At 34.6% G+C, this 72,089-nt stretch overlaps 2 protein-coding genes and 1 non-coding gene across 7 annotated transcripts; 2 read left to right on the top strand and 1 right to left on the bottom strand.

Annotated features, from left to right (window-relative positions):
• Positions 1-34,140: 34,140 nt before the first annotated feature.
• LOC129887555 (uncharacterized) lies at positions 34,141-41,759 on the top strand. Of its 5 annotated transcripts, none has more exons than XM_055962695.1 (9): positions 34,141-34,454; positions 37,499-37,619; positions 38,040-38,201; positions 38,321-38,426; positions 38,605-38,787; positions 39,411-39,570; positions 40,235-40,551; positions 40,857-40,946; positions 41,409-41,759. In XM_055962695.1, exons 2-9 carry the CDS (start codon positions 37,584-37,586, stop codon positions 41,483-41,485), a joined length of 1,131 nt encoding a protein of 376 aa, XP_055818670.1. In that variant the 5' UTR covers positions 34,141-34,454; positions 37,499-37,583; the 3' UTR covers positions 41,486-41,759. The 5 variants fall into 5 exon arrangements, with proteins under 5 accessions (XP_055818670.1, XP_055818674.1, XP_055818672.1 ...); XM_055962699.1 differs by having other exon boundaries at positions 38,079-38,201; XM_055962697.1 differs by lacking the exon at positions 34,141-34,454 and adding an exon at positions 34,581-34,761.
• A 542-nt stretch (positions 41,760-42,301) lies between these two features.
• Positions 42,302-44,158, bottom strand: LOC129885068 (uncharacterized). Its single transcript, XM_055959286.1, has 2 exons — positions 43,042-44,158; positions 42,302-42,945 (listed from the first exon to the last, which is right to left on the bottom strand). The coding sequence occupies exons 1-2, from the start codon at positions 43,204-43,206 to the stop codon at positions 42,667-42,669; spliced, it is 444 nt and encodes a 147-aa protein (XP_055815261.1). The 5' UTR covers positions 43,207-44,158; the 3' UTR covers positions 42,302-42,666.
• Positions 44,159-52,942: 8,784 nt separating this feature from the next.
• On the top strand, positions 52,943-53,046 carry LOC129888124 (U6 spliceosomal RNA). The gene has a single exon (XR_008766552.1). It is a non-coding gene; the product is annotated as a U6 spliceosomal RNA (small nuclear RNA).
• The last annotated feature ends 19,043 nt before the right edge of the window (positions 53,047-72,089 follow it).

Below are 72,089 nucleotides of genomic sequence, written 5' to 3' on the forward strand. Positions count from 1 at the left end.
GATGGTGATAAGGGATTGGGGGAGTAGTGGAGATGCGAATAACATGTGAGAAAGGACAAATGATTCCATTAGAGAAGTAGCAAAAGAGATATTAGAGGTTTTAAGTAGTAACTTTGGTGGTCATCGAGGGATTAGTGGTGGAATAGAGTATTTCAAGGCAAGGTAAAATAAAAGAAGAAGAGTTATGCAAAGTTAGTGGAAAGAAAGATGAGCAGGATAAGTAAATGAATAAAGGAAAGGTATAAGGCAACAAAGAAGGAGGCTAAATTAGCGGTTACAACGATAAAAATGATAGCTTTCGAACACTTGTATGTCGAGCTAAGGAACAAAGACTAAGATAAGAAGTTGTACAGATTTTTCAAGACAAGAGAGTGGAAGGATCGAGACCTCGATCAAGTGAAGTGTATCAAGGACGAGGAAGGTAGAGTACTAGTGGAAGAGGCACTCATTAGACAATGATGGTAAGCATACTTCCATAAACTCTTAAACTAATAATAAAAAAGACACATTGTGTGATTTGGATCACTCAGAGAAGCGTCGGAACCTTGGGTACTATAGGTATATTAAGGTTGATGAGGTTAAGGGTGATATTCATAGGATGATTAGGAAAAGAGAAACCAAATCAGATAAGATTCTGGTTAAGTTTTGTAAGAGCATAAGTGGGGCAGGTGTGAAGTGGCTGACTGGGTTGTAAAATGCTCGAAGAATGGAGATGGAGTATAATGATTTTGTTGTTCAAGAATAAGGTTGACATCTAAAACTACAACAACAGGGGTTTCAAGCTGCTAAGCAACACTGTAAGAGTTTGGGAAAGGATGATGGAGATTTTCTTTTATGCATTAATTTAGACACTCAAACTATAATATGTTCCAATTGAACATCAAAACATATGACAAAATATTTCTATTACATATTTTTGGCTCAAATTTTGAAAAGTTTCAGCACTTATTCTCAAATTACTAGATAGTTTAACCACTTAATATATATATATATATATATATATATATATATATTCAATAAATTGTAACATGTTCCAATTGCAATTAATGTGTGAAATTAAAAAAGATAATATATTTTAAATGAATAAATTATCATGTAGTGAATACTTGATAACGTGCATTGAAACTTTTTTTAAAATTTGAGCCAGTAGTGTTCGAATAGAAACAGTTTTTCGTATGTTAAAGTGTTCAATTTGAACGGACCGTAGTTCGAACAAATGATAATATTTTCAATAAAGAATGGATGGTCGAAATGAGTGCCACGATCTACCATCGCTAATCATATATATTTTGGCTAAGGGTTAAATAGTATATATGACTTGATTCTCTTTTTATATAATTCATGAAGTGGTTGCTCTGTACTCTGCATAACCAAACAAACTTATCACTAGTGTCACCTAGTCACCCATTACTTGTTTTCACAAAAGTCCAACAAACTAAATAGCAATTTTAATTTATTTTTAAAAAAATCTCATGCACGTTGCCAATCAATTAGGCATAAGTTTGTGTCACCTAGTCACCCATGACTTGTTTTCACAAAATTCCAACAAACTAAATAGCAATTTTAATTTATTTTAAAAAAATCACATGAGGCATGAACCTTATACATTAATGAACAACATGAAAACCCCACGGTGCCAATCAATTAGGCATAAGTTTGGGTTTAAGAAAAAGGATATTAACACTTTTAATCCCTCAAACATCAATAAAAAAAAGTAGTCTACGAAGCATCCATGTTTACGTAGGATTTAGGAAAGACACACACTTCAAGAAGTATGATAGTTAATTTTGTAATTTGTATTCATGCTCTATAAATTACATGTAGATAAATTTATCATTGATCCAACGTTTTTCTTTTTTCTCAAAAATCAATAGATTTTAATTTGAAAAAACTAAGCTCATGTCACACAAAAGAAATAATTACAAACAAAAATAACTTTTTATAATTCATACCTAAGACATGAGATTCGCGAGTAAAATGTCGTCGCAGTATCAATATAATAACATGATATCATTGAGGCTGCTTCACTCCTTAATGATACCACCACAGTATATCTATATACTGTCATGGTATCATTAATGTCTAGTTCAATTATTCAGCTATATCTTCATGGAAACCATCATATACCGGCATGGTATCATTAAAGATCGTTTCATATAATCATTAATGATCGTTTCATACAAGTGTTGAATGATACCATCGTAGTATATATATACTGTGATGGTATCATAAAGATTTTCCTAAGTCATTCGATATTACATGAATAATACTACCACGGTATATTCATATATTATAATGATATTGGAAATCCTTAATAAGACACTTTTAAAATTCGCAATGATACCATAACAATATATTGATACTTTATCGGTATCATATAAGATTGAACTCTTTTTTTAAGAAATAAAAATAAAACAATTAAGAGAAAATTATTAAAATCACAATCTCATTTATTAAACTAATTAGTAAATATATTCTTTGTGATACTCCGTCGATATGTTGATACCATATCGGTATCATATAGAATTGAGCTTAATCATCTGTGATACTCCATCGATATATGATACCCTATCAGTATCATATAGGGTGGATGCTGACGTCAGCATGACGTCAGCGTGCGGATTTAAAAATAATAAAAGGGGTACAGAGGTAATTAGTTTGACCAAAAGGGTATATAAAAGAATTATTTAGGAAAGGGGTATAAGTGGTAAATAGTTTGTTTAAAGGGTCATTTTGTGTAGTTTTCCCTTTTAATTTTGACCTTGTGATTTTTTGGCTAAGCACTTTTAACATTCTTTTTTGGTTTCCCACCTGGTGTTCGGAGCCCGTGGAGCCCCGACTAAAGTCGAATCTCACGCTACAAGGCCCATTCGGGGGTGGCGCTCCCAACAGAATTTTTTTCATTCCAAGGCTTGAATCCCAAACCTATGATTAAAGGTGAACCAGTCCCACCACTGCACCACATCCCATGTTGATACTTTTAACATTCAAATAATTGATATGTTCACTTATAATCCCTCAACTGTGAATCTTCTTAAATATAACAAATTATCAAATGTTAAATAGTTTAACTATGAATGACTATTTACAAAATAAATAAATAAAAAAAACTTATAAGGTGCCTACCAAATAAACACTCAATGCCAAGTTGAAAGATTTAAGGGATCCCTTGGGATGATAGTTTTGAAATAAAATGTAAGATCATTTTATTTTGTATTTGATTAGGGGTATTAATTAGTTACGAAATTATTTATTCTATTATTTATCCTATAATGATAGGATAACTTATATCACATATATAAATGGAATAATTAATTTCATGAAATATTTCAATCCATAAATAACTTTATCTATCCATTCCTCAGACCAAACAATCCCTAACAATTATTATCTATTCTATTTTTAAAAGAGTTAAGTATCAAAAATACACCTGAATGATCTTTTTTTAAAAAAATTTCACACCTAAATTATTGGGAGTTTGAAAAACACACATAAACTATCACTCATTAGTTTAATAAACACATCTAAAATATCTTTTTTTTAGTTCGTATCTAAATTATTGGGAGTGTGAGAAATGCTCCTAGGTATGAAACTAAAAAAAAATTACATATATTTTTGATACTTTAAACTGATGAGGCATGACTAAAAATTTAGAGTGAGATGATATGCTATGGAATTTACATTAAATCCTAGATTGTTATGAAATAAACAAAAATTAACAAGGGAAAAAAGAACATAGAAAGAGAAAGAGATAATTGAGAGAAATGTCTGTGCACTTAATTGCACAAAATAGATGGCTATTTATACCCAATGTTAAAGGGAAAAAGTGAGAAATTGGGTAGGGGAAAAGTTAGTCGATTGGGTAGGGGAAAAGTTAGTGGAAATATAGTGGACATCCACATTATTTTACAACACTCCATGTTGGATGTCCATGTAAAAGAAAAACATTCTAGTGAAAGAACAAATATATATAGTCATTCTTCATAGCATTGATTTCTGCCTCATTAAAAATCTTGCTAGGAAAATCCAGTGGGACAAAACTTAGTCTAAAAAAAAGACTGCAGCCTGTATTCTACTCCCCCTGATGAAGACCGCGATTCAGATGGTTAATTTTTTGCATTCCAATCTTGTGTATCATATTTTCAAGAGTTGAGGCTGGTAAAGATTTGGTGAATAAATTTACTGAATAATCACTTGAACGGATTTATTGCACATCAATATCACTATTCTTCAGAAGATCATGTGTGAAGAATAATTTTGGAGAAATGTGTTTCATTCTATCTCCTATTATGAAGGCTCCTTTTAATTGAGTTATGCACGCAACATTATCTTCAAACATGACCATGGGTACTTTGACATCATACTTTAGGCCGCATATTTCTTTGATGAATTGTGTCATTGATTTGAACCACACACAATCTCTACTTGCTTCATAAATCACTATTATATTAGCATGACTTGAAGAAGTAGCAACAATGGACTGCTTTGTAGATCATCATGATATAGCAGTTCCTCCGTATGTGAACAGATAGCATGTTTGAAATCGAGCCTTATATGGGTCCGATAAATAACCTGCATCTACATAACTAACAAGGTCTATAAAACCTTTGTTAGTTAAAACAAACCCATATCAACTCTCCCCTTTAGGTATCGCAGAATATGTTTGACACCTTTCAATCGTCTTCGCATCGGGGAAGAACTATACCTTGCTAGCAAATTAACAGAATATGATATATCAGGTATGGTTGTATTAACAAGATACATAAGTGCACCAATTAAACTGAGATATGGTACTTCAAGACCAAAAAGTTCTTCATTTTCTTCTAAAGGTCGGAACGGATCTTTATTCACTTCAAGTGATCGAACAATCATTGGAGTACTTAAGGGATGTGCTTTGTCCATGTAAAATTGCTTTAAAATTTTCTCAAAGTAGGCAGATTGGTGGATAAAGACTCCGTCAGCTAAATATTCAATTTGCAGACCGAGATAAAATTTTGTCTTTCCAAGATCTTTCATCTCAAATTCTTTCTTTAGATATTCAATTGTCTTTTGGACCTTTTCAGGGTTCCAATAAGATTTATCTCATCAACATAAATAGTGAGTATAACAAACTTTGATTCTGTTTTGTTAATAAAAATACAAGGATAAATAACATCATTTATACAACCTTCATTTATCAAGTACTCTCTAAAGTGACTATACCACATACACCCTGATTGTTTTAGACCATATAATGATTTTTATAATCTGATTGAGAGCATCTTTTGAGACTTAGAATTACATGCTTCGGATAATTTAATCCCTCTGGGATTTTCATATAAATTTCACTATCAAGTGAACCATAAAGATAAGTTGTAACCACATCCATTAGATGCATTTCAAGATTTTCATGTACAGCTAAACTGATGAGATATCAAAAAGTTATTGCATTTATAATAGGTGAATATATTTCTTCATAGTCAACATCGGGTATTTAAGAGAATCCTTGTGTAACAAGGTGTGCCTTGTATCTTATAATTTTATTTCTCTCATTTCGTTTTCGAACAAAAGTCCATTTATAACTAATTGGTTTTATATCATCAGGAGTTTGGACTACAGGTCCAAAAACCTCATATTTAGCAAGTGAGTCTAATTTCGATTGAATTGTCTATTGATATTTTGGTCAATCACTTCATCGTCGACATTCTTCAATAGATTTAGGCTCAAGCTCCTCATTATCTTGCATAAGATTAATTGCACTATTATATGCAAAAACATTATACACAATAATTTTTAATCGATCTAAATCTATCCCATCACCATTAGAACTCATTAAAAGTTCTTCATTCACTTGAGTCTCGGATTCAGTGATTTCATCAGGAATATCAGGATTAATCAGCTCTTGAACTTCTTCATGAACTTTTTTTATAGTGTAATCTTTATCATTTCTCTCGCTTCTTTTTCTAGGATTTCTGTTCTTTGAACCCAATGGTCTACCACGCTTCAAATGTGTTTGGGATTCAGAAGCTATGACACTAGTAGATGGTCTTGTTGGGACATCAATCTGGATAGGCATATTCATTGTAGGGACATGTGACGTAGTTATTCATTTCAAATTAGTAAATGCATTTGGCATTTGATTTGTTATTTTTTGTAAGTGAGTGATCTTCTCTACCTCCTGCTCATATATAGGGGCACGTGAATTAAAATGAGATAGTGATAAAATATTTCAGTCAATTTTCCTTTTGAATTCCTTTTTCTCTCCCCCTAATTGTGGAAAATTTATTTCATCAAATCGATAATCTGTAAATCGAGCAGTGAATAAATCTCCGGTCAATGATTCAAGATAGTGAATTATGAAAGGTGAGTCAAACTCAACATATATACCTAACCTTTGTTGAGGGGCCATCTTAATGCATTGTGGTGGTGCTACAGACACATAAACCACACAATCAAAAATTTCTAGATGAGCTATATTTGGCGCATGACCAAATACTAATTGTAACAGAGAGTATTTATTATAATTAGTCGATTTGAGATGAACGGGTGTTGTTGTATGTAACATACCATCACCCCAAACAGTAGTGGGAAATTTCATTTTCATAAGTAATGGTCTTGCTATCAATTGTAGGCGCTTAATAAATGAATCTGCGAGGCCATTTTGAGTATGAACATGAGTAACAGGATGTTCAATTCTTATCACAATTGATAAGCAATAATCATCAAAAGCTTGAAATGTAAATTCTCCAGCATTATCGAGGATAATAGCTTTAATAGGATAATCTGGAAATTGTGCCCTTAATCTTTTCATTTGTGTCAATAACTTCGCAAATGATAGGTTGCGAGATAACAAGAGACACACATGAGACCATCTTGAAGATGCATGTATTAGGACTATAAGATATCTAAACAACCCACTAGGTTTATGAATAGATCCACATATATCTTTCTGTATATATTCTAAAAAACCAGGAAATTTTATTTCAACCTTTAGTGATGATGGTCTGGCAATTAATTTATCTTGATAACAAGCAGCACATAAAAATTCATTATCTATAAAAATCTTCAGGTTCTTTAATAGATGTCCAGTTGAATTTTTAAGAATTCGTATCATCATTATTGATCCAGGATGACCTATTCATTTATGCCATAGCACAAAGGCATTTAAATTAGTAAACTTCTGGTTTACGATCGAATGTATTTCAATTGTACTAATTTCTGCATAACATAGGCCAAACGACAAGGTAGGTAATTTCTCCAAAATATATTTCTGGCATGAGACACTCTTGGTTATACCAAGGTACTTAATATTCATTTCATTTAGTGTCTCAACATGATATCTATTTTGGCAGATCTCTTTGAAACTTAACATTTTCTTGTGGATTTAGAAGAGAACAACGCATCTTCTATAACAAATTTTATCCGCTTAGACAAAAATATAGTAGCTCTTCCAAAATCTTCAATCAATTTCGAATTACCAGAGACTGTTTTAACATTTGTTTTCCTTTTAAGCAAGTAAGAAAAGTATTTCTTATCTTTGAATATGGCATGTGTTGTTCCATTATCAATCAAACAAATATCTTCATGATTGATTATTGATCCAAATAAAATTTGAAGCATATCGATATTTGTTTTTTAAAAAGACATAAACAAAGTAAATATTACTATTAAACAAGGCTATTATACAAACTTTATTTATTTACAGGGATTAGAAAAACATAAAAATACCAACTAGCAAACATAAAAATATCAACTAGCATAAATAAACGCAAAATAAAATTGTCTAGATTATAGCGGACTCATCGGCAATTATTTTTCCTTTAGGAATTTCATAAAAATCAGTTACATCTAGATGCATCGGCTCAATATTATCTTCAGAGATAAAATTTATTTCTGAATTATTATCACCCTTTTTCAAGGATGTCTGCTAGAGCCGAACCAGACACTTTGAGGATCGACATGTACGTGATCAGTGCCCCATTCCTCCACATCTATGACATACACATTCTGAATTTTTGTTTTTGTACAGCTTCATAATTTTCACCCTTCCTTTTATATTTTTGGTCATTCTTTGGTGCAAGATAACTATCATCATTATAATTTCTTTTACGACCACGATTACGACTGAGGCCATAACCTCTTTCTCCTTGGTGATAATTTATGTGATTCACTTTAGAGAATGACATAGAACCAATGGGTCAACTTTCATGATTTTTTATTAGCAAGTCGTTATATTATTTAGCAATAAGAATGTGTGAAAGTAATTCAGAATTTTTTTAAAACCCATTTCGCAATATTACTGTTGTAGGAGCATATTCGCGGGAGAAAATGCGGAGTATGATTTTTTGAGTTTGTCATGTTCAGTGACCTTTTCTCCGCATAAATTTAACTGTGATATAATTCTATACTTGGAAGAATTATATCCAGTTATACTTTTAAAATCTACTAACCTCAAATTAAACCAATTATGACGTGTCTGTGGAAGAATGACCAACTTCAGGAGGTCATATCTTTCTTTTAAATTTATTCACAGTTTAAGGGGATCTTTAATTGTGTGGTATTGCATTTTTAAACCCTCGTCAAGATGGTGACGGAGAAATATCATAGCCTTGGCACATTTTTGGCTAGATGCCTCATTATTATCTTTGATGATGTCTATTAGACCCATCGAAACCAGGTGGATTTCAGCATCTAGAGCCCATGAAGAGTAGTCTTTGCCCGATATATCCAAGACAATAAATTCAAGTTTAAAAATATTAGACATTTTACAAAAATAAAATTCTTACTCTCTTTACCTGTTTAAAATAGCTCAAGATAATGGAATCTTGTGCTGATAATGTGTTATGAAATAAACTAAATTAGCAATAAAAAAGAACATAGAAAGAGAAAGAGCGTCATTTGTATGTATCAGAAATCTAGAAAAAAAGGGAATTTGAGTAATTACTAAAAAAATCGGGATAAATTATAATTTAAGTATGGGATTTAAGTAAAATACCCTAAAATAAATGATTTCACGTATTTGAGAAGATTTAAGGTTTATGTACATTACATTGTCAGGGGTGTGCATTTGATTTTTCAGTTCGGTTTTGTGTTATTCGATTTTAGTTTTTTGGTTTTCTGTTTTAAAAAGTGTAAATCAATTTAAATAAAAAACAATTGGTCTGGTTCAATTTTTCTCTTTTCAGTTTGGTTTTTTCGGTTCGGCTATTCGGTTATGTCAATAATTAATAGCTTAATCAAAATTATATTTGCATGCTAAAAAAATTAAAATTACATACAAGGAGAAGTAATAATATTAAGTCTCTTAAATATACTTTCTAATATAAGTCACGAGTAAAAAACTTTAAAACACAATAACTTAAATTATACCAATAGATGTCCAAACATAAAATCTAAACTAAATCATAATTAAACTTTAAATGAAACTAACACTAGTTTAAAAATATTATAACCTAATACCTATAATTTAGAGAAATAAAAATGGTCAGAGAATTGGGCTTAGTCCTAGTACGGTAAATTACTAAACCTAATAAAAATCATCTTACTAAAAAAAGGGGATGAAAGTGGTTAATTATAACTTTAATTCTTAACCAAAATGTTATATATGTAATTAGTAATATATATATTCGATTTTACAAATTTTATTTTTCTAAATTCGAAATCAAACCAAAAATAATAAATTTTTAATTCAAAAACAAACCAAAATACCAATCCAAATTGAAATTTGGTTTAATTTTTTGATTTAATCCAAATAATGCACACCCCTAATTGTCAGTGTAATTATGAAATTTTATTCCATGTCATTTTTATTTGTTATAACATGCAATTATCTTGTTTTTTATATTGTGTAATTATGAAATTTTATTCCATGTCATTTTTATTTGTTATAACATGCAATTATCTTGTTTTTTATATTATAATAAATTCCACATTTTAATTATGAGGCTATATATGTAAATATGATCATTTGAATAACTTGATAGGGTAATATATATATATATATATATATATATACTGTAAGGCCCCGAAAGTTGGTAAGTTAAACAAAAGAGAATGTAGGAAAATATTGACTCTCCTTAACGCTACGAGTGGGTCTATGACTCGTAAGGAACCTTACGAGTCATAGAAGTGAGTCATGGAAGGGAGTGAGAGGCTGAGAAATTTAGAAAGTGTGGTGTGTGAGTCTACGATCCGTTTGTCGACTCGTGAATGAGTCTACGACTCATAGAATGGAGTCGTAGTGCAGGCATGATACCCTACACTATTCAACTCTCAGAACCTTACTCTCAAGACCTCTCCTACTACTCTACAGGACGAGTCATAGAGATGACTATGACTCATAAAGGTGAGTCGTATGCAATTCAGAGACTAGTATTTTACAAGTTTTCATACCCTACAGGACGAGTCGAACTGATGACTCGTAAACATGATGACATCGTAGAAATGACTCATAGATGCAACTTGAGAGACCCCAACTCTCAGGTCTTTTGCAGGTCCTATAGGACGAGTCATTCCTATGACTCGTCACTGCCTCTATGATTCATAGAGTGCCCTCGCCGGGTTGTCCGTCCAGGTTTAATGAAGGGTATTCATGTATTTTTCTAAGTTCAGTTCACTTAACCTAGATGCTTTTATGGCCAAGCTCAAAGTCTATATATACCATATTCTTCAAATTCCCCTCCTATTCAATTCACTCTTCAAATTTTCCCTATTGCAAGACTAAGAGATCCTCTCAAAGCTTCTTCTCCAAACTTCAAGCTAGGGTTTCAAGTACATCAAGGTTCCTCTTCAATTCTAGGTCAATTTTACCAAAGTATGCGGGAATTGATCCAAGGATTCCTTTCACCCATGGAGTCCCACGGTTTTCCTTAAAAATCTCATGAAATTTCATTATCTTTAAACTCTAATTTTGATGAATTGTGTTGGATTGTTTCAATTACGTTTTTAATTGTTATTGATGTTCATTACGAGTTTCTACGTAAATAGCATGATTTTAAGTTGAATTATGAATGTCCATTCATGAAGCTATTTTCAATGATGATATTATGAAGTACGATTATAAAGTTCAAAGATTTCAAGTATTCTCATGGTTTTTATCCAAATTGACTATGTATATGAGTTTTACTCTAAATTCATGTATGAATTATGATCATGAATTACAATTATGTTCAAGATATGAATTACATGCAAGTTATGAAAAAAGTGACTTAGGGCCTTATGTGGTGACTTAGGAACCTAATGACATAAATTATGCAAATATGATATTGTAATGTTGAAAGGCTTATACTCACATTGCAAGTATGACATCAAAATGAGCTATTCTATGAATTATGAAGTTTATGAACAAGTTTATAATATATGCTAAGTATGATTACTATGTTATGTATTCGTAGGATTTGACCTAGCACCAAATAATGACTTGAGGTGGGGGCTCGACCTACGGGGTTTTTATATAAAGTTTCTTATCTCATAACTATGTGCCACCATAGGATTGCATTCATAGTTTCGCTAATGGATCCATATATAGTGTATGTACATGACCCGTCTAGCGCGGTAGAGTCTACCTTGGTAAGTCGATTTTCCTTTTCCTTCCTTATATAGGAAGACAATGGGATTCCATGTTATAACTCACATGATCTTATTGTCTGTTATGGTTTCTATCCCACATATGTATACTATCTTTATGTTCTCTTGTGATTTCAACTATGTCCTTTAAAATGCTTTGATCATTATAATTTTCTCATGACTCTACTTACCTTTTTACCATGAACGTTATTTGATCATTGCATCCTACGATTTATATTGCATGTCATGCCCTCATACTTAGTATATTAAAATGTACTAACACATATTTGTTGCCTATACTATCTCATAATGTAGGGGTTAAGGACCATATTCATATATGTGGCTAGTTGAGTTCCATTCGGCGAAGTGTTGGTGAGTCCTTATTTTATCGAAGGAGAGTTATGACATGTTTTTATCCTAAAGACTTTTTACTTCATTCATGTTTGAGGGTGAGCTAGGGACATGTCTTATCCCCCACCCTTCTTGTTTAGTAGAGGCATTTGTTGGACGAAATATGCAAAGTCTATGTAGTAAACTTTACGATCTCTTTATGATTCATGTTTAAACTCTTTCTTATGCTATATTCTACATTTAATTTACCTTATGTATGCTTAATGATATGTCAAAAGGCTTGGTTGAATCCCTTTAGGGTTTCAATCATGATGTTACGACTAGGCCCTAGGTCGGGTCATGACAAACTTGGTATTAGAGTGTAAGGTTTAAGATGTCCTAAGGTGTCCAACATGCAGCATCAAGTAGAGTCTTATTCATGGGTGTGAAGCATTCCACGTCTACGAATAAGAGGCTATAAGTCATTTTAAGAAATTCTCATTTCTTTCATGATCTATGTCGTACTATAGAGTACACTTTAAGACTTTCTTTCCCTAATAGTATCTATGCAAAGAGGGATCAATGCTAATGAAGACCAAGCTCCTCTGGTCCCTCAAGACAATAGTCCCCTACCAGACCAAGTGACTTATGTGGAGTTTCGAACTATTATCACTATGCTAGTCCAAGTAGTGGCCAACCAAGGGATTGCGACTCCTCCTAATGCTCCTACTCCATCCTCTAGATAAGAGACTTTGCAAGAATGAATCCTCCCGAATTACATGGTTCAAAAGTGGGTGAGGACCCCTAAGAATTCATTGATGAGGTTTACAAGATAGTGAGTATTATAGGGGTGACTTCGGAAGGGAAAGAGGAGTTGGCGGCTAACCAACTCAAGAGTGTGGCCCAAGTTTGGTATACACAATGGAAGTTCGAAAGAGTAGATGAAGTCTTATTGAATGGAAAACCTTCAAACTTGTTTTCCTTGATCAGTTTTTCCTCTTCAGCTAAGGGAAGCCAAAGTGTTGGAGTTTATCAACCTTCGACAAGGCAACATAGGTATAAGGGACTATGGCCTCAAGTTGTGCCCGAATATGTCAATTCATATTGGGGGTATCCGACTTGGTTGCTAAAAATGCCATACCACCATTCTTGTTAGAGAAATGGACATATTTCGGCTCAAGATTTTTGCCAAAAAAATTGAGGGAGAGAAACTCAAAGAGATGAAAATGAGGGATTCTAAGAAGGCCCGGTATGAAGGTGGGTTCTCTAATGCTAGGACCGATGGTGGTGGTAGTGGCCATTCTCAATAAGGCCAAGGTTAGGGAAAGAATTTTATTAAGGATAGGGTGTCATACACTAAAGTTCAAGGAGGAGGAGGTGTGAATGCCATCAGTCCTTCATTTCCTAAGTGTGCAATAGATGGAAATAATCATGGAGGGAAATGCTTGATGGGAATGGGTGCTTATTATGGATGTGAAACTCTGGGTCATAAGCAATTTGAATACCTTCATGTTTCCAACAAAGGTGGAGAAGGTCATCCTCAAGGACTCCAAGTACAAAAAGGTACCCAAGCTCAATCTAAGGGTGGCCAACGCAACAATTGATTCTATGCCCTTCATGCTAGGAAATATGTGGAAGAGACTCCCGATGTAGTCACGAGTATGTTATGGGACTTTAACTTTGATGTCTATGCATTGCTTGATTCGGGTATCAACTTATTCTTTGGTATTCCTTACCTTACTATGAGATTTGATGTGTGTCCCAAAATGTTGTTAGAACCTTTCGCGATTTATACTCTCGTTGGTGATTCGGTGTTAGCCAAGAGAGTTTATAAAAATTATACCGTGTCAATCTTGCATAAGGTTGTTCCTTGTGATTTTCTTGAATTAGACATGACCAATTTTGACATTATTCTTGGTATGGATTTACATTGATTGTAGAATCCATATGATCAACTTTCAATTTCCTAATGATCCTACTCTTGAATGGAAGGGTAATGATTCAGTGGTTAAGGGTCGATTAGTTTCATGTATTAAGGCCCAGAAAATGATTTCCAAAGGGTGCATCTATCATATAATGTGAGTTAGGAATGTTGATTCTGAAACTCTTACTTTTGAGTCAGTCCTTATAGTTAATGAGTTTTCTGATGTGTTTCCCAATGACTTGCCTGGTGTTTCTCCTGAAAGGAAAATTGACTTTGGCATAGATCTTCTTCCTAATACTCAACCTACTTCTATTACTCCTTACCATATGGCTTCAGCGGAACTTAAGAAGTTGAAATAGCAATTGAAGAATTTGTTGGATAAGGGCTTTATAAGGCCAAGTATTTCACCATGGGATACTCCTGTATTGTTTGTTAGGAAGAAAGATGTATCGCTCCGAATGTGTATAGCTTACTGACAATTGAACAAGGTCACCATAAAGAACAAGTATCCAATTCCAAGGATAGATGATTTGTTTAACCAATTACAAGGGGCAAGTTACTTCTCAAAGACTGATCTCCATTCCAATTATCACCAATTAAGGGTGAGAGAGTGTAATATTCCTAAGACGAAATTTTAGACAAAGTATGGTCATTTTGAATTTGTAGTCATGTCATTTGGGTTGACTAATGCTCCCGCTATTTTCATAGATTTGATGAATCATATCTTCAAGACATACTTGGACATGTTTGTGGTGGTTTTTATTGATGACACTTTAATTTACTCTCAGAATAAGGAGGATCATATGGGTCACTTGAGAATTGTGTAGCAAACATTGAGAGATAACAAACTATTTTCCAAGTTTAGTAAGTGCGAATTTTGGCTAAGGAAAGTTGTATTTCTTGGTCATGTGGTGTCCGGTGATGGGATTAGGGTTGATCTAAAGAAAATGGTGGCGGTAAAAAATTGGCCTAGATCATTGTCTCTTTTAGTTATTAGAAGCTTTTTGGGCTTGGCCGGATACTATAGAAGGTTTGTTGAAGGGTTCTTCTCTATTGCCTCACCTTTGACTATTTGATCCAAAAGAAGGTGAAGTTCCAATGGTCAGATGAAAAGTTCCTAATATTGAAGGATTGTCTTACGTCGGCTCCTATTTTGACATTGCCCAAAGGTGTGGATAGGTTTGTTGTTTATTATGATGCCTCACATGTTGGTTTGGGATGTGTTTTGATACAACATGGTAAGGTCATAGCCTATGTTTCTAGGCAACTTAAAGGGAATGAAAGGAATTATCCAACCTATGATCTTGAACATGTGGCGGTTGTATTTGTTGTGAAAATTTGGCATCATAATCCTTATGGGGTACATGTAGAGGTGTTTACCGACCACAAAAGCTTGCAATATGTGTTTAGCCATAGAGACTTGAACTTTAGGCAAAAGAGGTGGCTTGAACTCTTAAAAGACTATGATATGAGTGTGTTGTACCATCTTGGTAAGGCAAATGTTGTAGTCGATGCTCTTTGTCGGTTGTCCATGGATAGTGTTAAACATGTTGAGGAAGATAAGAAGGAGTTGGTTAAAATCTTCACAGATTGTCACATTTAGGTGTGAGTTTGGTTGACTCAAATGATGAAGGTGTTCTTGTACATAATGGCTCAAAATCGTCTTTTATCGCAGATTTTAAGTCCAAAAAAACCATTATCCAATTTTGGTTGAATTAAAGAAGTCGGTTGCTGAAAAAGCCATAGAGGCCTTCTTCCAAGGGGGAGATGGAGTACTTTATTACCAAGGTCGTTTGTGTGTTCCTAATATGAATGGACTAAGGGAATTGATTTAGAATGGGGCTTATAGTAATCGGTATTCAATTAATCCAGGATCCACCAAGATGTATCGAGATTTGAGGAAAGTGTATTGGTGGAATGGCATGAAGAAGGGCATAACGGATGTTGTGTTTAAGTGTCCTAATTGTTAACAAGTGAAAATTGAGCATCAAAAACCATGAGGTTTACCTCAAGACATTAAAATTCCTTCTTAGAAGTGGGAAGATATGAATATGGACTTTGTAATGGGTTTGCCTCATTCTAGAAGGTAATATGATTTTATTTAGGTTTGGGTAGACCGAATGACTAAGTCGGCACACTTTCTACTGGTTAAGACTTCAGTGCGAAAGACTATGCTAAGTTGTATAATCAGGAATTGGTAAAGCTTCATGGTGTCCCCATGTCTATTATATCAGATAGAGGTACTCAATTCACTTTATATTTTTGGAAGTTATTTCCAAAAGGTCTTAGTACTAAAGTCAAGCTAAGTACCGTTTTTTACTCTCAAACTGATGGACAAGCCAAAATAACGATCCAAAATTTGGAGGATATGTTAAAGGTGTGTGTTATTGCCTACAATAATAGTTAATAGTTGTCACTCTAGAATCCAAATGACTCCTTTTGAAGCCTTATATGGAAGAAGATGTAGATCCCCGGTGGGATGGTTTAAAGTGGGTGAGATGGCATTGATTGATCCCAATTTGGTAGTAGATGCAATGGAAAAGGTAAGGCTCATAAGATAAAGATTGAATACGACTCAAAAGTCGCCAAAAGTCCTATTCGAACATTAGAACAAGAGAGCTTGAATTTGATGTGAATGATTGGGTGTATTTGAAGGTCTCACCTATGAAATATGTAGTGCATTTTGGTAAGAAAAGTAAGTAGAGTCCTAGATATGTAGGACCTTATAGATTATTAAAGCATATCGGCAAGGTGGCATATGAGTTAGATTTTCCATTTGAGCTGGCTATGTTTCATCTGGTATTTTATATATTGATATTGAGAAAATTTGTGGGTGATCCAAACTCTATTATGCCATTGGAAAGTGTAAACATTGAAAAGAATTTGACTTATGAGGAGGTTCCGATGGAAATCTTAGACCTGCAAGTGAATAGGTTAAGGAATAAAGATGTTGTGTCCGTCAAGGTGTTGTGGAAAATTAATAAGTAGAGAGTGCTACATGGAAAACGAAAGCGGACATGATAAAGCGTTATCCATATCTATTTCCTTCCACTCAAGCCTAAGGTACTAAATTGCTCATGATTAAGTTGATTAAACTCCTACGTTTCAGTTTTGTGTGTCTTTCATGATTAAGTATTATCCATATCATATGCATGCATGTTCATGAAGTGGTTTTAAGGTCATGATTTAAGATAAGTTTGAAAATCTCATGGTTTATGCTCTTCTATGTGTCATCATATTCATGTTGGATTTCTAGTCCTCATTCCATGTCCTTTCTATACTAGTTAATCCTATTTGAGGACAAATATTCTCAAGAGGGAGATATTGTAAGGCCCCAAAAGTTGGTAAGTCAAACGAAAGAAAATGTAAGAAAATATTGATACTTTCCCTAACACTATAAGTGGGTCTATGAATAGTATGGAACCTTACGAGTCATAGAAGTGAGTTGTCGAAGGGAGTGAGAGGCTGAGAAATTTAGAAAGTGTGGTGTGTGAGTCTACGATTCATTTGAGGACTCGTGAAAGAGTCTACGACTCGTAGAATGGAGGCCTACACTATTCAACTCTCACAACCTCTCATATGACTCGACAGGACAAGTCGTAGAGAGGACTACGACTTGTAAAGGTGAATCATATGCAAATTTCAAAGGTTAATATTTTTCAAGTTTTTGTACCCCGCAGGATGAGTCGAATTGATGACTCATAAACATGATGATGAGTCGTAGATATGACTCGTAGATGCAATTTTAGAGACCTCAACTTTCAGGTCTTTTGCAGGGCCTACAGAACAATTCATTCCTATGACTCATCACTGCCTCTACGATTCTAGAGTGCCCTCGTAAAGTTGTCCGGCCAGGTTTAATGAAGGGTATTCATGTCTTTTCCCATATTCGGTTCACTAAACCAAGACACTTTTATGGTCAAGTTCAAATTCTATATATACCTAGTTCTTCAAATTCCCCTCCCATTCAATGCACTCTTCAAATTTTCCCTAAGGCAAGACTAAGAGTTCCTCTCAAGCTTCTTATCCAAACTTCAAGCTAGAGTTTTAAATTCATCAAGGTTCCTCTTCAATTCTAGGTAAATTTTACCAAGGTATGTGGAAATTGATCCATGGATTCCTTTCATCCATGGAGTCCCAAGGTTTTCCTCAAAAATATCATGAAATTTCATTATCTTTAAACTCTAATTTTGATGAATTGTCTTGGGTTATTTCAATTACATTATTAATTGTTATTGATAATCATTACGAGTATGTTTTTACGTAAATTGCATAATTTTAAGTTGAATTATGAATTCTCATGCATGATGCTATTTTGAATAATGATATTATGAAGTATGACTATGAATATCAATGATTTCAAGTATTCTCATGACCCGCCTAGTGGGTTAGAGTCTACCTTGGCAAGTAGATTCTTCTTTTCCTTCGTTGTATGGGGAGACAACGGGACTCTATGTTATAGCTCGCATAGTCTTATTGTCGTGTATGGTTCCTATCCCACATATGTATACTATCTTTATGTTCTCTTATGATTTCAAATATGCCCTTTAAAACTCTTTGATCACTATGATTTTCTCATGACTCTACTTACCTTTTTACCATGAACGTTATTTTATCATTGTATCCTATGACTTACATTGCATGTCATGCCCACATACTTAGTACATTCAAATGTACTAACGCATATGTGTTGCCTACATTGTCTCATAATATAGCGGTTGAGGACCATATTCATACACGTGGCTAGTTGAATTCCATTTGGTGAAGTGTTGGTGAGTCCTCATCACATCAAGGGTGAGTTATGACTTGTTTCTATCCTAAAGACTTTTTACTTCATTCATGTTTGAGGTTGAGCTAGGGACATGTCTTAGCGCCCTCCCTTCTTGTTTAGTACAGGTATTCGTTGGATGAAATATGTAGAGTCCATGTAGTAAACTTTATGATCTCTTTATGATTCATGTATAGACTCTTTCTTATGTTGTATTTCGCATTTACTTTACCTTATGTATGCTTAATGATATGTCAAGAGGCTTGGTTGGAGAGCAAGAATGATAATAGTACAAGGAATTCAAAATAAAACTTTTTTGTCTTAGAGTCACGTTAATACGTTTCTGTAAGATAGTTAGAGTCTCTCCCATGAGCAACCGGAAGAATAAATGACAGCTCTATCTTCGGATTCAACTAAGACACAAAACAAGTAGCATTCAAGAATATTGCTCTTCTATTCTTGAATCGGTGATTTCACCTTTTGATTAATGTCTCTCAAATATTTTTCAAGGGAAAGTAGTTTTTTTAAGTGATTTCTTTTCAAAGAAAAACAACACTATCTATAGAATAAAAGTTCTTGAACGTAAAAATATTTTCATTAAAAATAGGTTATTAATAGGTTCATGAATATTACAAAAGAACCTGAATCTTTAAGAACCTAAAACGTAAAACTAAATAAATAATAAATTTTCAATAAACGTTTATTTCTTTTGAACATCAAGAAACTTTTACCGAAAGAACTGTTTCAAAATAAATTGAAACATTAATCCTAACATATATATATATATATATATATATATCAAAGAAATTTCTCCATGCAAATCAATGTAATTCCATCTCTGTCAATCGTAAACTAAATTTAGTATTCCCATTTCTTGTATTATTTTTATTTTTTTTCAATTTAAAACAATGGTCTATGTGAGGCTACCATGAGTTTCGGTCTAAGTTGATCAATAGATATATATCATAGGATAGACATGTATCACGATTATTTGAAATTGCATTTGTATCTATTGTATCCTGTAGCTGTCTATGATTGAGCTTACTCGTGTGTGTTGATTATGGTGATGAGAACATATATTTATATACTCTCTATTTTTGGACTGTCTGATATTTCTGAGATAATTATTGTATAAACTGTATAGACTGAGTTGTCTTAGTGCAGATGTGTAGTTCTAGAGATATCTGGTTGGGATGTTAGGAGTACCTGTGTTCCGCATTGCTTTTCTTAGGATTTAGTTTTTATTTTGCTGAGTACCGTGATGTTGGTGCTCACCCCTTATTTCTACACATGTGTAGGATCTGAGCTCGGTACCTCCTACTCTTAGTATTTCTGTGGATTGGACCGAGCCTTCAGACGTGTGAGAGGTAGCAACTTGTCTTCTTCGACAGACTCTCGCCGCCCATTTATTTTATATTTAGTTTTATTTGGGAATTGAGACATTTGGACTTGTACTTTCTTATTTATGTCAAAAACTAGTGGCTTGTACATGTGACACCAAGTCTTGGTGGCTTAGAATCTATTTTCCTCTTATCCTTATCTATATCATATTAGACTTTACATTTCTGGTTTTATTTTTATTTATTTTGAATTGTTCAGAATCTTAGGCTGACTCATCTTGGTAGGTTAGGTGAGTGCCATCACACCGATTCTGGGTCGTGACAAATTGGTATCAGATCCTCAGATTCATAGGTCTCATATATGTATAAGCCAGTCTAATAGTGCCTTGAGGATAGGTGCAGAAAAGTTCGTTACTTATCTTTGAGGGGCTGTGAAGATTGTTAGAAAATCCTCTTTTTACTTCTTTCTATTCTGCCGTATATGGGTTCTTATATAAGTGTTGAGTTATCACGTATTCTTTTGGTAGATGGCTAGGAATCGAGCATCAGCTTCTACAAGATGAGGGGAGCCAGCCTCCAAGATTGCTACTGAGACCCTAGCTCGGGTAGAGGTAGAGGTAGAGCCATAGGCTAAGGTAGGGGCCGAGGCCAAGGAGCGGCACCAGCTAGAGATCATGAGAGGGGTATTTCCCCTGAGATGGCGAAGGCCAGAAGAGAGCAGGTTCCTCTTGAGTATGCACCAGCATCATTATTATAGGATACTCTATTGAGGGTTTTGGGTGTGCTCAAGACTATGGTACAAACTGGAAGCCCAATGGGCACACCAAGTATATCACAGACTCGAGTGAGGGTCCAGGTCCAAGGCCAGCAGTAGGCTCTTGAGGCTCAGAGTCAGGCGGGACGGTCGCTGATAGTTTCTATAGTCGAGATTCCTCTAGCACCAGCAGTCGAGGGTTAGGATGCACTAGTATCTGCATTGATTAAGGATAAGCAGCACCAATATGAGAAGTTTAAGAAGATGGACCCACCTCAGTTTTAGGGTGGGAAGATCGAGGATGCATATAAGTTCTTGACCAATTGCAGGGAGTTTCTTGAGATAGTTGGGTTGACTGAGTCTCATGGTGTTCGATATATTACTCTTTAGCTTTGTAGACCATCTAGAGAGTGGTGGAGGACATATTCTGAATCTCTAGCAGTTGGGTCTCCTCCAGTGACTTGTGAGACATTCACCCATGTCTTTTATGATTGTTTCATCTTTTAGAGTGTGAGGAAAGAGAGTCACATTAGGTTTGAGAGCCTAAAGCAGGATGGGATGTCCATTTCTAAGTATGAGGTTTGCTTCTGTTTGTTAGCTAGACATGCCACCGCTATCATCCCCAATGAGATCGAGAGGGTTTGCCGTTTTATGAGAGGTTTGACTTATTCTATCAGGTAGTCTGTACTTTAGGTATCTAGAGATGGAGCCTCATTTTAGTCTATGGTTAGTGTCGCTAAGGACGCGGAGTTGATAGAGAGGTAAGAGCTTGCGGACCCTAAGGGGGCCCGTGCTTCTAGTCAATTTTCGAGTGCTTCATCTGGAGGTAGGGGTGTTGCACATGGTAGTGGTTTCTTCCAGCGCCGTGGAGTTCATGCATCCTTACCAGGCATTTGAGGGAGGACAGGGTCACCTTGGTTCATACAATTTGGGTCAGAGTTCATCCAGTTCACAGCATAGGCCAGTAGATTGGGGTGGTTATAGTATCTCTCTTATTATTTTATAGTAGTCGTTTATTTTAAGATCGTGTTTTGGGTGTGGGTACCTAGAGTATATGGTTCGACAGTGCCCCATGCAGACTTATTCTGTTCTATATAGTTCTTACATAGTAGCACTAGATAAGGGTTCGATACCACAAGCCAAAGGTTCAGCCTCACAGACCCGGGGTCATAGGAGGGGTCAATTCGATAGAGGTAGTCATACCAGACGTAGGGGGAGCGAGTGATACCCTAGAACAATAGGTGGTAGAGGATTTTCCCATATAAGTGGTAGACGGGGAGCTTATTGTTATGCCTTTCCGGGTAGACCCGAGGCTGGTGCCTCCGATACAGTAATTACAGGTATTGTTCTAGTTTGCCATCGCGCTGCATCTGTGTTATTTTATCCTGACTCCACTTATTCATATGTGTCTACATATTTCTCTTTCGGATTTGACTTCCTATGTGATTATATGTCTATACCAGTGTATGTTTCTACCTCGGTATAAGAGCCCTTAATAGTGGATCGGGTGTACCGATCCTGTCTTATGTCTTTGGCGGGTTATGAGACATGGGTGGATATGATTATCCTTGATATGGTAGACTTTGATGTTATTTTGGGTATAGATTAGTTATCTCCGTATTGGGCTATTCTTGATTGTTATTACAAGACTGTGACCTTAGATATGCCCAATAGGCTGCGAATAAAGTGGAAGGGTTCGAGTGGTTCTTATCATAGTAAGGTTATTTCTTGTATTCGAGCCCAGTGATTAATTGATAGGGGTTGTTTGGCGTATTTGGTATTTATTCGTGATACTATTATTGAGCCACTTTCTACAAAGTCTATTCCTATGGTTTGAGAGTTTATTGATGTATTTCCTACCAATCTTCTAAAGGTTCCACCTTATAGGGATATTGACTTTGCTATTGACCTTGAGCCGAGCACCAAGTCTATTTCTATTTCTCCTAACCGCATGGCTCCAGCTGAGTTGAAGGAGCTAAAGGAGTAGCTTCAGGATCTATTAAGTAAGAGGTTTATTTTCCCTAGTGTATCCCTAGGATGCCCCGGTCTTATTTGTGAAAAAGAATAGGTCTATAAGGATGTGTATCGACTATAGACAGTTGAACAAGGTGACTATCAAGAATAAGTACCCTCTTCTCTATATCGATGATTTGTTTGATCATCTCTAAGGAGCGGCCTTATTCTCTAAGATCAACGTGAGATTTGGGTATCATTAGTTGAGGATTCGGCCTTCAGATATTCCTAAGACAGCCTTTCGGACCAGATATGGCCACAATGAGTTCCTTGTTATGTTTTTTAGACTGACTAATGCCCCAATAATATTTATAAAGTTGATGAATAGGGTGTTTTGTCCATATCTGGATTTATTTGTGATTGTCTTTATTGATGATATCTTAGTTTACTCCAAGACTGAGGTAGATCATATGCAACACTTGAGGATTGTGCTCTAGAGGCTTAGGGAGAAGAAGCTTTATGCCAAGTTCTCCAAGTGTGAGCTTTGGTTAAGTTCGGTGGTATTATTGACTACTGCGCCTGTGTTGACCTTACCTGAGGAGGGTGTTGACTTCACCGTGTATTGTGATGCATTGAGAGTAAGTTTAGGTGGAGTGTTGATGCAAAAGGGAAGGTGATTGTCTATGCATCGAGGTAATTGAAGACTCATGAAAAGAAATATCTCACCCATGATTTAGAGTTAGCAGCAGTTATCTTTGTTTTAATGTTATGGAGACATTATTTGTATGGGGCCCATTATGAGATATTCACTGATCACCAGAGTTTACAATATATCTTTAGCCAGTAGGACTTGAATTTGAGGCAAAAGAGGTGGGTTGAGCTCTAATGGACTATGACTTAACTATTTTATATCACCCCAGGAAGGCCAATGTGGTGGCTGATGCATTGAGTAGGAAGACTTCTAGTATGGGAAGTCTTGCAGCTATTTGAGCTAAGAAGCGACCCTTAGCTAAAGATGTTCAGAGATTGGCCAATGGGTTGGTGAGATTGCAGCTTTCTAATGAGGGCTAGGTACTTACTTTCATAGAGGCCTGCTCTTCTTTGGTGGATCATATCCATAACAGGTAGATCAAGGATGAGAAGTTGTGCCTTATTCGAGACAAGGTGAAGAGAGGTGAAGTTAAGAAAACAGTGCTTGATTCTGAGGGTATTCTAAGGATTGGGAGTCGTATTTGTGTGCCCAAGATGGATGATTTGGTCAGATTGATACTGAGGAAGCTTATTGCACTTGATATTCTATTCATACGGGGATAGCAAAGCTATACCACGACTTGAGTCAACACTATTAGTGGTGTGGTATGAAGAAGGACATTTTCGAGTTTGTGTCTAAGTATTTGACATGCTAGTTGGTTAAGTGTGAGCACCAGAGGCTTGGGGGTGAGTTTCAGAGGATTCTCATTCCTACTTGGAAATAGGAGAGGATAACTATGGATTTTGTGGTAGGTTTTCCCACTACCATAAGAGGATATGATTCTATTTAGGTTGTGGTCAACCAATTGACCAAGGCTGCTCATTTCATTCCGGTTAAGGGTAATTTCACGGCGGAGAGGTTAACTCATCTCTATATTAGTCAACTTGTTAGACTTTATGGAGTTCCTATTTCCATCATATCAGACGGGGCTCATTGTTCACATCATACTTCTAAATGTCCCTGCAGCATGGGTTGGGTCTCGGATTGGATCTAAATACCGTATTTCACCCTCAGACTTACGAACAGTCTAAGAGGACTATTCAAGTGCTTAAGGATATACTACGGGCATGTATGATTGATTTTGGTGATCGGTGGGATCAGTACATTCCCTTGGTGGAGTTTACTTATAATAATAATTACCATTCTAGCATCCAGATGGCTCCTTTTGAGGCCTTATATGGCCAGAGATGTAGATCACCTATTGGATGGTTTGATTCTGTGGCAGTGGATATCTTAGAAATTGATCTGCTCAGAGATGCCATGGAGCGGGTTAGGTTGATTCAGGGTAGGTTATTGACATCTTAGAGTCACCAGAAGAGTTATGCCAACAGGTGATTTGACCTTTGGTGTTCCTGATCGATAACTAGGTATGGTTGAGGTTTTCACCCTTGAAAGGTGTCATAAGGTTCGGGACGAAGAGCAAGCTCAGCCCTAGGTTTATTGGTCCTTTTGAGATCTTAGATCGAGTGGGAGAGGTGGCCTACAGACTTGCCTTGCCACCTAGTCTATCCTTTGTGCATCCAATATTTCATGTCTCGATGCTACGGTGTTACATTCAGATGAGTCTCACGCAATTTCCCTTGATTCGATTGAGTTGAACCCAGATTTGACCTATGAGGAGGATCCAGTGGCTATTCTGGATGGACAGGTTAAGAAGTTGAGGACTAAGGAGATAGCTTCGGTGAAAGTTCAATGAAGGCATTGGCCCGTGGGAGAAGCTACTTGGGAGTTAGAGTCAGACATGCGGGCTCGTTACCCCTATCTTTTTGACACTCCAGTTATGTCCCTTGCTTTTATGTTCGAGGAAGAATATGGTTTTTAGTAGTGGATGAGGTAATGACCTTAAAGGTCATTTTTGACAAAATTACCAATTTACCCCTTTCATTAGTTTCCCCGAGTCACTTTTGGTTGGGTCTGAAAGCAGATTTTTGAAAATCTTGTGAAAAGTTGAGGTTTTTCCAAAGAAATGAGTTTTAAAGGCTTAAGTGTCAAATTTTGAGTTTCAAAGTCATTTAGAGTTTCTAATCTTGAAATAGAATTCCATCGATTCCATCAATTCTGAAATGGGGAAATTGGTCTAGGAGAGCTGTCGGAATCAGATTTGGAGTTGAAACGTGGATTTTAGGTCTGGAGTTGGAAATTTAATTAGAGTTTGATCTAAGTTTGACTTTGGACAACATTTGGGGTTCGGGTGCTCGGATTATATTTCTAATGGTTTCAATGGTTTTGGGAGATGATTCTAACGTTAGAAATGGTTTCGTTGAAATTTTTAGAGGTTTCGAGAGCATTTTGGGTATTTCAAGTGTCGAAACTAGTTTAGTTGCAACTTATTGGGTTTTGAATCAAGGAGACCTCAAATTTGAATTCTAATATTTCCATTAAGTTTGGAATATTGAATTTAGTAGCATTGCATATATGGTTTGTATATATGGGGTTCCGAACAAATCTCAAGGGTCCAATCAGAGGCTTGAGTTGTGACTTAATTCGTTTTTGCTGATGCTGATGCAGGGTCCACTTAAGCGGACAAGGTTCACTAAAGAGAACCTTCCCTTAAGAGAGACCCATCGCCTAAGCGAAAGGGATCACTTAGGCGGGGTTAGCAAAAGCGAACAAGATTCGCAAATGCGAAGGCTGAGTCGATTAAGTGACATCTGAGAAGGTTTAGACGAGGTTTTAGGTATTTTTCACCATTTTTTACTATGTGAGTGAATTAGAGTGTATTGGGTTATTGGATTGAGTTGAATTATAAGATTTAAAGTCTGATAATGGAATTCGGATATAGGTAATTGTCTAAATATTGTGAATTATGAGATTTTGACTTATTGTGATTGTGGACTATATGACATCATATATGAATATTTATCCTGTCTCACTCATTACTTTGTGCATATACTTATCTCTGATGGTTGAGAAATAATATGAGTGAGAAAATGGATATTGGGACCAAGGTTTCTACCGATCGAGGTGATTTTTTATGTTTCTTCCAGTATTCGAGGTCTTTTCCAGCGGATATTATGGCTAAGATCTCTTCTGACAGATATTGGTCGATGTCTCTTCTGGTAATGATGATTGATGCATGGTCTATGTGAGGCCCTTATAGGTTTCAGTCTGAGGTGATCGGCGAATATGTATCATATGACAGACATGCAGCACGATTATTTGACATTGCTTTTGCATCTATTTTATCCTGTGACGTATATGATTGAGCTTACCGGTGTGTGTTGAGTATGATGATGAGAACATATATTTATATACTCTTTATTTGTGGACTATCTGATATTTCTAAGATAATTATTGTATAAACTATATATACTGGATTGTCAGTCTGAGTGCGGGTGTGTAGCTGTGGAGGTATGTGGTTAGAATGTCGGGAGTACCTGTGTTCCGCATTGCTTTTTTTAGGATTTAGTTTCTATTTTGTTAAGTACCATTTATTGGTGCTCACCCCTTTCTTCTACACCTGTGTAGGATCTGAGCCCTGTACCTCCTGCTCTTAGCATTTTTGTGGATTGGACCGAGCCTTCGAACGTGTGAGAGGTAGCAGCTTGTCTTCTCCGACAGACTCTCGTTGCCCATTTATTTGATGTTTAGTTACATTTGAGAACTGAGACATTTGGACTTGTACTTTCTTATTTTTATCAAAAACTAGTAGCTTTTACATGTGACACCAAGTCTTGGGTAGTTTAGAATCTATTTCCTGCTTATCCTTATCTATATCATATTAGACTTTACATTTCTACTTTTATTTTATTTATTTTGAATTGTTAAGACTCTTAGGCTGGCTCATCTTGATGGGTTAGGTGAGTGCCATCACACCCAATTTTGAATCGTGACAGTTAAAAATATAATACCTCACAATTAAATACCTCATTATACTATGGAATAATTTGAAAGAAAGATATGATCACCTGAAGTTGGTCATTCTTCCACATGCACGTCATGATTGGTTCAATTTGAGGTTACTAGAATTTAAAAGTATAACTGAATATAATTCTTTCATGTATAGAATTATATCACAGTTAAATTTACATGGAGAAGAGTTCACTGAATATGCCAAGCTTGAAAAAACATACTCCACACTCCCTCCCGCAAATATGCTTCTACAACAGCAATATCGCATTGATTCTATGTCACTTCCTGAAGTGAATCAAACAAATTATCACCAACGAGAAAGAGGTTATGGGCCTAGTCGTGGTTGTTTTCATGGTCATAAAAGAAATTATAATCATGATGGTCGTCTTGCACCAAATATTGACCAATAATATAAAATGAAGGGTGAAAATATGAAGCTGTGCAAAAGAAAAATTCAGAAAGTGTATGTCATAGATAAGGAGGAATAGAGGGCTGGTCACATACCTGTCGAGCCTATGCATCTGAATGTAGTTGATTTCTATAAAATTTCAGAAGAAAAAAGATCACGATGAGCCCTTTATAATCTAGACAATTTTTTTTCGTTGTTTATGCTAGTTGGTATTTTTATGTTTTTCTAATCCCCATAAATAAATAAAGTTTGCATAATAGCCCTGTTTAATAGTAATTTTTGCTTTTTTTATGTCTTCCTTTTGAAGAAATTATGGATATGCTTCAAATTTTATTTGGATCAATAATCAATCATGAAGATATTTGTGTGATTGATAGTGGAACAACACATGCTATATTTAAAGATAAGAAATACTTTTTTTACTTACTTAAAAGGTAAGCAAATGTTATAATAATTTATGGTAATTTGAAATTGATTGAAGGCTTCGAAAGAGCTACTATATTTCTATCTAATGGGACAAAACTTGTTATAGCAGATACGTTGTTCTCTTCTAAATCCACCAGAAACTAGTTAAGTTTCAAAAATATCATCCAAAATGGATATCACATTGAGATACTAAATGAAATGGATATTGAATACCTTAGTATAACCAAGAGTGTTTCAGGCCAGAAATATATTTTGGAGAAATTACCAACCTTGTCTTCTAGCCTATATTATGTAGAAATTAGTACAATTGAAACACATTTGATCGATAAACCAGAAGTTTACTAATTTACATGCCTTTATCCTATGGAATGATCAAATAGGTCATCCTGGATCAATAATGATGAGACAAATTCTTGAAAATTCAACTGGACATCTATTAAAGAACCTGATGATTCTTACAAATGATGAATTTTCATATGTTGCTTGTTATCAAAGCAAATTAATTGCCAGGCCGTCATCACTGAAAGTTGGCATCGAATCCCCTGGCTTTTTAGAACGTATACATGGGGATATATGTGGACCTATTCATCCACCTAGTGGGTTATTTAGATATTTTATTGTCATAATAGATACATCTTTAAGATAGTCTCATGTGTGTTTCTTATCATCTCATAATCCAGCGTTTGCGAAGTTATTGGCACAAATGATAAAATTAAGGGTGCAATTTCCAGACTATCATATTAAGTCTATTCGCCTCGATAATGCTGGAGAATTTACATTCCAAGCTTTTAATGATTATTACTTATCAGTTAGGATAAGAATTTAATATCCTGTTACTCATGTTCATACTCAAAATGCCTCGCAGAGTCATTTATTAAGCACCTACAATTGATAGCAAGACCACCATTTATGAAAACGAAATTACCCACTACTATTTGAGGTTATGCTATCTTACATGCAGTAGCACTCGTTCGTCTCAGATCGACTAATTATAATAAATACTCTCGATCACAATTTGTATTTGGTCATAAGCTAAATATACCTCATCTATGAATTCTTAATTGTGCAGTTTACATGCATGTAGCACCACCACAATGCACTAAGATGGGCCCTCAATGAAGATTAGGCATATATGTTGGGTTTGACTCACCCTACATAATTCGCTACCTTTAACTGTTGATTGGATATTTATTCACTGCTCGATTTGCAGATTGTTGGTTTGATGAAACAAATTTTCCATAATTAGCGGGAGACAAAAAAGAACCCAAAAGGAAAATTGAGTGAAAAGTTTCATCACTATCTCATTTTGATCCGCATGCCCCTATATGTAAGCAGAAGGTCCAGAAGATCATCCACTTACAAAAAATAGCAAATCAAGTGTCAGATGCATTTACTGATTTGAAATGGATAACTAAGTCACATATCCATGCAGCAAATGTGCCTATCCAGATTGACATTACAAAAGGACCATCTACTAGTGTTATAGTTTATGAATCCAAACACGCCTGAAGCATGATAGACAATTAAGTTCAAAGGATAAAAATCCATATATATACATGAAAATCTTGAAATGCATCTAATGGATGTGGTTACAGCTTATCTTAATGGTTCACTTGATAATAAAATTTATATAAAAATCCCAAAAGGATTAAAATTACCTAAAGCATATAATTCTAAGTCTCAGGAGATTTTCTCAATCAGATTACAAAGATCATTATATGGTCTAAAACAATCAGGGCGTATGTGGTATAATGCCTTAGTGAGTACTTAATAAATGAATGTTATATAAATGATGTTATTTGTCCTTATATTTTTATTAAGAAAACTAAATAAGAGTTTTTTATACTCGTCGTTTATGTTGATGACCTTAATCTCATTGGAATCCCTAAAGAGGTCCAAAAGGCAATTGAATATCTAAAGAAAGAATTTGAGATGAAAGATTTTGAAAAGACAAAACTTTGTCTCAATATGCAAATTGGACATTTAGCAGACGAGTTATTCATCTACCAATCTACATATATTGAGAAAATTTTAAAATGATTTTATATGGACAAAGCACATACCTTAAGTACTCCAATGATTGTTTGATCTATTGAAGTGAATAAAGATCTGTTTCGACCCCCATAAGAGAATGAAGAACTTCTTGATCCTGAAGTACCATATCTCAGTGTCATTGGTGCACTTATGTATCTTGATAATGCACCCAAACTTGATATAGCATTTTCTGTTAATTTGCTAACAAGATATAGTTCTTCCCCAATGTGAAGACATTGGAAAGGTGTCAAACATATTATGTGATATCTAAAGGGGACTGTTGATATGAGTCTGTTTTATACTAATAAAGGTTGTGTAGACCTTGTTGGTTATGTAGATACAGATTATTTATCATATCCACATAAAGCTCGATCTTAAGTAGGCTATTTATTCACATACGGAGGAACTGCTATATCATGGAGATCTACGAAGCAGTCCATTATTGCTACTTCTTCAAATCATGTTGAAATAATAGCGATTCATGAAGCAAATAGAGAATGTATGTGGTTGAGATCAATGATACAATTCATCTACGAAAGATGTGGCTTAGAGTATGATGTCAAAGTACCTACGGTCATGTTCTAAGACAATACTGCGTGCATAGCTCAATTAAAAGGAGGCTTCATAAAAGGAGATAGAACGAAACACATTTCACCAAAATTATTCTTCACACATGATCTCCACAAGAATAGTGATATTGATGTATAACAAATCCATTCAAGTGATAATCCAACAGATTTATTCACCAACTCTTTACCAGCCTCAACTCTTGAAAAGATGGTACACAAAATTGGAATGCAAAAACTTAACCATCTAAATCGTGGTCTTTATCAGGGGGTAAATATTGCGTTGAAATCTCTTTTCTATAGTCTAGGTTTTATCCCACTAGATTTTCCTAGCAAGGTTTTGAATGCAACAATCAATACATATTAGGAATGACTATCTATATTTTTGTTCTTTCATTAGAATCTTTTACATTGATATTCAAGGGGGAGTGTTGTAAATAATTGTATGCCCATGATCCCCACTTACTGTAAAAGTGTGACTTCTCCAAGTTTTTTGCCTATAGAAAGCCATTACTTACTGCAACAAGAAAACACACAGATTAATAGAAATCATATAGATACTACATCACTACTACTGTCTCCCTATCTTTGTACTATTACTCTTCCTCTCCCTTTGTTACTCTTTCTCTTTCTTTGTTAGTAATATATATTATAATTATTTTATAACATATACATAATAGTACTAGTTTATTTCAATGTAACTCCTTTTTCAGAATTTCTTTACCAAAAAAATTAAAAGAAAAAATTAGTTTTTTTGTGTGTGTGTTAACAAACACAAATTAGTTGACTCAATATAATAAAATGACACCTAATAAATTTACTACTCCTACTTTTATCAATTTTGAAAGTCAACTCATGAATCATCACATTGTGGTTTGAGTAATATGACTTTCTATGAGTATTATAAGACTACTTCACACTTTTAATAAGGTTCTAGTTTTATTATTAGGATAAAATGATTTTTTTAATTTAATTATCTGATATTTAAAATTTATTAATTCGACTAAAGAATTTGCGTGGGCTGAACTGGCTAGGGATGTAAGCACTTCTTATAACGCGGTTAGAGTTATTTGGTATGATAATGCAATAGATAAAGTTATTCTATGAATTAGGATATTTTATGAAATTAGTTACTCCACCATATATATGGGATAACTTATTAATAAATAATTTTGGGACTAACTAATATTCTCAATCAAACGTAGGATAAAATAATTCTATATTTATCCCAAAATTATTATCCCTTATCCTGTATAGTTTATACTGAATGACTCTTTAGGATTTTTACATTACATTGTAGTCCAACAAAGCCATTAACAAAAAATAATTCTAATTTTTATTTTCTTATTATAATTTTTAGTTAGTATAATCTTTTTTTTGCTAATAATTAATTAGTATAATCACTATGTAGTATGTGTATATTTAGTATATATACAATACATATTGATTATACACTCAAAGATTATTTGATTGTTAGTCAGGAAGTAAATTATTAATGTATTAAAATTAACATAACTAGTATCATATTTGGTAGCATTTTTGTTGTTATGAATAACATTTAGCACATTAAGTATGATGTTAATTTATTAGTTTATAATTCCGCATAACTACAACATATATAAGTTATGAGTTAACTTATATTTACTTTTTTGAATTATAGAAGATAGAATAACTAATACATATATTAGTAACATGAATAGCCAGTCCCTTTATAACAAATTTATGCTTTACAAAATCACCGTAACTCTAATCAGCAACCAAATGACTCATGAGTATACGCGATGACGACCACAAACTAAAAAAATTCTGTTCTAGCTTGTTTTTAAGGAAAATGAGATAAATATACCCCATCAAAACTGTGACTTAGGGCATATATCCCTTGTTAGAAAAATGATGCATACATATCGCCGCTAACTAACAAATGTTGCATATATATCATTTTCATTAACAATCAATATTTACTGAATTAAAAAAATTAACATTAATTTCTTAATTCGAAAAAGATTATGTGACTTTAAAAATTAACCCCGCCCATTTTTTTACCCCTTTACCCAACCCAAATGAAAAGAAAAATCCAATATCCCCTCTTATACTCAATCATAAAATAGGTTTGAGTTTTGTTTGAATAAAAGAGGAATTGAGTTTTATTTTGTTGTGTCGGTTCCGGCGAGTAAATGTTGGTGAGGTAATTTTTAAAGCCATATGACATTTTATAAATTTAAAAACTAGTTTTAGATTATTAATTTTAATTAAGTAAATATTTATCTGTTGATGAAAAGGATAAATATACATCATTTAATAGACAAGCGTGTATATATGTTGCGTCAAGGGTCTTTCGAAAATAGTCTTATCTTCACGAAGTAGCGATAAGGTCTACATACATTCTACCTTTCATAGGGATCACTTAGAGGTCGTTTGGTTACTAGATAAGGATTGAATTATTCATGTATAAAATATTGTATAAATTTTACCATGTTTGGTAGTATTTTTGTGGAAGGTATAAAATTCAACACATATAATACTATGTTTGGTTAGAAAAATAGAAAATCACATAACTAATATATGTATAAGTTACGAGTCAATCTATGTATTATTTTATACAGAGTAGAAGATGGAATAAGTTATACATGAATAACTAATACCTGAATAAAAGTACAAATTGATATTTTTACTCTTCACTCTCAACTTTTCTTCTTTTTCTCATCCTCTTGTTTTTCCCTTTTGTTAATCTGTTTCTTTTAGTCTAACAGTATTTGATTTTAGAACTAGTTGGGTTAACAATTGAAGAGATGCTCGACAATATCTGATTCTTGCTTGTCTTCAATTTTAGAACTAGCTGATTCTTTTACAACATGAAACCTATATTTGATTCTTTTAGTCTAACGATCATATTTGAAACTTTTTTTTTAAAACTCAAAAGTTTAATTTTTTTTCAATCCTATAAAGATTCTTGATTTGTTCCTTCTACGGGTATTTGAGCTTTTGCAAGTTTTCTGGTTTTGATGATGGCGGTCTAAGATTATCGTATTTGGCGTTTGATTTTTTTTTTTTTTTTTTTTTTTTTTTGCAGAAAACAAGACCCAAAGTGGGGGTTAACCAACACCCCAAAAATTATTAAATCATGCATAACTTAACCTCCATAATTAAATCCTGCATAATAATATCTGCATAAGTAATACATATATTGCTAATACCTGCATAACTTTAACCAGCAACCAAACGGTCCTTTAGTGAAATTTCACTAAGTATGTTATTGTTGAAGGTATATATACACTATTCATTACACAATGAAAGTATATATGTATCATTTTCGTAATGAGGAGTATATTCACTTTAAATTATAAAATTGAGGGTATATTTACCCTTTTAGGATGAGAGAAGTTAGAATTCAGATACCAACTGAACTACTAAGATTTTTTTATTTCCCTTCCAACTTTAGTTACCATCCCACCACATCCATAGATGATTAGAATAAAATATAATATTTCAAATAATTAGTTATGTTAAACTATGGTTTGGCGGTAGTATGAACTTTCCAGTTTCTCATTATTTGGTTTGCCAGCTACAGTAACAGCAACACCTTACTTGTTGAACAGAAAAGGACCAATAATCATCCCACAAAAAAAGAAAAGAAAAGAAAAAAAAACATTTTTTTCTTTGTCCCAATCTCCTCCTCTTCTGCTGCTTCTTCTTTATTATGGCCAAATTTCCAACTTTAATTTCTTTTAATTTTCCTAATTAAAGTATTTATCCCACTTCAAGAATTCTCTTTTATTGTCATTTTAGTTTGCTGGGAACTGCAGGTTCGTCATATTTTCTCTATCTTTTTTTTTATCTTTTATACAAAGACTTTATTTTTTTGTTGTTTTGTTTTTTGGGTATTTTCTTATTTGCATTTTTTTTATTTCAAGAATTGGGTCAATTTTAGTTTTTAAAAAAAATGCAATCTTTGGTGTGGAGATTTGTCAGATGGGGTTGCTGTATTTATGGGAATTTTTATTATTTGTACTACAATCTTGATTGCAGTAGTAGTCTTTGTACAACTATCTGGAGATCTTTTAGAGTTTCTGCTTCTATGTATTGTGATGTGATACATTAGCCTCTTGCAATGTAGATATCTGATCTTTTCTAATTCATAACTTTTGTTGATTTCTTCTCTGAAATGGGGATGGTTGTCTTGATTTCTTATGTGGATCTTGCAGTAAGAGTATTTTCTGCAGTTCAGCATAGTACAGAATTTTTGTGAGTTTTCTTTCGAAGTGTTGGCTTTTGTTGAAAAGACTTAATCTTATTTGGAGCGTTCTGCTCATTCAAATAAGCTAATCTCTTGATAGTTTTCTTTCAATTAGATCCTTTTCATTTTCAGAAGTTTAGTTCTGCCAGTAGTCCAGCACTTGATCGCCCTACAGGGCCAGAGAGGTCTCCTATCTGTATCCAGTGGCTGCTGGCTTATTCTTTTAGATTCGTGGCAGAATGTAACTTGTAAGTAAAGGCAATGGGGCCTTTAGAGAAATGCACATTTGAGTTCCCAGATTGAGGCTGAAAACTATCTTTGGTTTGGCATTCAATAATCCATCCTAATCCCATCGCATGTTGAGAAATTAGTTTAGGACTTCATTAATAGGAGACAATTTAGTCAATAAATCAGTAGAGCATCTGGATAGACAGGTTGCAAAGTTATCAAGTATACTCATCCAACTCTACTATGTTGAATAACAGATTGCACTTTGAAATTGTTCCTAATGCTTATGCACCTTCTTCTATAAATAACTGATTTCCTTATCATTTCCCCCTTTTGAACTTTGTCTTCATGAAAGGTCCTCCTTTTTCAGTTGTGGGCACCTGTCGAAATAATGCTTTAGTTCTTGTATACAAGATCAATAACACTTTAGTGCAGACAAAGCATTTCTCAACTCTATCATGCATGCTTGGGTTGCTAATGATCTGAGTCACCACAAAATAGTGGATATCCTACCCTGAATCGTCTCCTTTTTCACAATGTCCCTTCCATCATATTCATTGTTCTGACTTCTTCTAATATCCATTCAAGCTCCTTTGTGACACCATGCTCTTCTGATACAGGTTGTTTTTTTGATCCTTTGTAGATTCAATATTTCATCTTGTTATGATGCCTTGGGGATCAAAAAAGTAATTGTTCATTGTCTCTGGTAGCACATATTAGATGCCACTTTAATCCAAACTAAAGTGCTCACTGTAGCAAAGAGATAGGACAGAATTAGGCTTCTAGGTGAGAAGACAGATGTGATGAAAGAGAAGGGAATTTTCCATTTGGATAAGAGAATCATGCAAGTTCTACTAGTTAGAATATGTTGCATTGTTTGATCTTGACTGTAGAAGATTTAGTATGACCGCCCTAATTATGTTGTACAGTAAGTTTGTTTTTCTCTCTGTGAAAATAATGAGGATAGATCAATTGAAATGTGAAAAAATAGGATGTAGAGAAAATCAAAGAAGAGATGAGAATATCAAAGGGAAAAAAGATGACATGACCATATTTCCATCCAAAGCTGATGGAAAGAAGAGTGAGGACAAAACAGGAGAGATATCCTTAGCCTGATGATAAAAAAAACTGAACTAATGTGGGACATGATAGTGGATTAGAAAGTTAAATTCAAATTCACTTGAATCGGCTTCTTCCTTTGTCCTAAATCGTAATTACAAATGTAGGCAGTGAGTTGTAAATCAAAATTGTGAAAAAGAGAAACATATGGGTATGTACCTATGGAATAGACCAAAACAATTACTTTATGGTGTTATGACTTTGTCATAATAAAGATAAAAGACTTAATGAGCATGAGTAATTTCCTTGATAATGTTATAGCCGCATATGCATGTGGAGAGGGAACCATGAGGGGAGTGAAGGAGTTCTCAATATTCATTTGGTTCACAGTAAAGAATTACAGTTGACGGTATGATATGCATGTGGAGAGGGAACCATGAGGGGAGTGAAGGAGTTCTCAGGATTCAGTTGGTTCACAGTAAAGAATCACAGTTGAGGGCATGGTACCCTTGAAGGAAGAATTCCCCAACTTTTTTTTGTAAAGCATGCCAGGAAACCTTAAATGCTTGGGAGCGATGAAGGACAAGCATGTGGGGTAGCATTATTTTCGGAGATCTATTCAAGATTGGAGTGGGATGAAGTGGATAGTTTCCTTCAGAAGAATGTATAGTGATATAGCCTATATGTGTTTTGGGAAAATGACAAAATATGATTTATTTTTTGTAAGGAAAAATACAATATTATGGAAATGTGTAAGCAGCAATTGTTTTTTATGAATTCATACTATAATTACCTGCTCAATGGAGGTGATTGGAGGACCACATGGAAGTCAATGTGGGATACTGAAAAATCCATCTTTTGTGGGAAGACGAGCAGCTCCTCTTGCGCGTTTTGGCCAATTTGAGTGTAAATAAAGAAATAGAACTTTTGAAGGTGTAGGAAAACAGGACAGAAAGTCAAACCAGATCTTTTGTTTCATTGATATTTTTGGTGAAAAGGGAACCTTCTTTTTTTGCATAGATGGGTCAGTGGATCCTTGGAAACATGATGACAGTATCTTGGTGTGATATTCAGTGCAAAAATCTTGACTTTATCAAAAAATGGAGTTCATTAATTAGAGTAGATCAGCTATGCTCCTCAGAAGTGGAAAGACATTGTTTCAATTTCATCTTAATACATGGTCCAAAGAGATATGAGTGCATTGCACTAAAAAATGATGTTTGCTTTTTTAATCCTGAAATTTAATGCTGAAGTGTGATATATTTTATTTTACAAAGTTTGTGGACTTGTAATTCTTTTTAAATCTTTCGTCCATTTTATTCTCAGGTGATTTTTTCTCTGTATTGAGAGATCTCAAAAGTAGTAATACAAGTTATAACCATGGCATATTGGAGCTTCAGGGAGAGATTTAATGTGCTTGCAGTTAGCTAAAATGAAGACCACACAGGTACTTGTGTTTATATCTTACTAGGCTTCCTTTAGATATGTTCAGGTCCTTCATGTCTTTTTCTGGTTTGATTTATGGAATTTCACTTTTTTGGCAATGCTATCTATTTTTCTTTAGTTTTTTGGAAAAGTTTCTCAGTGCAAATTATGGCATTAACTCGCTGCTTACACTTGTGGTAAGATATAAAGCTGAGTAATCTCCGTTCTGTAATTACGTTGTTCCTCTTTACCTGTAATAGTTAACTATTTATCAACGTTCTCTTCTTATAGAGTCCGCAAATAATGTATTCATATGATTAAAATTCTGAAACCTGATAAGTTTAGATATTCATTTTTGCTATGGAATTCTTTTGCTAAGTTGTAACTTCTTGTTCAGATATGGAACTTCTTTTTCTTTAACTGTTGATTGTAAGAACTTCAGGATCTACAAAACACAACTGAGAAACAATCTTCAACTCAGGCTTCTCATGAGGCCCAAAGTGACCAGAAGAACAATACAACGGATACACCTGTAGCAGATTCAGGTTCAGTTTCTGCATCAGGCAATGACAACCGGAAAGTTTCACGTGAAGATATTGAGCTAGTAAGATAGTTCTTTTTTCAGACACATACTTTCATACAAGTGTGTGTGTGTAGGGGAAGTTTCCTGTTCTCTGTCACACCTTGTTCTTTAACTATATTATGACATAAATGGTGATGTAGGTCCAAAACTTGATTGAACGTTGCTTACAGTTGTATATGAATAAGGATGAAGTGGTTAAAACACTTCTTAATCGTGCAAGGATAGATCCCGGATTTACAACTCTTGGTATGTATATCAAAAATGAAATTGTTGGTGATTGTAATGTTTTATGCATTTGCTGCTTGAATGAAATATGTTATCTCATATTTATCATTACTTTGGCTGTAATTTGTCAGTTCTCAGTCTCACTTTGGCTGTAATTTGTCAGTTCTCAGTCTCTTAAACCTTTTCATACTGAATACAGTTTGGCAAAAACTGGAAGAGGAAAATGCAGATTTCTTTCGGGCCTACTACATTAGGCTTAAACTGAAGAAACAAATCATCTTGTTCAATCATTTGCTTGAGCACCAATATCATCTGATGAAATATCCTGTGCCTCTGAAGGTTCCATTGACTCCAATGCAGAATGGGATAAATTCCATGCCAGGTAATTTTACTTATTGTTACTATCATTTCAATTTTATAGTCTTTTTTTTTTGTCTTCATCTTTCCCCCGTTTCATTTTCTGAAAAGACTGAGGACCATCACCCCTTTCCCACAGGAGTGTAGGGTCTGCTTCAGCTATGGCATGTGCTTTTTTATTCTCTTTCATAAGCTTAAACTATATTAATCTACAGAAGTCATACTTGTGTTTCCTGGGCAGATTAAACTATTTCTTGAAAGAGCTTCCTGTTAACATTGTTCAACTGTATATCATGAAAAAAAACTAATTTTGCTGGCTGTCCATGTTAGAGGCCTTCAGTTGAGTTCCCTATTTAGTTTGTATCATTCACTCTTATGACTTAATTTGGATAATACTGCTTTCTTGGAGAACCAAATGGGGGCATCCCATGAGAGGAAGCATACCGAGTTAATACAATAGAAGTTATTGTACTCCTTCCCTTTCATCCTTCTTCCTTTCTGGAACAACATTAAACAATCACAGCCTTTCAAAGTGGACTTAAGCTAATCTAAGAGAGCATGAGCTTAGTGTTATCTACAGAGCTATTGAACAATATTCTTGTAAGCTTTATTTTTATTATTGTTGATTGCCTCTTGTTTTCAGTGCAGTCAACAACTTACCCATGGGATACCCCGTCCTACAACAACCTCCACATCCGGCTGCAGGTCAACCTCATTTTGATCCGATGGGCATGTCCAGTTGCCATGTGGTTAATGGTGTTCCTGCACCAAGCAACTATCATCCAATGCAAATGAATTCTGGAAATGAGTGAGAATCCATTTTTTATAAGCTTTAAACTCCATTTTAAATAGACTAGAACTCTTAAAATCCATAAACACTTTCCCATTTGCCTGTGTTCCCTATTAGGATTCATGTTTTTCCTTATTTACTCACCATCTTATACTTTTATGCGTTCAAAGATCTCGAGTTTAAATTTACTCCATTACAAGTACATATATTTCATGCTTCATAGAATTTGGTGAGAAATCTAGCCACTTTTCATTGTTCAAGTAGCACTGAAAGTTCAATGGGATTATCCATCAGTGAGGTTGGTGAAAGAGATTCTCTGCTCAATCCCTCGTGTTTGTGTTTTGTTATTGCCCACAGGGGTGGTGCTAGGGTACCTCAAGGGGTTCATCTAAACCCACTCGGAGAAACATTACACCATATATACAAGATCAAAATTTATTCTTTATGTATATATAGTAAATGTTGATAACCCTTTGGTTCTTCGTGTGTTTTGAATCCCCTTGGTGAAAATTTTGGATGTCGGCATTGGTTGCCCATGTCTAGTTTATTAGTTTCCTTGAAGTTCAATTTTTCTATTCAAAGATGAATATGGGCTTAAAATGATGAAAAGTTATTTCTATAGTATTCTTTTAAAAAAAATAGTATAGCAAATGGCACTTTACATTTTCCTATTTGTTGACAGTATGGTGGTAGAAACGAGTGCATCCGATGTAGCACCAGCTGTTCCACCTAGCAATGCCATGTCTGATATGCCTGTAAGTCCTGCATCAGTAGCTTCCAGTGGCCACTTCCCCTTCACTGCTTCAGATATTTCAGGGATGGGAATTGACACATCAGCGCTTGACTCTTCGTTCCCATCTGATGTAGCAAGTTCAGTAGGATTGCAACTTCCGCCAGATAACGGAGTTGGTAATTCTAGAGATTTGCTGAGATCCTTGGATCAGATTCCTTGGGATTTCAATCTTTCGGATCTAACAGCAGACTTGTCAAACTTGGGAGGTAACTTACCTCATATATAATTCAAAAACTTTATTAATATCACAACTCCGGGAAAGCAAAATTTGACATCATTTTCAATGAGGTTGTCTGCACCTAAGTAATATTATTTCTTTCTAATGGTTTTAAGCATTGCTCTTTGAACTTCTTTGATAATTGTATTGGCTGCATAAAGTTCTGAACCTGAGGATTTCTTTCCTGCTCTTAGGCCTTAGCATTTTCTGGTTCTCATAAATGCATGATTGTCTCATGTTTTTCTTCCCTCTTTGGCCTGATTAATTGAATTTTTGCTCCAATACTCATTGCAGATTTAGGATCTCTAGGAAACTATCCTGGTTCCCCATTTTTGCCTTCCGATTCAGATATTCTGCTTGATTCTCCAGAACAAGAAGATATAGGTGAGAATTACTACTTTCTTACCCGTGTAGTCTTATGCTTTGAATCAGAAACAGATTGAGAAGTTCAAAAATGCATTAGCTTTAAGTATCTCTACATCTATGTGCTTTTTCTGAAATTATTTAGATGGATTTGACCGCTGGGGTCTTCTTATAGTCGATATTCATTTTCTTTTACTTTGAAATCTTGTAAGCAATCCGACTTTGATATATGATTGCTCCCTGGCCTTAAAAAAAATAGTTTTTGTATTTTCATATTAAACTTACACGTTCAACAAGGGTATGAACGTTTATTACAAGAAAATAATGTTATCATCCGGAAGCAAGGGCGTGTCTAGAAAATTTACCTGTCTGGTGATCATGAATAAGTTGCTTAAAGATGACATGACTCTAGCTAAACTTTTTATGCTTTGGTTTGAGTATGAACTAATCATTCTCATGCTCTTTGGTTTGGCTTTGTTTTAGTTGAGGAGTTCTTTGTTGATGTTGACGCTGCTTCAGGGCCTGCAGCATGCCCTCAATCGGATGAAGAGAAGTCCTAGTTTAAGTTGACACGAACACATGCTTAATTCCATAGCCAGAATAAGGAGTTTGGTGTAAAATGATCTGATCAGCTAAGAACATCGATTTACCTGTGGTAGGTATGTCTGTGTAGTTATTAACCCAACTTTTCTGGTGCCCATGACTTACCCTTCTACTTTATACGAAGTTGGAAAGGCAAAGTTACCGCGCTTTAATCTTATACTGATCGAGTTACACTATTTTATACTGATCGAATTACACTATTTTCTATTCTAATAGATTTCACTTCCCTTGCTTGCGCGACTCCTCATTTGTAGAAGCAAGTCAGGATATGTTTAGTTTCATTCCTTTTGATATTATTAAGCTTGTATCTTGGAAATGGAACATTAGCAATCAGATAAAACAAGTTTCACTACAAGTGTGTTTGGTATGGAGGAGAAAATAAGTTACTTAAAAGTCAAGAAGATCACTTCATTAGTGGGAATAGAGAACAAGCTTCATAATTGACATATGAAGCTCATTGTTTCCTCCCACCCACAGTGCTCCCAAAACCGCACCCTCTCCTCCCCATGCCACCTCCACCCCTATAGTATTTTCCTAAATTACATATACATATATTTTGGACAATATTTTTAGTACACTTGTCAAACATCAAAAAATAAGCAAGAAAAACACTTTTTTTTTAACAAAACATTTTCCTTCATACCAAATGCACCCTACAATCAAAAAGTATGGAAAATACAAATCACGAAAACAACAGGAAATTCTTGAAAGCTTGAGGTATGTATAACATTGTCCTTAAGGATATTTTACCAGTAAAGGTATATCCTCTCCTTGAGGCTATTATTGTTTAGACTTTTCTTTAATTTTTGTTCTTTGGTTTACTTCTGTTGCACTAAGGGGGTAAAACACCCCCTACCAAAAAGTTTTTCATTCCCGTGTTTCCAATCCACAACATCTTGGAGAGATTCCAACCATCTTACCACACACCATAATTGTCAATATGTAACGAACTGATAGTCCAGATTTGATGAGCTTATAAATCTCTAACAAAATATAAATGTCATTGTAATATGCAACAGATAGAAGGTAAAGGTACTTAATTAAGATGATGAAAAGTAAAGAAAACACAAGGGGGATATGTCATGATTTTAATCTTTTACAGCATCCATATAATCTGACTTGATATTTTTCCAGTGGTTCACATATTATGAGGTGATCCAGGCAGAATCGTCAAGCACATCAACCACTGGTAAATCCTCCAGGCTTTCGCTTCATCGACTCCTCTATGGAATGAAACGATTATTTTCTTGAGCAACGGTGTAGAGGCGAGAACAGACATCACAAACCAAATTTCCTCCAATGAACCCTGGAATTGTCTTAAACGCAAAATTTCAAGGTTATTAAGTTGTTTAATATTCTTGCAGCGCTCTATCTCCAAAAGACTTGCTTTCATTCCACTGCTCTTCGTACAATCAATCTAAAAGAACAAAAACGTATATAATACAGTATAGATTAGTAACACATCATTTGAGCACACGGCTCAGGAATAATAATCATGAATTCAACAACTCACCACAGTACACAACGACCTCAGATTTGGACTTGTAAGCAAGTATACAAGGGAACACATTTGCCCTTTGTTATTAAGATTCAAGTCACACAAATGGAGCATGTTCAAGGTTCTAAAGCTTGTCAGGAGCCACTTTGCAACAATTTCCAGATGCCCAAAATTAGACATATACGCGGCAAATAAGTTAATCAAAAATTTCTACTCTCCCAAAGCAGAATATTTATACTTACATCATGCATTCTGAACGCGAAAAAACAAGATTTGCATATTACCTTGAGAGAGTATCGGTCAAAAAACGAAGTGTCTCATTTTTGGGGCAGACAATGGGAAGCTTTGGTATGTTAATCACCTCAACTTCTTCTTGTGGGTAATATGTAAGTTCATCCAGGTTCTGGCAGTAGAGGATACTATGCAAGTTAAAGGTGCCACTGCCTTTGCCAGACATGGCGAAACTTACAAGTTGAGGGGCATGTATATTTAAGCGATAAAGACCTCTGCATCTTACAAACGACAGCTTCTTGAGGATGGGTAAGCAGAGGACGAAACAGGACTCTAAATCAAAGATGACATCAGTAAGTGAAATATTCTCCAGCCTGGGGAAACCTCTGAAATTGCAACTAGGTGGTATGAAAATAGAGTTGGAGAGACACAAATGTTGTAGTAATTCAAGGCCATATATGCACAAGGGCAATTTATATGGAGCATTGAGATTGTTGTTTTTCTTAAGGGTGAGTGTTGTTTTTCTTAAGGGTGGGTTCCAAAAGGCCATTTTTTGACAAGAACAATATCCATTGATCAAGAACAGAGTGGTCGGAGAAACGTATTGGTAAAATGTCAAGGAAAAATGTCTTAATAGGTTCTCCACATGAATGGAGTGACAGAATTTGGTTGATTACATGTATTATTCCTGATTGATTTCTCTTTCTACAGAAGTAGTCATAGATCCAAATGTATCTCCATTTACTAGACAAGATACTCATTCTTGCAGCATCATCAAGATCGACGTACTCTTGATACTCATTCCTGTTTATGACATTAACACGAAGATCTGAAAGTCTATCCACTTTATTCTCTTCAACTGCAACTCTCTTATTCAATAAGAAAAAAATACAAGTGAATGTTGTATAGGATACATGCTTGCATATACAAATCAAACATTATAGTTTAAAATCACAGTGAGATGGATAAAAATTGTTTTTTTTAAAACCATTTTGTCAGCCCGGAAATTAAATGTTTTGGGAAATACAAGGTGTTTAGTCTCTTAACAACAATGGAAGAGGGTAATTATAAGTAAAAGGGGTTTAATTAGAAGGACTAAAATAATATTAGACATATAAAGGTCCAACAGCAACAAGGACTTTGATGTACTACACAAACAGTGAATAGGAATGAGCAATTTACGACCAAAAAAGAGACACTACACAGTCAAATTATAATGTATAGAGGGAGGGAGAGATTCAAAAGAAAAAGACATTGGAGAAAATGATAAACTTACAATTTGAATAAAAATAAATAAATAAAAAATTTACAGTTTGAATACTTTGCTGTTGATGGAAACCATTTATGCTTCCATCTCATCTCAAATAAGGGATATGAATTGGAGTTGGAGAAGGTATTTATTCTTTTACTAAATCTTTCTCTATATATCTACATAATTTTTTTAATTTTTTTTATATTTTAAAATTGGAATAAATATACTTAAGAAAATATTGTGGAAATATTTCGGAGCACTCACAACCAAACAACTGATTTGCATTTCAAATTCATTGTTATCAAAATTATTATTGCAAAATACAGATTTAAAATATTTTTAAATTTTATTTTTTAAAACTTAAAATTGTTGAATTTTGTGGTGTTAACACGTATGTTTTTTCACCTCTTCTATACTAGTATATGTACCCGCGTGTTGCACAGATATTTTAAGATGTTATAAATTTTTTTAATCAAAAATAACCAATAAGATTTATCATGCATTGAGTTATGTTTATTTTAAAAATAATGATACAAATCGTTAACTTATTTATTTGAGCACATTAAATTAATATTATAAATATACAACTTAATTTTTATAATATTAATATATTATTTCTTAGTCAGCTACGCCTATAGTTTAATATATATAATGTTGAAATTTTAGTAAGGATAATATTAATTTTTTTGATTATTTTATCTTGATTAAAAAAAAACAAATACTTCATATGTTTTTACATGCTTGTCCTACTATTTCTTTTATTTTGTTTAAATAGAATAATATTATTTCCTTGTTAGCAAGCTTTTAATTCTAATTTTTCACATGAAATGATTAATATCATAAGATTAAAGGACATTTTGTACATTTTACATATGTTTTATTCAAAATTAAAAGATTCAAAAATATTTTTTACTTTTTAAAATTCAACTAAAATTATAATAGAAAAAATACATTAAAATAGAGTGAGTAATAATAAATTTAATATTAAATACAAATATAAACATAAAATTGATATATGCAATCATGCATTTTATATTTATTATTGTAATTAATTAAATATAAATAGTGAATCAATTATTTTATTTTATTAATTAGATAAAATGTGCTTGTGAGCCCATGTATATATACTTGCGTATTTGAAAATATAGAGAGTGGGGGCGTGCACTTATGGTGAGTATGTGCAGATATGAAAAAGAGAACATGCACAACAGGGGTTAATGTGGGCTTTGGGTAGTTTAATTTAGGAAAAATCCTTTTTTTTCTTTGTAACTGAAAATAAATAAATTTTGTTTGGATCTAAATATATTTTACTTTTTTAAATATAGATTTTCAAACTAATTAATCACTCTCAATTTGTTGACTACCTGAACTTCCACCTTGTTGATGAGTGTTCGACTCTCCACGTTGTAATTCCCTCAATTTAAAATTCAAATATCGAATTAACATTGTCTCCATAATAATAATAATAAGAAGAAGAATAACAACAACAACAACAATAAGAATAATAACAACAACAACAACAACAATAACAACAACAACAACAACAACAACGACAACAACAACAACAACAACAACAATAATAATAATCAAAATAAAATAATAATAATAATAATAATAATAATAATAATAATAATAATAAAATAAAAATAATAAGAACAACAACAACAACAACAACATGATGAATTGAGTTGTAGTGGTTTGATAAATTTAATTTGAAAATTTTCGATTTAAAAATATTAATAAAAACTTAAAATGAAAATTTGATAATTTTATTTATATTTGAATAAGATTCTAAGACCACGTTGATTTTATATTTTGAAATGACTCTTTGGTTATAATAATCTTGTATGTATAACTTGCTTGATTTCTAAAACATGTTAAAGTCCTAAATTTAATTTTATCTTTATTGATATTTGAGTAGAATAACTCTCTTTTTTTAAAAAAATGTCTTGAAGTTTAAAAGTTCTAAAATTACGATAAAGTGAAAAAGTTGTAATCATTTTCAAAAAATTATAAGTATTAAATTTAAAATTTTAAATCTTTATATTTCAATATTATTTTTATCTTGTAGTTTGATTTTGAACTCTTTTTAAAAATTGTATATTTAAATTTTAAAACTCTTACAATCAAGAAAAAGTGGAGAAGTTCTAACCATCTCAAAAACTGTTTAGTATTAAATTCAAATTTTAAACTTTAATTTTTCAATTAATTTTTTTTAATCATTTCAAGATAAAATATTTGTTGTTAAACCAAAATTCAAAATTTTGAATTGATTAAGATAAAAGTATGAAATTGAAATATTTAAAATATAATCTCTATGTACAGTAAATAAAATGATGAAATGGATTTTTTGAGCTTACGGGATCTTATCTGAAATTTGTATGAATTTCAATTTAATTAAGTGTGGATTTTTCAGTCTTAGAAGGCTTTCGCCATTGTTGTAGAACGATTATGTACGCTTTATTTTCATAAGTTTAAAGTAAAATTCCAATGTATTAATTTAAAATTTAAATTAGGCGAAACTTATTGATTTTGATAATAATTGGTTGGGTGGGGGTGGGGTGGGGTGGGGTGGGGGGTGTTCCATGATGACATTCATACAAATATACTCCTCCAATCACTTTTGTTGGTGTACTATACTAAACAAATTTATTCACATATTTAATTAATATATAAGAGATAATTTATCATTATATACATATTTTTCTTATTAAGTATTATTATTTATTTTCTAATGAATACGATGACTTATAATAATTAAGGATGATATAGTAGTAAAATTTTTATTTTATTATTAATTATTAATTTATATATGACACCATTTAATTGATACAAAGTTTAAGAATAAAGAAACTCTCACTGATCAGGTTTATTTAAATTGATTTACCAACATGAAATGTAATTCGAATTTGTCATATAGTGATTGCAATGATATTAACCAAAAATATATGCAGTGTTCAACCTCCTCACATGTATCTTCTTCTTCTATTATTTTTTTAATTAGTGATAAATATCCAATCAACATTTTTAATTTATTACTTTATCAAAATCTGATTTTTAATTTTTTTTTAAAAAATATTAAAAAGTAAATTACCTTTATATAATAAGCATGCAAGGCCCCAAAATAATATGTAGTAATACGTATTTGTATTTGAATGACTGATAACAATTCCACCAACACATTTGGTCTTTAACTTTGGTGAGGTTACGATAATATAATTTATCCTCAAAAATTTGCAAAAAAATTTAAAAAATGTTGAACTAGATTTCACTCTAACAAATTAAAATTTTTACATTGCTTTGAGGGTAGATTTTTATTCTGTTCAAGCAACATTTATTTTATGAAAAATATCCTTGAGATTAGCTCCTATTATAAAATATATATATCATTGAATGAGGAATAGTTAAAAGAAAGAAGCCTAACCTAGAATATCTTGTTTCCTTCACATATCCATTAATTTTTTTTTTATAGATATATAGCATAAAAAGTACATATAAAAAAATTAAAAATATTGCATCCCTACCTAAAGAGAATTCTAATGGGAGTGAGAGCCATGAGTTTGTAAATAAAATTAAATTAAATTATGACATGCTATAATTTTCTGGATAAATATGATTTGCATTAGAATAAACGAATTATAAAATAAGAGAACTTACCATATGATTTCTTTGAATGTATTTATGTGAAATTCCGAATATATGCATTGAATTACAATAAAAATTAAGGTAAGAAGTTAGGATAACCTAAAATCCCCCTAATCAAAATAGAAATGACTAATTTAGTGAATAGATAATCATCTTCTCTTTATCAAAAGAATAGGAGAACATAAATAACATTAATTATTCTCATTCCATTCCGCTTCCCCAATAATACTATTTGAAGGTCGATATGCAATATAACACAGAAAAATTTGATAATGAAATAGTTTATTAATATATAAATCTGAAGTTATATTATTATTTTATCTTGATCCAAGTTAATTAAGTTGACTACTAATCCACCAAAATTTATTTATAACATCATGTTAATTGGACCACAAAAATACAAAAGAAGGGGCATAACAAAATATTACCAAGTCAATTTTTACAATTTGTTTTTTGAAGAAAAAAAAAGGCTATAAAATATCAATTAAATTTGATACACGATCAAAAGTATTTACAAACACTAAGACTCACCTCATCTTTTAAAAGCGGCAGGATATTGAAGAAAATGTCGACTTTCTTCTTGTCAAATTTATTCTATCCAATATTCATAGAAAGCAAAACCTCTGTTATAGGATCAACAAAATTATAAAATGAAATAAAAACAAAACTTTATAAAATACAATAAGGAGAAAAGAGGATAAACACACTAAACGCTCTTTGGTATCAATAGAAATTGTTGGATTCGAGAACAATCTGAAAATAGTAGGTTTTAACCTTATAAGAAGATAAGAAGATGTGGGAGATGGAGTTAAGGGTAGTTTATATTTTTCAAATACGTGGGTTATGAGAATAGGTTTTTTCTACGGATAAGATTAGGTAGTTATCTTTTAAAATTGATTATTTAGACATTGACACTTGACAGATTTATTTGGTATGTTTTTTTTAGAACCGTATTTTTTATTATTTTTTTTAAAAATTTTATGTTTGAAATTTGTTTTTTATTTTCAGATTGTACATTAATTTTTTTTAGTATTTGAAATTCCTTTCCTATGGTATATAGATATATCGAAGATAATATAATGCAACGTGTTAATTTAATTTCTCGACATTCAATATTCTAGTGTTAATTATATTAGTATAGTGCTAATTATATTAGTATTCGTACCCGTCAACCAATTATTGTAATAAATCTATTATTCTATATATCAAATATTTAAAATTATCACAGTTAAGTCATCGAACTCAAGTATTCACCTGTTTAGGTGTTTAATTGAAATGTTTTCTTATCAAAGTTATAGCTTTAAAAAAATCACTTATGTTTGAGGGGGTAAATGCTATTATAAATATATATTTTTATTGATTTAAACTTCTTAAGACCAATTTTATTGGACCTTTTCAGGAATATTAATTTTTGAAATGCTTAAATTATTACAGGGATAGAAGAGGTCATGTAGTCAACTTAGGGTGTTTTATCCATAAAGCGTTTACATATAATTCATATGTATCAAAACAACATAGTTATTATTTATACAAATTGTTATTGATTAATTAGGTGTGTACGTATATCATGCAAAAGATAATGGATGAGATCGAACATGCTTTGATCAAAATTAATTTTAAGATTTATATCTTTAAATAAAAGATTCAATGTCGATCTTTACTTTAGTTTTAAAAAGAATTATCTAAAAATTCAATTGAGATGTTGTGAAATACACAAAATGGACTGCCCTAAGCTAAAAGAAACACATTCATTTTAGTTTTTTTTTTTTTAAACAAAACGTCAATAGCGCTAACAAATTTCACAACCTTTAACTTTTGATACCCCAATATTTAACGAATTACGCTAATTTTATTTTTTTAAAATCAAAATCAATATATTGTATTACTAATTTTTTTTATGTAGTTGTCAAGAGTTAATAAATACACACCATGTTCACCTCCAACAGAAATGAGTTGTGTTGTTTGGGTGAGGCGATTCATCCAAGCAAACAAATAAGAAAGATTCTTGAAATCCTTTCTAATCCTGGAAAAGCAAAGTTGATGTCATTACAGAGGCAAGGAATCTGCAAACTCTCGTCATGAATGAGCTGATTAGAAACCTACAAACTCACGAATTGAACAAGCAACATAATCACTTCCAGAAAGATCCAAAAAAGGAGAATACCTTGGCCCTCAAAGCCGCTCAAGGAGGGTTGAGTGAAGGGAATGAAGATATGAGCTATCTTATCCGAAGATTTCATAAAATGATAAGAAGAAATGAAGGTTTCATAAGAAGAGAAAATGCAAGCAAGTCCTCAAATGAAAATGATCTTTGTCCCAAATGTGGAAAATCTTGTCATTTTATTTGAGATTGTCCAATGCACAAGGGTGAATACAAGAATTATGTTAAAACTAGTGGTGACAAGGACCAATGGAGGGACCAGGTCCTAGACAAGTCCAGGAGAAGAGATGATATCGATTATGTTGTCAAACAAGCTCTTGCTGCTTGCGAGGACTCGTCGAGTAAATATGATAAATTGAAGCACTCTGAAGATGCATCAATGATGGATGTTGATGATGATGATAATGTGTTCATCTAAATTTTTGCTCTCATTGGAAAATTAGACGATGATGAGGATGATGAGGTGACACTTCTTGACATTAAGCAAAATCTTAATAACTATTCACTGAAAAAACTAAAAAGTCTAACTAAGGTTCTGATTGACTCACTCTATGAGCTCACAACTGAAAAGGATGCTTTGAGTGATAGTCTAAACATCTTTTATAGTAAAAAATTACTTTAATTGCTCAACTTTCTAATTTTGGAGAAAAATTGACTTTAGTAAGTGTTAAAAATATAGATCTTAAGGAGAAGTTGAAAAGAACTCATGAGCCTATTTCAAAAGGAAAAAGTGAGGCTAGTAGAATCTTGAACTTGAAAAGAGGTTGAAGAGGTCTAAACTAAATCTTTCAGTGTCTCTAGAAAGAAATTCTCAGTTAGAGAAGAACCTGGCCTAGATTAAAGAAGAGCTTAACAAATCACTTAAGTGGATTGCACCCTCTAAAATAATGAAAAAGGCCTAGGATGTCAAATTATTAATCCTTCATATAATTTTCATAGTAAGTATGTGTCTGTATTTAACAATCTGTTGTGTATTCATGGTGGTAGAAAAGATCATCTTATGAAAGATTGTCAACCCTGATTAAAGATTGGTAAAAGTTTTCCAAGTTATTTTGAATAGAAGAGAAAGTTTAGAAGGGAGACTGGTCTTGCTTCTAAAGATATGAAATTCAGACTGTCTGCTTGGACTAAAAACCAGTTGATTACACCCTTATCTTTTTATTGAGAACTCAAACTTAAGTGGGATTCCAAAACTAAAAAATGATCTTGCTATGTAGGAGAGAGTAGTGGGAAGTAGCCATTTTTGGTTCATAGATAATGAATGTTCCAAGCACATGAATGAAAAAAAACTGAAACTTTCTCTCACTTAAGGCATTTCAAGGTAGAGGTGTCTCTTTTGGAAATGCAAAGAAGGAATATATTCAGGGTGTTGGAAAGATGAAGATCTGTTGAACACGCTATTGAAGATGTGTATTGTGAGCAGGTTGAAGTACTTTGTGACAAAGGAAATGAAGTTAGATTTCTTTTGAATTGCAGCATTGGTCACAAACCTTCTTTCTTAAAATGTGGTCCTGACTGTAAAAAAAGTGCAAGAATATGTACGTGGATGACTTAAACTCAGTTTTTGGGGATGATCTTACATGTCTAAAGTGTGAGTGCTAATTTATGAGATATTAGTGCTTCTCTTCTCAACAAACTGATTTCAAGGGACCTGGTCCGTGGTGTACCAAATATTAAATTTGCAGATAATAAAATTTGTGATGAATGTGTCAAAGGCAAACAGACCAAGTCAACACTACTAGAACTCTCAAATTAGTTCACATGGACTTTTGTGGACCTATAAAGGTTCAAAGCAGAGGAATAAAGAAATGCATCCTATTTATTGTTGATGACTTCTCAAGATTCACTTAGACCATGTTTCTAAGGTCTAAAGATGAAACTTTTGAAGTCCTGATGATCTTTGCTAAGTAGATTCAGATGAACCTGAACGATAAAATTGTTGGGATCAAGTCTGACCATAAAACAAAATTCAAAAAATGCAAAAGTAGAGAATTTCTATGCAGATCATGGGATAAGTCATAACTTCTCATCTCCTAAAACTCCTCAACAAAATGGCATGGTTGAAAGGAAGAACAGAACCTTAGTTGATATTGCTAAAATCATGTTAATTGATGCTGATCTTTCAAAGAATTTCTAGACTGAAGCTGTCAACACTGCATGTTATGTCACCAACATAGTCTTAATTAGGTCAATTCTAAATAAAACTCCTAATGAATTGTTGAACAATCAAGAGCCTAAGTTAAGCTACTTAAGAGATTTTTGGTTGCAAATATTTTATTTTGAATAAAGGAAAGGATGATTTTGGAAAATTTGATCCTAAGAGTGATGAAGGTTCGTGGGATATTCATCACTTTGTAAAGCTTACAGGGTATACAAAAAGCGAACACTATGTGTTGAAGAAAGCATTCAATTCATCTTTGATGAATCGGGAGATATGAAGAAGCAGAAGTACCTGGTCCATTTTGATATGTTAGTTTCATCCCTTTTGATATTATTAAGCTTGTATCTTGGATAAAGAACATTAGCAACCAGATAAAATCTGCTAACCAACTGTTGTACCAATCAACTAAACAATGATGATAAATGTTTCACTACAAGTGTGTTTGGTATGGAGGAGAAAACAAATTGTTCCTTTGGAGACATCCGATAAAATTGGAACAATACAATGAAGATTAGCATGGCCCCCGCGCAAGGATGACACACAAAAATAAAAAAAATAGACCAAATTATTTACCAACAGGGGTTGTGGTGGAGTGGTAAGTGCTCCTTCATCCTTAAATAAAAGTCTCGGGTTCGAGTCCCCTTGGGTACAGAGTCGCCTTTGTTAGGGAGCTCTTTACCCCATAATGTGAGACTTTTTGATGCGAATTCAGATTTAATCGGGATCAAATGTGGGTACTAGACACCAGGTGGAAAGCCAAAAAAAACAAGTTAATTAAAAATCAAGAAAATTACTTCATTAGTGGCAATAGAGAAAATAAGTTTCATAATTGACGTACAAAGTTCCTTTTTCTTCCCACTCCAAGCGCCCCCAGAACCGCAAAAAATAAGCAAGAAAGTCACCTATTTTTTCTTAAACAAAACCCTTTTTCTTCTTACCAAACACCCCTATAGTTAAAATGTATGGAAAATGAATTGTATGTTGTAAAATTGTTGTACAAATCACAAAAATCATAGAAAATTCTTGAAAGCTCGAAGCATGTATAACCCTGTCCTTAAAAGATATTTGTTTAGACTTTTCTTTAATTTCTGTTCTTTGGTTTACTTCTGTTGCAATGCAGAAGAGGATTGTAGTGGTAGACTCTTTTACCACCCCCATTCATCTATTAATCTTTTTGGTCATTTTTCTTCTGTATTATTATACTTCATCTATCTCATTTTATGTGGTACCTTTTGACTTGACATGATATTTAAAAAAAAGAGAAAAACTTTTGAAATTTGTGGTTAAAATAATCCTTAGATATTTGCGTGACTACAAATCATTTCATAAGTGTAACAAGGGAATTTTAAAGTTAAATTCTTTATAAAAATGGTAAGGTGACATTATTTTTGACGCGGACTAAAAACAAAAGGTGATACATAAAATGGGAGGGAGAGGGTATTATACGGTATATTTCCCCTTTTTTGCATTATGGTGTTGTTTTTAACTTTTCTTAAAATCCTTGAACATGTAAGTTGTCAATACACTATTATGCATAAAAACTTGGGAAAAGAATAGTTATATCCCAAAAAAGTAAAATATTTACTCTTAAATGCTTCATTTATGTCATAGCTCTTTTCTATTTTAAAATGGTATGCCCTTTTTGTCCTTTTCTAATACCATCACAGTATATTACAGTATGTGTATATATTCTTATGGTATCAAAGAGTAATTGAGCAGTATCTTCGTTGAAGGATTGTTTCTTCCTCCTTGATACCATCAAAGTATAATATACTTTGGTGGTATCAAAGAGTAACTGTGCAGTATTTTTATTGAGTGGTAGTGTCTCCTTTGAAAATGGCAAAAAGGGATACATTCTTGGAATTGGAAGAATTGGGAAGTCAGTGGAACACTCTATTAAAGATGTGTATTAGTACAACTTGCTAAGTGTCTCACAGATCTGTGATAAAGGGAATGAGGTTAGATTTACCTCTGAGAAGTACATTATCACTAATCTGTCTTCTCAAGAAGCAATTCTAAGTGCAAGAAGGTGCAAAATATGTATGTGGCTGATTTGAACTCTGCAAAAGGAGAATCTCACTTGTCTCAAAGTTCAAGATTAGAGTGCTGATATTTGGCATAGAAGGCTTGGACATGCAAGTACTTCTCTGCTAAACAAATTTGTGTCAAGGGACCTGATTCGTGGTCTTCCAAAAATAAAATTTGGTGATAACAAAGTATGTGATACATGTATCAAGGGAAAATATACAAAAGCCTCATTCAATCATAAGAAAAAGAAGTGAACACCACCAGGCCCCTTGAACTTATTCATATGGATCTGTATGGACCTATGAAAGTGCAAAGTCGAGGAGGATTCAGAAATCGATGAACTTCTTCAAATTCAGAGGGACGGTCTTATGGAAGGCCCAATTGATGAAAACCTAACTCAAAAAATTTCTGATGAAGGAAAGGATAATGCAGATAACAAATGAGGACCTCGTCCCTCCTAAGATGCAAAATCAGATGACCAAGATCAGCCTAAATCTCAGTCTGGAGGTGTTGATTAAGATCATGAAAATGCTGACTAGTTCAACTAGATGCACCCAACCCTCTTGTGGCTAGATCTGAAAAATAGGTATCCGAACTCTTGTTAATATAATTGTATTGAATTCAATCTCATACCATTGCAAGTATACACATATGGTAAGATAGTTGAAGCAGGGAAAAGGGCAGGAAAAATATGTGCAAACTAACTTCCTACTTTACGAGAGGGACCTAGTCTCTACTCAGAGGTTAGCATTCCTAACATTACTTTTAAATTATAAGTAAGAGTCATTGATATTGCCACGTGTCACTCATCCCCTTTCTAAAAAGGCATCTATCACATCCGATCACTCAAACGTCGCCTACCCTAGGGACCTGAGACAACGTTTAACTTAACACTTCTTTCTTTTCTCTTCTAGAACTAAATTTAAGTTGTATCTTCTCTCTATCATATTTCATATTTATCTCTCAAAATCATGTATCATACTCCTTCATCCTCAGAAAAAATCACAACTACTGATGACGGAACTCCAGTGTCCTATAAAATCAATACTCCTCCTTCCACCCCTGTTCACTCACCTCTTCTTCCAACTGATTTGAAAACCCTAACTATTGAAGTTTTTTTCTCTCATGATCAAGTGCAAACTTGTATTTATACCACTCTTCCTTCTCCATCTTAAAAAGAAAAAACTCTCATTTGTTCTCCAACCGTTGTTGTCTCTCCTTCCCAAGGGTCATCTCAAAATATCTCTTATCATTTAGAGGTCAGGCCCGTCTTTCACCCTCTTGAAACTGAATCCTCCTTAAACTACACCTCAACCTCTCAATCTGGTTCCGTGTTATTAACCATGTCCGAGAGGCACTTTAATGGTGATTTTTTAGAAAAACATATCATAAGTTCAAACATTCTGATAGCAGGAGAAGATTGGGTTGTCAAAATCTTGACTGATATGAGATATAGTGGACTTAAGCCACCCCTTGTTGATGAAAAAAATACTCGAAGCTTTCTAGGTTGCAATCACAACCCATTTTCAACCAACCCCTACATCTATTTTGCCTCAGGACCCTATTGCAAATGCAAAAGAGGACGAAGATAATTTGTCTCTGGTTTTGGAAAGGAAAAAGGGTGCTAAGAACAACAAAGGTGCTGATGTGAAAGAAAAAGATATTATAAATGGTTGAAGTGGAAAGAGAAGATAAGTCCACCAAATAAAAGGGAAATGAGGAAATTGAAATGAAAAGTAAGGTAGTTGACAAAGTGAAGAAGTGATGGAGTCTAAAATATTAACCAAGAGCTACTCAACCATAGTGACTCAGAAGAAATTATTAAGTAATGCTATGGCTGCGAATAAGTCAAAAACATCCAAGAAGAGAAAGAAAATAACGACAATAGTGATTGATGATGAGGTTATTCCTGAGGAGAAAATTATCGATGTCTCCAAAAAAAAAGGGGAGAGTAAAACTGAATCCGATGATATTTTGAATGTTTGTTCGAAGGAGAAATGTATCCTTGAATCCAAATCCTTCAAAAGAAAAATATGTTACAAAACCAAAGGCTGACAAGAAAGAGAAAAATGAGAGATCAAAGTGAAGAAGGGAAGAAACCACTGTGGACCCTATTCTTGAGAAGGCTGAGAAGGGATCAGGTCTAGTAGCAAAGAAGATGAAGGTTGAAAAGGAGCTGAGCAAAGATGAATGAATTGAAGTGTTAAAAACTCAAAAAGTTTTGAGGGGAAGAGTTTTTGAACCAGAGGTTAGAGAAAAACCAGGTATGAGGGACCTAGTTGATGCTGTCAAAATTCAAGGATGGACGCATCTCTTCGAATGGCCTGTCCTAATTTTTTATGAACCTGAGTATGTGAGTTTTACTATAACAATAATTTTGATAAGGATTATAGTCTCAACACGATCGTGGGTTGGATTATGTTTCACCTATCTAAAGAGATATTGGGGAAAATTTTGAAAGTACCTAGAGAAGAATTGAGTCGATTGATAAGGTGATGCCTACTCACTCTTTTGTTCTTGAGGCAGGCAAAATGCTTGAATTGAGTCGTGTTGGGGTTTCCTAAGAAATTCTTGAAGGGACAGTATCAATTGTACTTGAGTTCATAAACAAAGTGTTGTTACCTAGGTCTGAAAAAAGGACAATGGCCTCATCTGCAGACCTGTTCCTTATAAGGGCTTTAAGTAAACTTGACTCCATTAACCTTCCAGCCATTATGATGGAACATGTGTTTAAGACGATGGCAGTGAAGGATAGGAAACATGGGTTGGGGTACGATTACCTACTGAACCTGGTATTTGATCATTTTGGAGTTAAAGTCAAAAAAGGGATTAAAGAAACAATTAAGCAAGTCTTCTATCAAACCACTCTTATTGAATATGAGTGTATTGAAGGAAGAACTGGGAACAAGGCTAAAACACAGGTCTCTAGTCTTATCGAACAACAAGAACGGTTGAATTAGGAACTTGAAGAAATAACAATGTCTCTTGTGAGTAGGGATGCTGAGATTGCCAGATTAAAGGCTCAGTTGTTGCATATTCAAAGTGAGGGACCAGGTTCAGGGGATACTTCTACATTGAGAGCTGAGAATGAGAGATTAAAGGCACATATTAGAGGCCTCAATGCAGAAGTCAAGAGCCTTACCCAGAAACTGATTCAGGCTCATGCTGATGGGAATACTAGAATGACCCTCCTTCTTCAGACCCTCAACCCTCTTAAACCTCCCTCATCCTAATCCTCTCAAACCATTTATTCCTTGCATTATATTTTTGTCCAGTGGCAGTCTTGATAGTTCTTATGTGTAGTTTATTAACTATGTTTTGTAATATTATTCTCTAATTAATCAAGTGTTTGCCTCTTCTCTACTATTCTGTACTTGTTTTGTGTTATTTCCCTCATGTTTCGTTTCTTCCCTAGAGGCCATAGATTCTTGCCCAATTGCTTAATTTTTTCTTGGTTTACTATGATCTGCTTTTATGATGCCAAAAGGGGGAAGTTATGTGTTCATGTTAATTAGGAAGCTATGTTTGAATTAAGTTGAAATTGTTTGGGACCTGGTCATACTGATAGGGGGAATTGAGTCGTGTTCATAGTATGTCTCGAAGCTATGTGATAGGGGGAATTGAGTTGTGTTCATGGTATGTCTCAAAGTTATGTGACAGGGGGAACTGTCGACTGGAGAATGTATGAGGGACCTGGTTAGTGGAAATATGAACACAGTTCTGCATGGTTTTTCATCATCAATGTAACAACCCCTAAAACGTTGTATGTCGGTATTTCAATTCTCGATGAAAATGATACAATTTCTGTATTTTGGGCATAACTTTTCATAGGATGGTCCAAATTAGGTGAACCAAATTTCTAAGTAACCAAAACATCATTACCTACAACTTTTGTGAGACCATATGTTAAGTTTCGGAGGTTAAGTAGATCAAATAAATTAATTATTGTAAGATAGTATGTTGTGATGAAATAGAGTATTTGTAGAAGAAAATTCATATCTCACTGTAGGATGATCCAAATTATTTAATTCTTAAACGACATGAAACTATACTTCTATATCTACAATTCTTATGAAGACACCAAATCCTAATAAGGAATTTATCTTGTTCAAACGCAGCTCCTCAAAAGAGTATTCTGTCAAAGATAACTCATTTCACTTACCATGGAAAGATCTAGATACATTTGACATCACTCATGACATCAATAGTCCTCCATTTGACATCACCCATGACATCAATATATTCCATTAAATTTTTAGATTTTCTTTATAATTATTTTCTTTATTGTTAGGTTCCTCTTTCCCACCTATAAATACTCACCTTATTTCCTCATTTTATTCATCAAGCTTTCTTAAGCAACTTTTCTCTCTATATACTTATTTACTCATTCTCAAATATAGTTTTAGTTTTAATAGTATAAAAATACTACTGCGGTGATTCTTATACTCCAGATAGTACACAAAATGCTCCGGCGAGAAGAAAAGGCTAGGGGTCCAAGAGTGTTCTAATTTGGAGTAAAGCTTCGAATTTAAGGTATGTAAGGCTTTCATAGCATTGGATTGAGTTCGTCCATGCGCCCAATATTTAAATTTATTATAATTAAGTTATAGTTGAGTTTTATCCAAATCTTGAATTCTAAATGAATTAATTCTTCTTCTATTGAGTTATATATATTTATGCATTAATATTATTATTATTGTTATCTTTCATATTATTGAAATTATTGTTCATGGCTACTTTCTCATGAATCCTAATTGATTTGATGTTCATGAATATTTTTACACATGTTTTGAGTAAAGATGTTGGCTTAATATTTTCATTGATAAAAAGAGTGATATGACTTAATACTATATATGTATTTTATTGAGTTTTGAAAGAGCAAAAGAGTTGAGTTTAAATGAATTTGAGTAAATGATGTTTTGAGCAAGATGTTATGATGAGATGTAAATGGTGTTTTTTTTGAAATATAATGATTGATGAAGAGGTAATGAGACGAGTTTGATGATTTAAATTAAAGTCCAATGAGACTAGATGATGAGTTTAATATGAGCACATATTTTGGGAGTAGTATTGAGCACCGAATTGGATAAGAGTTTAAATTGACTCAAACTCCAGAACTACGTAGCCAGCGTAGGATGGAGGCTATGCCTCTTAAGTTCCAAAAAGAGGACTTTGATGAGTGGATCCAAGATGGTGATGTCCTTTACCCTGGAAAGGTATTGGATGGATGTGGCAACGACATCGCTTTGTTGTATCATCGCTAGCTCATAAGTGATGGTTGTCGGTTAGAGAAACTCCCAACTGAGTAAGCATTTCTTATTATTATTTTAAATTTGCATTACATATTAATGTTGAGATGATGTTGAGTTCTAAGCTGAGTTTTTCTGAGAGGAATTTCTTGATATATGTCCTTACCTTCCTTCCATTTTACATACTCGTATATTCCACGTACTGACTTCATTCGACCTGCATTATTTTATGATGCAGATACAGGTGTTAGAGATCCTCAACAGGCGCATCTTTGAAGATCATTATTTTTCAGCTATTTGGTGAGTCATTCTTATATTCGGAGGAACTCTCTATCCTTTTATTATTTTGAGTATTATGTTTCTTTTAAGGTAGCCATGGACATGTCATTGGCACCATCTAAGAGTATTAGAGGCTTCATAGACAGAGTTTGATGATGTAATCAGAGTAGTTCTCCTTAGAAACTACTTCTTCTAAGAATTATCTATTTTTCCTTTAATGTTGATGATGACAAGCCCACATTAGTATTCTTAAGTCTTTCGCTGATGAACAAATGAGTAATGAGACCAAGTGGTTATCTCGAAAGTCAGAGATGGTTTCTGAGTGCCGGCCACGCCTAGGGTACCCTCTCGGGGCGTGACAATCAAAAGGGGGGAAATGTTATAATTCAGGATTTGATGCATCAACAAACCATGGAACCTGATCGGCGGACCTAGTCTCATGAACGATGTGTGTCACATACCAAATGAGAACCAGCTATAAAAGCTACCACCAGCAGGTTGGTAGGCAGCAGCTGAAAGACAACAGGCATCTAGCCAATCAGAGGAGACTAGGTTGTTTTGTCCATACATTAAATACTATCTTTAGGACATGAAACAATCTAGTTCTACATATCATATTTTCAAGGCAAAAGGCAAAAGGTGTGTGTGCTCAAAAGAGAGAACAACTTCCTCAAGGCAGAAAGGGACCTGGTCGAGCTATTTTGAAGAATAATTTTTTAGGTTGTAGCTTTGTTGTAATGTTGAGTCTAGTGTGCTAAATATTGTAAGATCAGTTCCTTTATTATAAAGGAATATTGATCATCTTTCCTTGTATTCTCTTTGCATCTAGTTCATGGCTAGAGTTAGCCTTGAAAGTGGTTTTTAAAGTCTATGTCAACTAGAGTTAGTTGGGATAGTGGATAATAGAGATTTGCTTAGGCTCAAAGTCTTGTAATAGAGGTATTGCAAGCTGAGGGGTGTAGAGGTTTAGCGTCTAGTTACAATAAGTTGTAATAAACTATTTTGCTCTTACATCTTAGTGAAGAATGGTTGGTGAAATCCTGTTGGACAGGTCGTGGTTTTTCCTTCCTTGAGCGAGGAGCCTTTCCACGTAAAATCTTGTCTTGTTCCTTACATGCATTAGTTGTTCATTTATTGTTATTCTATTTAGGAACTTGGTCCCTAAGTAATAGTGGACGTATACATTCTAAAAATATTGGGAGGTCATAATAAAAAAGAACTAATATTTTATCTTCTCTGGAAAGTTTACAGATTATACCACAATATTTTTAATTATACATTATTATTTTTTCTTTTTCCAAAATCTTACATATTCTTTGCTTCTAAGATGAGAAAACTTATTAGATCTTAAAATGAAAAATTAAATCTTGACATCTGTAGTTTCTCTCCATAAGGTGTTACATAGATTTGCAAGGAGGGTGGAGTTTTTCAGATAACTTACTTTCAAAATATAATGCATTGCTACTTGAAACTTTATAGCCTATAACTATTTCGGGCATAAACTAAAATGCTAACTAAAAAGTTTTATGATCTTAAAATATATATGTTTCTGATTTTTTACCTTGAGTTCTCACTCAAAGTCCAAAACATTATACTAATCAATAAGTTGTCGTACTTGCAAATCAGCTAATAGCTTTGTTTGTAATAAATTTTAAATAAATCAATCATAAATAAAATCTGAAGAAACATAATTGTATGATAAAATATGTTGATACAAATCTATTTGTTCCCTTGATTCTTCTCTCCTGAGGTTTCTTCATGATTCAAGGATAGTTAGCATCGTATTTCTCGAATTAGGATGATTTGTATTTGATCTCCATCGTGATTCGAGTAACCCCTTGAAGTATTTGATTATCCAGAAGAGTTTGACATATTTTGATTTCTTTATGAATATTTCAAGAATTTGTGAAATTTTCGAGATGTTTTTTTTAAGGAATATAATACCCTTTATATAGGCATGAATTAGGATTTAGAGTAGAGTAATCTTCAAGAAATCCTAACATTTTGTGTATTTACTATTCAAAATGATGCGACACACACAATTTTTAAATTTAAGATCCGCCTTTGATTGAATATTTTTGTATCTTTCTGCTCAATTTGAGATGTTTTGCTCCAATACTCAATGATTTGTCCTTAAAATATATTAGGGCTTCTTTGATACTAGAGATTCTCTAAATCTTTTACATTTCTCCACTGACATACAAATTTTTAATAACTATCAGCGAGTGGTATCACTTTTGACATTCTTTAGCTATCATACTTTCAAGTTTTAACTGATTGAATTTATTAACACTGGTATAAGAAGTTCTAAAGCAACTTATTAAATAACACCTACACTATAATCGTCAAAGTGAATTCTATAAATTTTTGAGTTAATGAATTATAAATTGTAGAACACGCAGCTTACTGAAATTTTAATAAACTATTTTATATATTAAGTGAATTTTTATAACATGAATACAAAATTGAAGTCAATACTATTATGTTTTGTCAAAATCATAACCAAATTAGTAGCTTCATCCCTACTTATAAGCATTTTTTTGGCTTATCATTGTATTTGATACGCATGTTGTTTATAAGTCTAGTGTACATTAGTTAAAATCAATCAAAATTGGCTTTTCAACGTAAGCACGCTAAGTTTTTTTTCTTCTCAAAACAAAAACACGAACTTCCTCTTCACCCCATTCATTGTTCTTCAATTTTTCAATTTTTGTTCTGAACACATTCTTTGCTTCTTTTTGATTTCAATACTTTTATCCCAGCAAATATTTATTTATTTAAAAAATCTATTTCAACACTTTAAAACTTATCGGCTATTTATAATCAACTAATCCAAACATAATATTATTTATTAAAATAGTGCAATCCCTAAAACTAGATATTTTATCCTTAATTAGAGACATCAACTTCAAGCTTTGAGTATAAAATTGTATTTACTCAAATATGAAATTTTTGATATGAATCTAAATTTATTCGGCTGTGTGAATTTGGAAAGTCGAATGAAAAAATGAGAAAAATGCATAAAGCACACTACTATAGGTGCTAATTGCTCAATGAAACAACAGTTTCAATAATTACATATCTTGTCTGAATTTGCCTTCATATACAGTGTATTCGACGAATGTATCTCAGTTAAAACTATCTCTCTCCTCTCTCCTCTCTCCTCCCCTCATTCCTCTTCTTCTCTATATCTGTGTTTCACAAGTTTATGTATCTACGTATCCAGTATCAAATATGCACTGATGTATCCAGTGTCTTTGTATTAAATATCAATTGTGTCTAGTGTATCTAGTATCAATTTAATCTGGTGTATCCAATATCAATTTTCACTACTAAAAAAATTATGAATACCGACCTCAAAACTATCGACCTCCAATGGAAGTCGGTAATTTCTGACTTTCGAAAGTCGGTATTGTTTAAAAAAAAATATAAAATAATTTATTTTAAGAAAACCGACTTCAAGAAGTCGATTTTTTATGCAAAAAAATGCGGGAAAACAACATACTGACCGTCGGAGGTTGAAATTTTTTTTGGGAAAAATAAATACAAGAACAATCGATCTCTTGTAGTCGGTATTGAATTAAATAAATAAATAATAACATTTCATTTTATCTCAATTAAATATTGAAAAAAAGTTATTTTTAATAAATTTTAATCAAACCCCTCCGGAGGACCGTTATGTGTAAAATAAAAAATAAATTTTATAATATTGTATTCCAGAAGTCGGTAAAATTATATTTTGTGTAATTAAATTAATTTTCATTAAAATATGTATATAGTAACTACATGAAGTCGATATTTTTATTTTTATTTAATTATTCTTATTAAATCGACCTCCAGTGATCGGTACATTAGCAAATTAAGAATAAAATATAACCTTATCTGAATTAAAAATAGAGAAAACTAATAGAGTAATATTTTCAATTAACTTTAAATAAATCGTCCTCTAGAAGATGATTTTATGTAAAATAAAAAATAAATTGATATAAAATACTGATCTCCGGTTGTCGGTATTATTTAATTTAACATGATTAACTTTATATTTATTAAAATTTATTTTGATACCGATCTCAAGAGGTCGGTAAATTTTATTTTATATAATTATTTTTAATAAAATCGACTGTAACACCCCTCAAAATATTTCCCTAAGATTCGGACCTTTCTTGTACACGTGTAAGGTCGAACTCGAGTATTGTGAAGCAATTGCATGAGTAAGATGAGTCTTTGAGAAATTGAGCAGCGTTAGAGGTGATGTGGGGTCATGAAGGACCCTTAGGACCAAGCTAAGTCCAAAAGATCCATCGTGACTAAGCTTTAGGATGAGTTCGTAAAAGGGATCGACTTCTAACGACCCTATCTTTTGAAAGATGACAATCTGGGTGGCCCACGACCTATCAAATTAAAGGTCGTCGAGTCTTCTTTCCAATGCCACCAAGAATGTAATTTTTGGAGTTCGAAGTCGAAAGATATGATGATCTTAAGATGAACTAGTACAGCAGAGTTTCAGGCCTGGGTTGCAATTGCTGGAAAACTGGGCTTGGCGCCGCAGTGGCGCGACGCGCCACTATCGTGCCAGAAACATGCCTCAGTAGTTCCGGCTCTGGCGCGGCGCGCCACTAAAAGGTGTGTAGGGTTTTTCAAGCCAAATTTCCAGGACCCAGGAACAATGGCCTTGGCGCTGTAAGGGCGCGACGCGCCACTATCGCGCCAGAAACATGCCTCAGTAGTTTGGTCTCTGGCACGGCGCGCCACTACGAGGTGTGTAGGTTTTTAGGCAAAATCAGCCTGGCGCTGCAATGGCGCGATGCGCCACTATCGCGCCAGGAGCATTTTAGCCTATTTTCAGAACTTTTGAGGAGGGGCAATTTGGGAACTTACCCAAATTATATATGTATTACCCTTGGTCTTTTGGGAACACATTTTACAGCCTCACTCTCTCTCTCTAAAAGCCCTAGGAGCTTCTCTCTCTCTCTCCTCTTCTTCTTCTTCTCCATTTCCAACAAGAAGAGTTCCAAGAGCTTCAAGATTCGAGTTCTCCATTGAAGAACCAACACCAAGGTCTTCTTCAAGTCTTCACTAAGGTATGTAAGGCTATCCAAAACATGGGTTGAGTTCACCCATGTTCCCTACTCTTACTTTGAGGTTAAAGGTCCATGAGAATGGAGTTTCTTGGTGTGGTTTATGTTTGAATGAGTTTTGTCTCTCATAAATTTGATTTTTGTTTGTGTTCATGTTGTTGAGCTAAGAGATTCCCAAACCTTCATGTTAGTGTGAGTTGATGGAGAGGACTTGTTAATATGTTTTGTTGATCTCTTTAACCATGTGATTATGTTGCATAAGTCAATTTTCTTAAATGTGTAATTCTACTTGAATTGTTGAGCTAAAGCCATAGAGTTGTGATGAGTCTTGAGGAGATGTGATAAACACTTATCTAAATGAGGCTTAATTGAGTTGATTGGAGGATGGAATTGATGAGTGGACAAGGTACTAAATGGGACTTGCCATTATGACTTAATTGAGTTGAAATGAGGATAGAGTTGATGAGTTGGCAATGTCCCACATGAAACTAGCCGTGAGGGCTTGTTTGAGATGATTGGAGGGAGTCTTATGAGCATAAAGTCATGGGAGGAGTATCGAGCACCGAGACGGGCGAGAGTATAGTCCGTACTCAAACCCTAGAAACTATGCCGCCAACGTAGGTAGGGATGGAATCGTTAAAGTCGGATGCTTCCCATGGGATCGAACCGTTAAATTTGGATATTTCCCCTTTATTTTTCCTGAATGATAGGACTTGACTAATCGATGGAATCTATGATTAGGGAGGCATTCATGCCCTGGCAAGGTATGGACGGACGTGGCAACAATGTCTGATTATTGTAATATCACTGGCTCATAAGTGATGGTTGTCGGATAAGAGAAACTCCCATTTAGGTCTTGATAGTACTCCGAGTAAGTTGAGTTGAGTGGCATGAGATTTGGTCCGATCTAAATCACTTCTTGTTAGACTTAGGATACTTGAGTGAGTTGTTATGTATTAATAAGTTGAGATCCTGAGTTGATATTGATGCTTATTGATGTTTGTTTCATCCGGCCATATTACATACTCGTACATTCTACGTACTGACTCCATTTGGCTTGCATCATTTCATGATGCAGAGACAAGTACCAGGGGTCATCAACCGGCACTCCATTGAAGATCCACATACACTCCCAGCTAGTTGGTGAGTCCTCCTAGTTTTCTGGAGGATGTTGAGCTTTCTTGTATAGTTTTGTTGTCGCTTCCTTTATTTTTGATTGTTGGTAGCCATGGACTTGTCATTGGCACCTTCTAGACTTTGATAGAGGCTTCATAGAGTAGAGTGTGAGAAGGTTGGACTACTATTTTTGAGAAGTCCTATTTTACTTGTTTTGTTGAGTTGAACATGTTTGGCCTTCGGCCCCCATATTGTGAATAGTATGTTATGATTGAACCCTCCTTTGTGTTTATATGACTGAATGATGAAGTGAGTGAATCAGGTGGTTCGCTTGAAGGTCAGAAATGGCTTTCGAGTGCTGGTCACGTCTAGGATACCCTCTCGGGGCGTGATAAATATGGTATCAGAGCTCAGAGTTCAAGAGTCCTAGGGAGTCTATGAAGCCGTGTCTAGTAGAGTCTTGCTTATGGGTGTGTTGTGCACCACACTTATAAGCAGGAGGCTATAGGACATTAGGAATTGTTTCCCCTCTTTCATACTCTGAATTCATGCGATGGAGTTAAACTCTATGAAACTTCCCTTCTAATTCGTGCATTTATACGTTACAGATAATGCCTCCAAAACGTACTGCTAGCCAGAAGAATGCCGATAATGCAGAGATGCCCCAGCCTGAGGTATGCCCGGCAAGGGCTAGAGGCCGACCTGCGAGGTATGCGGAGACACCTCAAGTGCCTGCTACCCCGTCTGCACCCACGTCAGAGGTAGAATTTAGAGGGGTGATTGCAATGCTCACTCAATTAATGGCTGCCCAAAATGGTAACCAGAGTTCGCTGACTCTTAGCTCTAGTTCCCAAGAGCCATCTGCTGCCGCCAGAATTCAAGACTTTCTGAGAATGAATCCCCCGGCATTCACGGGTTCTAAGGTTGATGAAGACCCTCAAAACTTTATTGACGAGATGTGGAAAATTCTGAAAGCTATGCATGCTACAGAAATTGAGGGGGTTGAGTTGGTGTCTTATCAACTCAAGGATGTGGCAAACATTTGGTATAACCAATGGGAGCAACGTAGAGGTGAGGATGCTGAACCTGCTATGTGGGATGAATTTGAGGGAGCCTTTCTTAACCACTTCTTTCCCCGAGAGTTGAGGGAAGTGAAAGTGGAGGAATTTGTGAATCTAAAACAAGAGGGTATGACGGTTAAGGAGTATGGCCTAAAATTCATTCAACTGTCCAGGTATGCTCCAGAAATGATCCCAGATATGAGGTCAAAGATGAGAAAATTCATCTCCGGATTAGAGAGGCATGTGAAGAAGGAGTGCAAAGCAGCATTGTTGATCTCGGACATGGATATTTCGAGACTAATGGTGTATGTTCAACAGGTGGAGGATGAGAAGAGAAAAGACCCAGAGGAGCATCTGAGCAAGAAGGCAAAATCAGCGGGCCATGAGAATGAATAGAGGCAAAACAAGGGCAACAGGTCCTTCTTCCAGAATAGGCCTCCCAATTATGCCTCATCTACCGCAAGTGCACCTATGCCGCAGAACAGGTATGACCGGCAAGGACAGAGTCGCTAGAATTTCACACCCTAGGGTTCTCAATCCCAGACCAGTGTAAGTCAAGGTTCGAGGGGGAAGCCACCATGCGGCAAGTGTGGTAGGCTCTACTTGGGAGAATGCAGAGCGGGAAGAGTTGGTTGTTATAAATGCGGCCAAATAGACCATTTTCAGAGGGAGTACCCAACAGGGGAAAATAGAGTCCAACATTCTGCCACCACACCACCGGCTAGGGGTAATCATAGGGGCACTACTTCAGGTATGGGTGGGGGTACAAACCGTCTATATGCCATGGGTAGTCGTCAAGATCAAGAGGACTCTCCAAATGTCGTGACGGGTATGATACGAGTCTCTTCTCTTGATTGTTATGTTTTGATGGATCCAGGTGCCACCTTATCTTTTGTGACTCCTTACGTGGCTAGTAAATTCAATAAAATTCCCGAAAGTCTTCTTGAGCCTTTCAGTGTAGCTACTCCTATCGGTGATTTTGTCTTAGCTGAGAGAGTCTATAGAGATTGCACTATGTCAATTCATCACATGGATACCTTGGCCGACTTAGTTGAGTTGGACATGGTTGATTTTGATATGATCCTTGGCATGGACTGGCTTTATGTCTGTTATGCCTCTATTAATTGTAAAACTCAGATTGTCAAGTTCAAATTCCAGAACGAAGCTGTCATAGAGTGGAGGGGTAGTCCTGTTATGCCTAAGGGTAAGTTTATTTCTTACCTTAGGGCCAGGAAACTAATCTCAAAAGGGTGTATCTATCACATTATCCGAGTGAAAGATGGCAATACTGAGTCTCCATCTCTCGAGTCGATTCCGATCATCAACAAGTTTCCAGATATCTTTCCTGAAGATCTGCCTGGGGTCCCTCTTAATAGGGAGATCAACTTCGGGATTGATGTTCTTCCTAATACCCGGCCTATCTCAATCCCTCCATATAGAATATCTCCATCCGAGTTAAAGGAGCAGTTGAAGGACTTGCTAGATAAGGGGTTCATTAGGCCGAGTGTCTCACCATAAGGAGCTCCGGTCCTATTTGTGCGGAAGAAAGATGGGTCCCTTAGAATGTGTATTGACTACAGGCAGCTGAATAAGGTCACCGTAAAGAACAAATACCCTCTCCCCAGAATAGACGACTTATTCGATCAACTTCAGGGTGTCACTTGCTTCTCAAAGATAGACCTGAGATCTGGCTACCATCAGTTGAAGGTGAGGGAGTGTGATATTCCAAAGACAGCGTTTCAGACCCGTTATGGCCATTTTGAATTTTTGGTCATGTCCTTCGGGTTGACTAATGCCCCCGCAGCTTTCATAGATCTCATGAACCGAGTGTTTAAACCATATCTTGATATGTTTGTGATTGTATTCATAGATGATATTCTGTTCTACTCCAAGAATGAAGAAGAGCACGCCTATCATCTTAGAGTCGTTTTACAAACTTTGAGGGACCAGGTACTGTATGTAAAGTTCTCTAAATGTGAGTTTTGGCTTGCATCAGTGGCCTTCCTAGGCTACATTGTATCTGGAGATAGTATTCAGATTGACGCTCAGAAGATTGAAGCTGTAAAGAGTTGGCCCAAACCCACATCCCCGACAGAGATAAGATGTTTCTTGGGTTTGGCCAGCTATTATCGAAGGTTTGTAGAGGGATTCTCATCCATATCATCACCGCTAACTAAGCTGACCCAAAAGAAGGCTGAGTTCCAATGGTCCGATGCTTGTGAGGAGAGTTTCCAGAAACTGAAGGCCAAGCTAACCATTGCTCCTGTCCTAACCTTGCCCGATGGAACAGAGGGCTTTGTGGTCTATTGTGATGCATCCAGAATTGTGTTGGGCTGTGTGTTGATGCAAAGAGGGAAGGTGATAGCCTATGCTTCAAGACAGCTTAAGGTTCATGAGAGAAATTACCCAACTCATGACCTTGAGTTGGAAGCTATGGCATCCACACTTAAAATCTGGCGCCACTACTTGTATGGAGTGCATGTTGACGTATTCACCGATCACAAGAGCTTACAATGTGTCTTCAGCTAGAGGGAACTCAACCTGAGGCAAAGGACATGGCTCGAGCTACTCAAGGACTATGACATGAGCATCCTTTACCATCTAGGTAAAGCTAATGTGGTTGCTGATGCTCTTAGCAGATTGTCTATAGGTAGCACTGCCCATGTGGAGGAGGAAAGGAGGGAATTGGCGAAGGAGGTACATAGATTAGCCCGATTGGGAGTTCGACTCGAAGAGAACGATGAAGGTAGAGTAAACGTTCGAGATGGGGCTACGTCCTCACTTGTAGTAGAGGTAAAGGAAAAGCAAGACCAAGATCTCGTCCTTCTCCAATTGAAGAAAGTTGTTCACAAACAAGGGGTGATGGTTTTCACCAAAGGGGGAGATGGTGTGTTGAGGTACCAAGGTAGATTATGTGTACCTGTTGTCGATGATATTCGAGAGAGGATTATGGCTGAAGCATATAGCTCCAGATACTTTATTCATCTGGGCTCTACAAAGATGTACTATGACTTGAGGGAAATCTATTGGTGGAGTGGGATGAAGAGAGATATTATGGAATTCGTTTCCAAGTGCCCGAATTGTCAACAGGTGAAGGTTGAGCATCAAAGGCCATGTGGTTTAGCTCAAAACATAGAAATTCCTGAATGAAAGTGGGAGATGATCAACATGGACTTTGTTACAGGTCTACCGAGGTCCCGAAGGAAACATGACTCGATTTGGGTAATTGTGGATAGAATGATAAAATCAGCTCACTTCTTGGCAGTAAAGACTACGGACACCGCAGAAGATTATGCAAAGTTATACATACAGGAGATCGTCAGATTGCATGGGGTCCTTTTATCTATCATCTCAGACAGAGGAGCCCAATTCACTTCCCAATTCTGGAAATCCTTTCAGAAGGGACTGGGTTCAAAGGTGAACTTGAGTACGGCCTTTCATCCCTAGACAGATGGCCAGGCAGAGCGCACCATCCAGACATTGAAAGATATGTTGAGGGCATGCGTGCTTGACTTCAAGGGAAATTGAGATGATCACTTACCTCTCATAGAGTTTGCATATAACAATAGATATCATGCAAGCATTCAAATGGCTCCTTATGAGGCTTTGTATGGGAGGAGGTGTAGATTGCCCATTGAGTGGTTTGAAGTTGGTGAAGTTGAGTTAATATGGCCTGACTTTGTTCACCAAGCCATGGAAAAGGTAAGAGTCATTCAAGAGAGGCTAAAGACAGCCCAAAGACGCCAAAAATCTTACACCGATGTGAGGAGGAGAGATTTAGAGTGTGAGGTGGGTGATTGGGTATACTTGAAGGTGTCACCCATGAAGGGTGTCATGAGGTTCGGAAGGAAAGGGAAACTCAGTCCTTGGTACATCGGTCCTTACCAAATTTCGAGGTGGATTGGGAGTGTTGCCTATGAATTGGAGTTACCCTTAGAGCTAGCCTCTATTCATCCGGTGTTCCACATTTCAATGTTGAAAAAGTGCTTGGGCAATCCCTCGTTGGTAGTCCCCATTGATAGCATTGGAATTAAGGATAGCTTATCTTATGAGGAGGTTCTGGTCCAAATCTTTGATCGCCAAATTCGCAAACTGAGAAATAAAGATCGCCTCAGTCAAAGTCCTATGGAGGAACCAAATTGTTGAGGAAGCCACATGGGAAGCAGAGGAAGCCATGAAATCTAAATATCCACATCTATTCGTGCCTATCGAAGAGACTGTTGAAGGTAATGACCATTTCCTTGACTTGAATTCATTTGTGCATTTTGAGTTTTGATTGGTAATTGTTTGAGAATTTGATTGGTTGAATAACTGAAATTTTGACTGTGATTTGTACCCTGAGCCCATTCTTGGTTGCTCGTCATTCGAGGATGAATGATCACAAGGGGGAGATAATGTAACACTCCTCAAAATTTTTCCCTAAGATTCAGACCTTTCTTGTACATGTGTAAGGTCGAACTCGAGTATTGTGAAGCAATTGTATGAGTAAGATGAGTCTTTGAGAAATTGAGCAGCGTTAGTGGTGATGTGGGGTCATAAAGGACCCCTAGGACGAAGCTAAGTCCAAAAGATCCATTGTGGCTAAGCTTTAGGATGAGTTCGTAAAAGGTATCGACTTCTAACGACCCTATCTTTTGAAAGACGACAATTTGGGTGGTCCACGGCCTATCAAATTAAAGGTCATCAAGTCTTCTTTCCAACGCCGCCAAGAATGTAATTTTTGGAGTTCGGAGTCGAAAGATATGACGATCCTAAGATGAACTAGTAAAGTAGAGATTCAGGCCTGGGTTGCAATTGCTGGA

This window comes from Solanum dulcamara, chromosome 4, assembly GCF_947179165.1.
Source record: "Solanum dulcamara chromosome 4, daSolDulc1.2, whole genome shotgun sequence".
In the NCBI taxonomy this organism is placed as follows: Eukaryota; Viridiplantae; Streptophyta; class Magnoliopsida; order Solanales; family Solanaceae; genus Solanum; species Solanum dulcamara.

Coding starts and splice junctions, on each gene's coding strand:
- LOC129887555 (XM_055962695.1), top strand. CDS start 37,584: ATGTGCTTGCAGTTAGCTAAAATGAAGACCACACAG. Junction 38,788..39,410: donor TGGGATAAATTCCATGCCAG/GTAATTTTACTT, acceptor TTTTCAGTGCAG/TCAACAACTTACCCATGGGA. Junction 39,571..40,234: donor CAAATGAATTCTGGAAATGA/GTGAGAATCCAT, acceptor ATTTGTTGACAG/TATGGTGGTAGAAACGAGTG.
- LOC129885068 (XM_055959286.1), bottom strand. CDS start 43,206: ATGTCTAATTTTGGGCATCTGGAAATTGTTGCAAAGTGGCTCCTGACA. Junction 42,946..43,041: donor TGAGGTCGTTGTGTACTGTG/GTGAGTTGTTGA, acceptor TTGTTCTTTTAG/ATTGATTGTACGAAGAGCAG.